The sequence below is a fragment of the Nyctereutes procyonoides genome, unplaced genomic scaffold, assembly GCF_905146905.1.
Source record: "Nyctereutes procyonoides isolate TBG_1078 unplaced genomic scaffold, NYPRO_anot_genome, whole genome shotgun sequence".
NCBI classification, from domain to species: domain Eukaryota; kingdom Metazoa; phylum Chordata; class Mammalia; order Carnivora; family Canidae; genus Nyctereutes; species Nyctereutes procyonoides.
In genome coordinates this window covers 33,347,038-33,419,126 of record NW_026575024.1, presented here as the reverse complement: position 1 = coordinate 33,419,126, position 72,089 = coordinate 33,347,038, and positions in this window count along the sequence as shown.

Sequence of the window (72,089 nt, the reverse complement as noted above, 5' to 3'; positions counted from 1 at the left end):
CACGTGTGGACGGTGATAAAGTCAGTGCCTCTGCGGGTTGGGCAGGTGCCTCAAACCAGTGAGTTGAAGACAACTGGGAGTGGTATAGCCTGTGGCATACTCAGAAGCCCAGACGTTACCAAAATATGTCAGCTACTACAAATTGGCAGTTTTGTGGGACTGTGAACTCAGTGTTGCCAGGTCTTTTAAAGAAGAAACCCAACATCTGACTCTGTGTGTTGTGCATATGTGTAATTTTTTGTGATTTTGTTGCTTAAATGGACTCCTAGGCAGCCAAACTGAAATCACACGCCTATGAGTATAGTAAAGGCTCTTGATGGTCTTTATGTCACACCCACGCACCTCTGATTAAGAGGTGAATGTGCTAACTAATAATTGCAGCACATTTACCACACTGTAGGCTGACTTTTGTGTTTTTTAGTAAACTCCCCTCAGTTATCTTTCTAAAGAAAAGGAATATTTATTTTAATTGAACTTATATTTATATTAGCATTTATTATTAAGTGTACAGTTCTTACAAAGCAGAGTTGGTTTTTTTTTGGGGGGGAGGGGGTTGTTTGTTTGGTTTTTGTTTGTTTTTCTTTAAATCTTCATATCCTGGACCTCAGGAATTTTTCTCTTGAAGTTGCAGTAAAATTCTAAGGGACCTTAATGTGGTAATTTAGGATACAGTTTACCAACAAGTTAATTTGTAATTACTTGTGTTAATCCTGAAGATGATAGTAAATATGCTTGATATTCAAAAAGACATGGTCATATAGGCTACAAGGATTTACTGGGTGAGGATGATCTGGGTTTTCCAGAGCAAAGAGATCTCAGTTCAGAAAGGGCCAATAAGTTTGTGTATAGAATTGAGAATTAGACAGACCCTCCCTCAGACAGAGGTCCCACAACATAGGCTGATCAAACACATTGGTTGTATTTAGGAGGCTGAGATATGTTAATGGAGTCCAAGGAGAGTCATCTAGAGCTGTAGATTCCAACTACCTGAGTTCCATTTCTAGGTCTGCCATTATTTCATAGCTAATTCAATCTTATTTTTAAATAAGAGAAAAGTCTGCATCACACTTTTTAGAAGATCCTTGCTCAGATGTTTATCAAAATCCATTTTAAAAGGGTGTTACTTTGATTGAAGAATAGCTTTGGGGATGAATGACATAAGGAATTGGACTAGATTTTTCTAAGAGCATGTTAACTTGAAAAAGTCTAGGATCAGTGTACAAATTTTGCTCTAACTTGACCCAGGTATTAACCATTACCTAGATAGGATTTTTAATCCCTGTATGGTGAGTGTTGTGAATAAAGATCAAGGCAGATCCTGTGCTAATTTCTCTGCCTTTACACAATGTTTCTTCTTACTCCCGCAGCACCTGAACATATCTTGGCAATTCTTCCTTTTGTGGAATGTTTTCTGACATTCACTTAGAGGTCACTAAGAATATGTATGTAAATGGAAAAAATAATTGGCACATATGGAGAATGGAAAAGATAACTAGCAGAAATTCAGGACTATTTTCCATTTGGAAAGATCAACTTCTGCCATCAAATAGAGTTGGTCAGATACTTCTGGTTGTTTCCTGCTGACTTGTCTTTGTTTATATTTAAGGAAATATGGGAAGAGTTACTAAATTAGCTAGAAGACCATTGAGCATAGGCCTCAGATTTCTATTATCTATAAATATTTATCAAGCACATGCCATATGTCAGGCTCCGAGGAGAATGTGGCTGTAGTATGAGACACTGGTGTTGTACTTGGAGCTCTAAAGCTAGAGGGGAGGTAGGAATAGCATTCACCCAGTTGAGTCACAGTGAGACAGCTGTAATATGCTTTGGCACTTGTATAGTTAGAGACTTCATGAGTAAGCCAGCGGGTCTTCATGATGGAGATAGAGGCCTTTGGAGATGACTAAGGAGGAGAATGTGGTGAGACACTGGGAAGAGTGGACATAATGAGCAGTACTTCTTAAACTGCTGAGTGGCCTAATGATGTTTCTCTGTTGGACATGACCTAGTGCCTCAGCTCCAGCCACAAGTGCTCTTTCCCCCTCCCCTGAGGTCACTCCTCCATGCTATGGGAATCATTGCAATCCTCTGCTACTATAAAGACAACCCCCTTACATGACAGTATTTGTGCAGAACCTTGCTGAAATGAATATCAAAAGAAACTTTGAAATGGAATAGGAATCACAAAAGAAGTGTCCAATGTGTTTGCACATTATGAAAGTGTGTGTGTGTGCGTGTGTGTGTGTGTGTGTGAGTCTGTGTATTAGAATAATTTTGCAATTTGGGAACCAATGTGTGCCACCATTCTTCTCATCAGAACACCTTTTATATTCTAATTGTAGGCACATAGACTTCCATTCTTGTCCGGAGGAGATTGGTACAAATAAGAAAGCCTGGGTTCAAATACAAGTTCCCTTACTTATTAGACATTAGACCTTGGGCAAGACACTTGACCTCTCTAGGACTCATGTCAAAGAATAATTCAGAAAATTTTAATTGTCTACATGCAAAGGTACTCATAAGGCTGAACAGTTATGGTCATAAATGAGGAAATGAAAATAAATGGATTCTAAGAGAAAGGAAGAGGGAAAAGGAAAAATTGCAGACAATCTAGGAACAGTAAATCTTTTTTTTTTTGAACAGTAAATCTTGCTTTCACATTTGTTACTATTATTATAGTCCTTGTTTGGCAACCAGAAAAGAGGCCACCATGGTCATGGGTGCTATGTCTTTGAGCAGAATGTTTAGGGTCATTTATAGCCACAATTTCAGTTGTTGATGTATTTGTAATACTCCTTCCACACCAAAATACCCCTGAGGTTTAAGCTGTGAAGAATTACAAGATGGACAATTTTGGGTGTCTATCCTTCTGTTAGTACTTCTGTCTTAGTTAGCAAACACCTATACCATGTACTGCATCATGATTCCTTGCTCAATTTCCTCACCTATCCAATTAAATTAATAATACCATGTCAGTGGGTTTTTATGATGGCTAAATGAGATATTGCATACAAAGTCCTGAAAATGATACTTGGCTCAAATAGTAAATGCTATTTTACTATCATCACTGTCATTATCGTCATTATCTTCATTATTACTACTGAATGATCCTGATTTATACCGCATTGAAGAATTATTTCAATTTCAATTGTCAAATCTCTTTAATAACAGCACTCTTTGCCCAGGAAGCACATCTCAAATAATCAAAATATTCTGGTATTTAAGATGAATTCTTCGTGGACCTAGCTCTAATTTCCATTCTCTTTCCACTCTGTGATGGCATAAGGCATTTTCAGAAACATGCCAGAGTCAAGTCTCTAAAGGGAGAGCAAACTGTGTGCACACATCATCCAAAAGACCTACAGCAAAATCTTCAAACCAGTCATTCCAGATTGAAATTCCATATCATGAGCAAGGAGCTCAAACTTTTTCCCATCTTTCACCTTAAAGTGAAATGGACCTCACCTGTCAGCATTCTGGCTAACTTCTCCAGTAGAACCCAAAAGCCTTGACTACATCATAGGAGAAAATAATTGGTCCTAGAGTGTTGTTTGTCTTCCTTTGTTGTCCCTTACTTCATGAGAATCAGTGGAAAAGAAATGACAAAGCAAAATATATTTATAATACATTTGTTTTTCAAAACCATTGTTTGTGCTTAGTTTTATTTTTTTTTATTTCTGGCTCTGTCTGAACTTCTCTTGGAAAAGTCATTGCTCCTGTCCTGGAAGAGTCCATGAAATTCTATTCAATTTTCCAAACTTATTTTATTTCTTTTATCTCCTTTTCCCTTCCTTCCCTTCCCTTCCCTTCCCTTCCCTTCCCTTCCCTTCCCTTCCCTTCCCTTCCCTTCCCTTCCCTTCTCTCTGTCTCTCTTTTCTTTCTTCTTGATTCTGGAGGTAAAATTTAAAAAGGATTCTTGTAGGACACCACTATTTATAATGAACAGTTATGACAGATGCCTTCCCTCCCTTGGGCACATTCAAGGTTTCACTTACTTTGCCAATTACCCTGGGACCCTGCTTCTGATTTCTTCTGGAGAAAAGCCATACAATGGAGTTATTGTTTGATCTTAAATTCTGCCTCGCTGATAGTTCTCTGACAAAGCAGGAGGGAAAGTGCTCACTGAAATCTGGTTCTCCTCTCTTAGTATTGTGTCATAGGATAGATAGCAGTGGTTCATTTCAGTACCAGAGGTACATAGAAGAAGGTCAGAGATGCAAGTAAGGCTGTGTGACTAATGTGCATTGAACATTGACTATCTGTAGGGCAAAACACAGGAGTCATATGTTCATTGATTTGTTTATTCTCATACCAGTCCTACTTTACAGATTAGAAATTTAATGCCTAGAGAGTTTAAATATCTTTCCAAGAAGCAGATCTACAAGTGTTTCTGTGTGTTCAGATGTATCCCCTCTTACATACTGCTTTTTGCTTTTTAAGGTACCAATCCAGTCATCACTTGAGGAAACATTTAAATAATTTGCTTGAAGAGTAGTACAATCTGAATATATTTTCATTAACTACCAATTTTGTGTATTTTATCATCTCAAGTGCCTTATTAGAAGCTTCTGAGACACTGAATTAAGCTGAGATGAATTGAGTTCTTAGGTACTCTTTGGAGGACTTGGTGATGCTTATTATTCCTTCTCTTTGTTTTCACCTAGGATGCAGTAAATGCTTCTCACTATCTCATTTCCACAATTATCTCATCAATGAAGTATTCCATTATATATGGAATATATATATATATATATATATATATATATGTATATATATCCATCCATTCATCTGTTAATGGACATCTGGGCTCTTTCCATAGTTTGGCTATTTTGGACATTGCTATTATATACATCGGGGAGCAAGTGCCCACTAGATCACTGCATTTGTATCTTTGGGGTAAATACTCAGTATTTCAATTGCTGGGTTGTAGGGTAGCTCTATTTTCAACTTTTTGAGGAATCTCCATATATCCAGAGTGGCTGTGCCAGCTTGCAGTCTCACCAACAGTGTAAGAGGATTCCCCTTTCTCTGCATCCTCACCAACATCTGAAGTTTCCTATTAATTTTAGCCATTTTGTGAGATGGTATCTCATTGTGGTTTTGATTTGTACTTCCCTGATACTGAGTGATGTTGAGTACTTTTCATGTTTCTATTGGCCATTTGCATGTCTTCTATGGAGAAATGCTTGTTCATGTCTTCTGCCCATTTCTTGATTAGATTATTTGTTCTTTGGGTGTTGAGTTTGATAAATTCTTTATAGATTTTGAATACTAGCCCTTTATCTGATAAAACATTTGAAAATACTTTCTCCCATTCTGTCTGTTGTCTTTTGGTTTTGTCAACTGTTTCTTTTGCTATGAAAAAGCTTTTTATCTTGATGAAGTTCCAATAGTTTATATTTGCCTTTGTTTCCTTTTAGAGATGTGTCTAATAAGAAGTTGCTGCGGCTGAGGTCACAGAGATCACTGCCTGTGTTCTCCTGTAGGATTTTGATGGATTCCTGTCTCACATTTAGATCTTTCATCAATACTTTCAGGAATTTTTGAGCTCATTCTGGATTGTTAAATTACCATGACATCAACTCCTTTTTGACCTATGACTGTCTTAAAAAAAAATCACACAATGGAGAGGATATCTGACTATTATCAGGAAAACCTGCATTACCTTTGTTTTGTTGTTTTGAATCTTTTGAAACTTGGGCAGATTACAGAAGCTCAGTTTGTACACATGTCAATTGGACATAGTGTCACCAAGTCTGCTGACCTTACGAGGTGATTGTGAACATTAAATATTCTAAACCATGTGCTTTGGGGAAAAGTGCAAAGAGCTTTCCAGTACAGTGATTTTATTTCATTGCAGAGTCCTTTTGCAGGCCTTTGACAGTTTTCCTTTTATAAGGCCATGTGTTTGGAATGGAACCAAGAGAGACAGCAAGATTCATTTCCACTCGAGTGTATTTACTCCATTCAAAGTTACCCAAAGAAGCCCCAGTTCATACTCAAATCAGAATTAAGGAGTAAGATTTATGAGGAAGTTTATTGCTTGATTATTCTGTGAAAATTAACAGGACTGTAGTTGGAGCAGCAGTTGTAAGTGGAACAAATCTTTGTTATCATAATAGTCAATACTGTTTTGATTTAAGAACATGGCAGATATAAATCTGAGCATTACTAGTTCAGGAGTGAGTTGACATTATTTGTAGATGTACCTTACATTGCTCTTTGTGTATTCTGAATGCAAGCTCTAGACCTTCATTTATCCACATGAGTTTAACAAATGACTGATGTCTGACCTGAGTTTTTGCCCTTTGATGAATGAAGGCAGATACATTAATGTGTGTTGTTGCATAAACCACTGAGAGAAATGACCCTATAAATCCCAAGCAATAAAATGTATTACAAAAGAAATAGATCATGTAGTAAAGACAAGTTAAAAATGCATTTTTTTTCATGATTTGTAAAACATCATATTGCCTTGACTAATGTTTTAGAGTTTTAAATATAGCTGGCATCATGCTAAAAAATACATCAAATGGCCTCTTGTCTTATATAATATGCCAAATCTAAAGAGGCTAGAACCCAGTGATATAAAAGGGCACTTGTATGTGTTGCATTACTATACTTGTGTCTCAAGAAATATAAACATCTTTTAAAAATATCCTGAGACAACGAGGGTGACTACATTAATTTTGAAGCTCTATACGTAGAATAAGGCCGTTTATTCTCCAAATGAACCACTCCCTGCTCCAGATCAGTCTCCCAAACTCTCAAGGTCCAGATGCAGGGATAACTTCTTTATGAGGCTATTTTCCAACAACTGAAAGTTAAGCATGCAAAAAATAGGACTGTCACTTCTACTCTGTCTCCATTGCCAGACATAAGCAATGATGTAAATCCAGTAATGTGTCAGGTGTTGTGTTCTGGTGGATATTACGGTACCTGCCAAGTGTAATAGAAATGCGTGTTGGGGTCAGATGTAGAAGATTTGAATTTCCCTGACGCTAGAGTGACTATGCCACCCCCTTCAGAATGCTCTTCCTCCTACTCCTTAGTCAAAATTGGCATCTATCATCTGTATTGCGAAGAAGCTGACAACCTAGAGAGAAGAGACAACATACATGCACAAGTGATGATAACACAGGATTTTCATATGCTGTAAGAGATACACAAAGAACTGGGAAATCTGAGAAGACAGAACGTCTTTCCTTTGTGGGTAAAGAAGTAGATTAAAAAGTGCTTTATTAAGATAATGTTTTAGCTGGAATGAAAAAGATTTGAAAGATGAGAAAATTCCTTACAGGTGAATGTGGATGAGAGGACATTCCAAGTTGAGCAATAGATTCAGCAAAATTTGGAAGGAAAGGATAGGTGTTATTTTGCCAACCTGAAGTTCTATAACATGTCTGTGATGTAGGACATTGTTACTCAAAGTGTGGTCCATGGACCAGCGGCATCAGAACAACTCCAGTCCCACTGAATCAGAACCTACATTTTAACAAGGTGAGTCATATATAAACTGAAGTTTGAGGAGTGTTGGTTCAGGGTGCATGAAGAGTATCCACAAAGATCATATCAAACAAAAAATAAAATGCTAATTTGAAAAGGTCCTTAGGAATTGTCTAGTTTGACATTTGGTTGAGAAAACTAATTTACAAGTGGTTGATCCTGATGGACTTGAGTTTTTTCCCCTCACACCACTCTAGCTCCTTTTTCACTGCACCATATTCACAGCCTTCAATACCAGACTCTAAGTTTTAACATGCTGTAGTAGGACATGAAGAATAGTTGAGGATTTCTGATTGGATGAGTAAGAGAAGAGTAATTGGATTTTAGGGAGATAAATCTAGTGGTATATTTTGGAATAGACCAAAGGGGAAAAGAACCCTTTGAGCTAAGAAGATATTTAAATAGTCTTACAGAGGATCTAAAGGAGAGTGAGAGGTAGAAAAATGAGAAACACGTGGAAGGTGATATATTCTCCACTTACGTCATTTATCTAAAGCTTTTGGATATATTTGCCTCTTTCTCCCTTGATTCTCTCCTTGTTCCAGTACATCATATAAAAAAAACAAAAACAAAAACAAACAAACAAAAAACACTGCAAAACCCCACCAAAAGTGGGTTCCACCAACCCACTTTTCCCTCATGAATATTTAATAGTTTCCTATGGCCAACAGTCAACCTACCTACAATACTTGATATTCAACCCACTAACCACAGTTTGCATGACATTATTTCTGCCTGGAACATCTATGCTTTTGTTTACTAATTAGCTAGGTCAAACCATTCATTAATTCAATCACTTACCCAATGATCTGTCTATATCACACATATTTAATTAATCCCATTGTGTTCTAGGCTCTTTGCTATGATGGTCCATATAATAGACTCATTTTCATAGAACTTAGCAGTTTAGCAGTTAGGGGGGTTCTGCCCAGTATTGAACATACTGCTAGCTAGGTGTGCAAGATAAATGAGATGTGGTACCTCACCTTAGACTGGCTCATATTCTTGTGAGTTGTGCTCAAGATGGAAATAGTGGGCCCAATAATTTATTGAGACTGCATAATATGGTCTGTTATTCATTGATTTTGTTAATTTGCAACTGCTCACACATACAAGCATATTATGTGGAAGAGATTGTCATTCTCTGTATTCATAGCAACAAGTTCTGTTCAAAGAGGGAAAATATTAAGATTCATTTAAAACCAATGTCAAGATCCATTAATTTTGATCTGTCGGGTGATAAAAATGCAAGACAACTCCTGCAATTATGCTAAAAAAGCCAAAAATCATATATTCTACTGGGAAGTGCTGGTAATACTATCAGACTTTTAACATATTATTTTTTGCATAAGAAAATTCACAGAAGTAGATCCCACTTCAGAAGGACTTTCACTCGTATTGTGTATCTGAAGCAAGAGTTCTTATGCTGTAGGTATTGAAGAACTAGAATTAGTCATGTGCATTGCAGGCCCTTGTAAAATATGAATGAATTTCCTCATATTGGTCAAAATACTAATGATGCTTTATCATTTCTCTCAGATTGTCCTGTGTGCTCATGTTTTATTTAACCTTCACAGGAATTGAGGAAATTTTTGCTAATCAGTGGTAACACGTAGTAATCTGGTAATACAGATTAATGATGATTTTCCAAGGAACAAAACTCAGTTCTCCAACTTTCCAGTCTATTTAGTTAAATAGTAGGAAATCCTCTGAAGTTTTACAATTGGGTGTAAGAACTTATCTCTTTATAGAAGCTGATGTTGTCGAGCAAATTTTTTTTTATTTTAGTTCTGAAAGAATCTTCTTGAAACTTGTGAAATTGGAGTGACTTGGTACAATTTGAAAATACAGCTAGGAGGTATTCCTCTTCCCTTGGATTTAGTATCAGTCCATGCTGTTGGGAGAATGAATGCTATTTTTGGATGTTTTAACTTGAGCACAGATAGTTATGTAGGCTAAGTGTCCCTTTTAAGTTCAAGAAGTTCCATATTATGCTTTGACCTTCTGGGATAGAGAATAATGAAGAACCAGCATACACCAGACTACACCCAGTTCTGCAAATTACTTGAACAGCAGAGAAGAATAATGACTCCAGGACATGACCTCGAGGACTGGATGTATGTGATAAGAAATGTCCTGAGTGTGGAATCTTGGACATGCTCAGAGGAATAGAAAGATTTTACTTAGCATTATTGAGATGATGTGTGGAAGGGGAGAGTGATATGTATTTTTAGAGCTATTCTCTCATTTTCTTGCATTATTAATACCTTACATTTACTGAAAGACATTTTCAGTCCATGACTTCATTCAGTTTCCAAAGAGACTTGATTTCCTCTTTAAATTCTTTCCCTAAGTGAATGCTGAATTCTCCCCCAAATTATTCTATTCTTTTTTTTCCTTTTAAATTTCCAAGTTTTGAATAGCACAGATGAATAATTTATATGTCAAGAATGTTTTTACATCATAGTACTCAGAAAACTAGTCTCAAAATACCTAAGTAAATATCAGGGAAAAAGTCACAATAATGAGAAATATTTTCATCTTCTGTTTTCTATCTTCTTATCTTTTCAAATGAGAAAAATAGGACAGAGTACTTTAAGAATGTTCCTTCTTCCATAATTTTCCTTCTCTTTAGAGAAGTCAAGTATTTCCTGCAGTTAGTTTTATTAAATAAAAAGGACAATACCACAAAAGCAAATACAAAGGAAAAACTCAGAAAGCTATGTCTTTCCTTCCTTTCTTTTAGACAGGAGCAGCTAAAGTAAGACATAGAGCCCATGGTTGTAGAGGTCAGGACAGAATTTAAAGAGGTTGAGCAAGGTTTTGTTTGAAAGGCAACAGTCATGAGCTACAAACAGAATTCTTTAAGAAAGCAGGGCAGGCTCAAAGAGGTAGTTTATTAAATGTATTGGAACCTGTTGGGGGAAAAATGATCAGATACCTCACCTGGAGATGACTCCTTGTCATCTGTCCACAAGTTCACTGGCTTCCAAAAGGCTGACTTTGGACCTGTGTCTATGAGAAAGTTTCTACTGAACTATGGGAAATCAGAAAGACAGAAAGATTAAGTGGCCTTTCAAAATAACACATTTATTCAGATTTGAGAACCTTCCTTTATTCTGACAATATATATATATTTAAGATTTTATTTATTTATTTGAGACAGAAAGAGAGAGACAGCAGAGACAGAGGCAGAGGGAGAGAGAGAGACTCTCATGCAGACTCCCCACCAAGTGGGGAGTCTGACATGGGGCTTGATCTCACAACCCTGGGATCATGATATCAGCTGAAGTGAGACACTTAACTGACTGAGCCACCTAGGTACCTCTATTCTGACAATATTTTATGGGTTAAGTTGCCATTTCTTTTTTAGAAATGCTGGCAGAATTTGGCAAAATTGACATCTCACCTCATTTTTATTTTCAGTCTCCTTTCCTTTCTCCCGTCTCCTTATTTCTGGCCCTTAGATATCTTTCTTATTTTACCTTCTGATTCTCTAATACTACCTTCTTCTTCTCTATCAATACTACTCCCATCCTTATTGCTCTAGGAACAATTTGAACATTAATGGTCTCAATCATTGGTTGGCTAGATCAATGATTTCAGACTAATTCTTCAGATGTGAGAGTTCATTATTTAAAATCTTTTTCCAAATATTTATTTTGGAAAAATTATACTCCTACAGAAAAGCTGCAAAAATAGTAAAACACATCCCTATACCTTGAAACAAGATTCACCAACTTTTAAACTTTTCCCTTTGATTTAACTAAGAGTTCATATTTCATCTTAAACATATTCAGTGGAACCTGAACATACATAAGCTTTGATTATATTTTTATTCATTCAAGTTAATGATAACACTTTCTGCAAGAGATTTGGGAAATAAAGCAAAACACTCCATCATTCCCCCAACCCCATCTCTCAGGAGTTCCAGGTGCTCAGGAAGAAAGGTCTGGAAAATCTCATTGAAGTATTTTATACTGAAATATGGATGGATTCTAACCATGTGAAGGAGCACTTGTACTTAGAGTTGAAGTTGTTAATCTACTTAAATCTGTAACAGAGGATACATATGTTAGATGATACATTTGAGGAAGAAATTTCTGGTGATGCTTGCCTCCTACAGTCCAAATTATGTCCTCTGGGCCTTCCCTGCCATGGGATATGCATTTTAACTGCACGCTAATGTTCCCTGTATTACTAGCTTATCCTTGAAAGTGACTCTGTGGTCTACATGAGACAAATAAAAAAAAATGGGGCATATTCTTTGAAAATCAGAGCTGATCCAGGAAATCCATTTTGTGTTTGGTTCTTATATCTAAATGTTTAAGTGACATAGTCATCTCTTTGGGATAAATTATGGGTTGGAGAAATGGGCAAATATTTGCAACCACAAATCACTAATCTAGGTATGGGAAGGGCTCATGTATTTCATAAAGCAAGGCATGCCTGTGTTCCCATTCCCCACAAGCATTTTGGTTAAATGTGAATCAGAGTTTGGGCTTCCCCTTAGACTTGTGCCTCCCAACACAGCTGCAGGCTTCTACAGAGGTTGTGCTGAAGAGTGATCCTATCTGATGAACCACAGGATGTCAACAAGACACACCCATTGTCCCACATTTGGCAGTCTCTAAAAAAAGAACGTAGCAATGAGCTTGCTGCAAGCCAACCCAACCCTGACCATAGTAATAGACTCTTCCAAATGGGTGCGGCCAAGTGGATCACATTGAAAAAGAACAGGCCCTAGGATAAATCTGAATTAAAGAAAAGCAAAACAAGGCTTAACTGTCACAAAGAATGGAAAGGAGCTGTGGACCCTTTCATCTTCACCAAGGTTTGAGAGGGTGTTGACTGCACAATATTGTTCCAGCCTTAAGCTTTTTCCTTGAATTGAGAATCTTAAGAATGAGAGGAGGTGGTTTAAACTCATGTTGGCCATACCACACCTCAAAATCCAGGATAGAAAAAGACTCTTAAATTGTAGCTTGATGAGAAAAGCCCTTTTAATTTGGACTCAGGATAAAGAAAAGGCCATTTCCCATAATTGCTATTCATTTTAATACACAAAGGAAATAGGAGTGTAGTCTTCTCTTCTGAAAGTGTACTGTTTACACACACACACACACACACACACCAATCAGGAATTAATACTAAGAAGTAGGTATAAGACTGCATGACAATTATAGATAGATGTGAATACATACATGTAAACATAATGTTATTCCATATCACATATGCAGGGTAAATAAGAAATATACACAGTATTTGGAAAACAGTTATTACTCAAAGCAATTGTGTAATTTGAATGTAGGCTATAAGCAAAAAGATAGGTGTGTACCCATGGTTTGGGAGCATTTTCTGAAATACAAAAAAAATTGGACTTGTTTTGTTTTTATTTTGTGGTTTGAGTTCTAGAGCTAATTTATTGTGTTTTGGAAGTTAAAAATTAATCTAGGTGAGTATATCTGATAAATCCAAGGTATCTCTTCCATCTGTCTTACCATGCTCCTCCTCCTCATACCCACTCTAAACCAAAAGGCAATCTTTGAGTCTTTTCCTCCATCATCTTTCCCATTCAGACGGTGAGTAGGATTTATGCTTTTTCTCTTCCAAATGTTCCGGGTAGCCATTCCTTTTTCTATTTAGTTCACCACCAACTAGTTCAGAAAAAATAACCCCCACCCTTGACCACAATATTCCGCTGGGTACTCCTTCTGCAGTTTCTCAAACTTCAAATCTTTTACTTAGTTCTCAGATCATAATAATGGTATTTAAACACCCTGACTTTGCACATGTTAATCTTCTAATAAAAAATTATCTGTCACTTCATATTTTGTGCAGCACCCAGTTCAATATTCTTGGCCTTGTTTCCAAGGCCCCTTATTGTTTGCTTCCACCACAATAATGCAAATTTTGTTTCTACTACTCTCTAACACACACCACACACACTATTGTTGTAGTCTATGTTTGTTCAACAAACTCTGGACTAAAATGATAATTTTTGCCTAACATCCTATACTCTACTTTTCTCGCAACACAGTGTCATCTCCTATTGCTTTTCTGAATCCTTGCCAAGTTTTAACCTACATAAAACTCAGTGTTCTATGAAGGCTGCTATGACTACAGTAATGCTCATTTATTGTGTTTCTGGGCTAAACTTTTCACCAACAATAAACTCAAACACATTATTCACACACACATATTGTTTTCAGATGAGTGTGTCGACCAATTAGATAAGGAAGATTCTTTGAAGAAAGTGACCATGCTATAAAAATTAATTTCCTCATTTGTGTGTCCTAAAACAACTAGCGTAATGCCATATCCTGTATATGGAGTTTGATTAATGGTTATTTTGGAATAAATTAAGATTGACTATAAATTGAATATTCATAAAAAAGAATGTCATAGAACCAGTTTCAAATGTAGTTTAATTCCAGAAAAAATGAGTTTTGACCTTCATATGCAGTAATACTAAAAGAAATCCTGTCATTTTCCACTGTATTTTAGAGTTTGCTAAGAGCCTTCCCATGCAGTAGTATGCTTTTCCACATGGAAACACAATCGGATAAGTTTTATCATTATTTCACAGAAAAAAAAGTGTGATTTGATCAGGATCATGCCCTAATCCAACCCTTACCCAGGGATCACCTTAATATTAATCCTGAACTAACCTAAACTCTACTTTAATCCTCATCCAATAGTAGGTCTAGCCTCAGACTGAAACCAAACCCTAGGTTTAATCCTAAACCTAACTCTAACCTCCCCTAGCCTCACCTTAAACTAGCACTAGCCCTAATCCTAACCCTAGTTTCCCAAATCTAACTAACAATATTCCTAATTTAGGTTCTCAACATACCCTCACTCCCTAATCATAGACCTAATCCTAATCCTAGCCCTAACCCCAGTCCTAAACCTAACTGGTAGGTTCACATGGGGAGCATGTAATTAAAACCAAGAAAGTCTACAAAGAGAAGCATAGACAAAAGAGGGATCTGGAGTGTATCTGAATGTATATATGCAGTACCAGAAACATTTGAAACATAGCCATTATTTTTTTCGCAGTAAATTCTAACTTTCAAAACAAGGGAAACTCAAGCAAAGGAAGGTTTTCTCATGAATATATATGTTTATAACTTTTCTCAGAAGGCTTTTTGATTTCATGACAGACAAATGAGAATTTTTCCCACATGCAGAGGTCTGAGGATTAGCCTTAACTAAAATGGGTGAGATGAATTTAGACTCGGCAATTCCTACTTACTGTTGAAATAAGTGGTGAAAAACAATTCACACACTTGAGATTGACATGGTAGTGAGTTTAGTAGTGCCTCCCCAAAATATAAGTCCTTGTCAAAATCTGGAACGTGTGAATGTCACTTTATTTTGTAAAGGAGTCTTTGCAGATATAATTAATGATGAGATCACCCTAAACCCAGTGACAGTGTCCTCATGAGACACACAGAGGAAAGGAAGGATAGAAGAGGAGGAGGCAGTGTGACCACAGAAGCAGAGATGGGAGTGAACTGGAAGCCCTGCCAGCAGCCACCAGACACTGGAAGACACATGGAACAGAATCCCCCCTAGAGCCTCAGAGGGAGTGCAGCTCTGCCAACACCTTGATTGTGAATTTTTAGTCTCCAGAATTGTGAGTGAACAAATTCCTGTTGACTTTTAAGCCACCAAGTTGTGATCATTTGTTATAGCAGTCCTAGGATACTAACAAAGTTGACCACATCATGCCATGGTATGAAGAGGTAGAGACTGTAAATTTGCTGGGCAAAAGTCCCGTAACAAACCATTAGGCAAAGAAAGCTTAATCAGAGAAGAGGCTGCTAGTAGTGAGGCTTATGCTCTAAGGAAACTGGATTGGGGTATGAGATTTTTACATGAAGGACAATCTATAAATTTTCCATCTTTACCACCTACTACAAACTACATGAAACACTAATTAGGCAAAAATAAAACAATAAGGTTGCTCCTCTTGAGGATTTCACAGACACCAGAGGGGAGATAGATGTATAATTAGGTAAAATATAAAGGAATAGTTTGGGCAAATGAGATAGGAACCCAGGCAACTTCATCTACTTAGAAAGGTGAAGAGTGAAGGGGAGGGGAGGGTATTACAGAGAAAGTCAAAGTGGAAGTGGAATGTTACTCAGTCAATTTTCAAAGAATGGCACAGGAAAATATATAGAACTCAGCTCCAAATTTGTTTCCATATAATATGCTTAAATTTATTAAGTTGACTTTATTAGCTTCTTCATATGTGTTTGTATTGTCCCTTTTTTGTCAATATTTTTTATTATCAATTCTGCCATTTACAGAGATTTAAAACTATATGGATGATGCTTTTTTTCTCATCAGTTATTCTTCATATGGATCTTATGGGGTAGGTAGGGTAAGCTGCAGCAGTGATTCCATTTTAGAGATGCCAAATAGAGCTCAGACTATAGCTATGAAGTCCCAAGTAGTTTGGGGAACTTTAATGTCCGATTAGGAAATGCTACTGGCACAATGATTTTCCTGTACGATGGCTCCAATCATTTCATGTACGTGCTCAACAAATCTCAACTTCTACCACATAACCTGGGACTGGTATTCAAGGACCTCTACCAACTGATTCCTTTCTAGTTTCATCATGGATCCCAACATGTCTCTACTTGGACCTTCCATTAAATGTGTTTTTCATAGTTTTGTTGTCGTAATACTTTTTACATGAATTCCTTAAATTGCCATGAAATCGTACATCATCTTTAAGGAAAGAATTTGTGAGTCTTAATTGAAAATTTCCTCCCTCGTCTCTTCCTTCAATATATATTTATTTAGCTTATCCAGTGCTGGATATGGGGCTAGGTCCTAGGGATATTAAAAACTCACAAACTCCTAGCAATGAACTACTTGTCTCTAAATCTAATGGACATTTTTCTTGTTCTCAAAGTCAACACTTGCTTCTCTCACTAGAAGTCTAGCAAATAATCTCCTTGATGTCAGGGGCCACCTTTCTTTTGCTCTTCTGCTTGTTTTCATTCTTCTATGTCTGGCACATGGTGGGTATTCAGTAAACTTGAATGAAGGAATTGATAAATACTGAGGTTAATATTTGTATTAATTGAAGAGAAAATATGGCTGTTTATTTTGAGAAAAGAATAATCCGTCAGAATCTTCAGATTTGCATGAAGGACAGAAAACTCATGGGCAAAAGATAGACTCAATGTAGAGTAGTGAATGGTTTTCTCTTCCTCTTCCTAAGTAACTGACTTGGAGAGGACCATTTGTGGCAAGTATCATTTGACTCACTCAGAGGGAACTGGAACTGTTGAACTTTAGAAATGAGGAGGAACAGATCTTAACATTTCCTGGAAATAAGGCTAGAGATAAGAAGGCGATTGCTAATGTTAAACCACCGAGGAAACATTTACCTTTACCTTGTAATTAATTTTTAAATATTTATTTATTTATTTGAGAGAGAGAAAGAGGGAGAGAGTGGGAGGGAAAGGCACAAGGAGAGACAGAATCCCAAGCAGATGCCTTGCTGAGATCATGACCTGAGTGGAAACCAAGAGTTGGATGCTCAACCAACTGAGCCAGCCAGGCACCCCTGCACTTAGTTTTTTCAAGTGATATGTTATATGTCCACATTAGAACAGAAAGTGGCAGGTTTAGGTTACCTGTATCATTGATGTTCAGGATTATTTTAACTATACCCTTTTTGTTAATTAGAAGCTTTCATGGATGCATATACAAACCCAGTGAAAGCAGAGATGCTCTGTGTGAAGGGTGGGCTGAGTAATTCAGTGGTCTTAGGTAATAGTGCTTTTGGTGACATTCTATTGGTGCCAAAGAAAGCCCAGCCTTCATAGCATTCAGTATAAAGACCCTATAGTAGTTTATAAGAGAGGATATGAAAATGTTGATTAAAGGGTACAAAGTTTCAATTATGCAAGATGAATAAGTTCTGGAGATCTACTATAGAGTAATGTGACCATATTGTATTATATTGCAATACTGTATTGTATGTTTGAAATTTGCTAAGAAGTTCCCACCAAAACACACAAAAGAAAAAGACAACAGAGGTGGTAACTATGTAAGATGATGGACATGTTAAATAGCTTGATTGTGGTTATTTCACAATGTACGTGTATTTGAAAACATCAAGTTGTACACCATAAATATATGAAGTTTTTATTTGTCAGTTATATCCCAATAAAGCTGAGGGGAAAAAGAAAAAAGAGAGAGAGATGTGAGCAAATATCAAAGCTTTCAATCAGTGGGCACTTTAACTATATATGGCAGAACAAAACATCTCTTGTGTTGCTCTATTCTCTGAAACCATCTGCAAATAAATAAAAGAAGCAGAAAACTGAAGATCATGAATGCTCCAAACTCTGGGAAAGAAAGCATTCAGACTACAGAACAAAGAAATGCACAAATCACTGAGAAATTTAAAAATACAAAGGAACCATTAAAAACAGAAATTAGAGCATAAAATAATAATGGTAAATAATAATGGTGGAACTAAGAAAATACATTCATCTTAGCAATAAATACATATAAAATAAACAATTGTTAACAAAAGAAAAATATTCTCAAATTAGATTTATAAAGTCAGAACCTTATTAAACTCTTTAAATGGAATGGATTTAAAATGACACAGGTAGGTCAAAAGTAAATACTGGGGAAAGACACAGGAGAAAGTAGCAAAGAGCAAGAATTATAATATTTAACTATTAAATTCAAGTAACAAAGATGGTGCTTCAAAAATGAAAGTAGCAACGACCACAATGAAGGTGTGTTATATGTTTTTCAACCAAATAACAGCCTCAAAAGCTGAAGGCAAAACAAGCCCAAGTGTAAAGAGGAAATAAAATATTGGCAGGAGACTTTTATCTACTTCATTCAGAACAAAACATACTGATTGTGCAAAATAGTAAAGATATTTAAGAAGATATAAGCATATAAATAACACAGTAAATAAAATGTATCAGGATACATAATCAGGAAAGCAAACATCTCTTCTTTCATGTACCCATGAATTAGTTACAAAATTGCACTTTATATTAGTTCACAACAAAATCTCCATGGCATTGATTCATAACAAAAGAGAAATCAACCACCAGCAAAATGTTAAAAAAAACTTTCTAATTCACTGTTAGGTCAAATATAATATCAGAAATCAAATTACAGCATGCCTAGAAAAATAGGGATGGTAAAAATCTATGCATCAAAACTAAGAGTATAGTTTAAAGCAATTATCAGAGGTAAAATCCTAAGAAATCAGAGAGGATGGAATAATCAAACTACACAACTCAGTATCTGACCCAAGAAATGTTTCAAAAGGAGAACCAAATGAAAACAGATAGTACAAATTTGCAAATGTGAATAAATCTAAGAGCTGATTCTTTGAAAAAGCTAACAAAACAATGCATTAATTAAAAATATCAAGAAAATAGAAGTATATGAAATTATAAAAAAGAATTGAGAAATAACCATTGATATGGAGAAAATAACAAGTATTTTAGAGAATGCTTTTTCTCAATTTTATGCAAATACTTTTGAGTATTTGGATGAAATGCATAATTTTCTAATGAAAAGAAAGTAACTTCAGAAGAGATAGGCCAACCTCTGTAGAATAAATTTATGCAGCTGACAAAAAGGGACTAGGCACCTTCCCCTGTCTCTTCCTCACATAGATGACACAATTTTACTTATTGTTAAAAGATAAACTGAGACTTACTATGATGTTTAATTTTTTTAATTTTTATTTATTTATGATAGTCACAGAGAGAGAGAGAGAGGCAGAGACACAGGCAGAGGGAGAAGCAGGCTCCATGCACCGGGAGCCCGACGTGGGACTCGATCCCGGGTCTCCAGGATCGCGCCCTGGGCCAAAGGCAGGCGCCAAACCGCTGCGCCACCCAGGGATCCCCAAGATTTTGATTTCTTAACCTTCAGGCATTTATAGGCTTGGGAATGGTTTACTTATGTATGATACAAAGGCATTAAAGCCACTTCAGTCTAATAGCCTAGTTGTTTAATTAATTTAGGATTATAAACATACAAATTCAAACTATTGAGAAACAGAACTTCAAGTTAGATTAATTAATAATTAAATAATTAAATTATATTATAATTAAATATAAATTAAATATAATTAATTAAATTATTATTAAATTTAATAATTTAAATTAAATCTATTTAATCTAAAATAGATTTAAGGTCTATTACACTATTTTAGACCTTAAAGAGAGAGAAAGAGAGTTTCCAAATTGCTATTATGACATAAAAATAACATAGAAAAAGCTAACATCACAATAAAGAAATTATGGAAACTATGATCGATTACAAATATGAACCCTGGAGCACCTGGGTGGCTCAGTGGTTGAATGTCTGCCTTTGTTTAGCTCAGGTTGTGATCTCGGGGGCCCTGGGATCAAGCACCACATTGGGATCCCAGCAGTGATCCTGCTTCTCCTTCTGCCTACATCTCTACCTCTTTCTCTGTGTCTTTCATGAATGAATGAATGAATAGAATCTTTAAAAAAAAAATGTGAATGCTCACATACTGGTATGCTATTAAGTAAAATCTAGCAGCACTTAAAAATATATTAAAACTCTAAGTGGAATTACTCAATCAGTAAAGGCAAAGATGTCGACTGACAACATCATTATTCAGAATTTTTCTGCAAATAAGGGTAACTGTGTGGCTCAGTAAGTTAAGCATCTGCCTTCAGCCCAGGTCATGATCTCTAGGTCCTGGGATGGAGCCCTGCATCGTCGTTAGGCTCCCTGCTCAGTGGGAACCCTATTTCTTCCCCTCCCTCTGCCCCTTCCCCTGCTCATACTTTCTCTCTCTCTCCCCCCCCCCTCTCATGAATAAATAAAATCCTTTAAAAAGGAATTTTTCTGCAAGTATAATAATAAATGTGATATGAGGTATTGAAATATACATTATATATGTTCTCATATTATTTATATACCTATATGCATGAAAATTTTGGGGAGGAATAGTTATCCTTGAAGTGGAGGCTAAAGACCTGGGGTGGAGAAAATCTTGGCTATCAGATCTCATCAAATCAGTCACTTTTTATTATAAGACATATCATTATTCAGTGTAATACTAAAAAGAAATAACCTTGCCAATTAAATTAAACATTATGGATTTTGATAGTATAATTTTAAATAATGATTCTTTTATTTCAGAAATTTTAGAATATGAAAAATCTTAGGGTTTAAGAAAATTTGTATTATTATGTGTTTTGTTAGTCCTTAAAATTTTTACAAACGTATTTATTACCTTTTTATTGATAGCTATACAACCATTTTAGCATTACCTTAGGACAAAAGAAAACAATTATTGAGTTTCCTCAAACTGCATTCATTAGGAGTTCATTTTTTTCCCCTCAGTTTCTGATCTAAAAGAGAAACTGGTAATGGACCTTTAACCCCCTTTATCTTTATCCCAGTTCTGAGGACTTTTAATATCTGTTGACCTCTCAGAGGAGCCTCCTGGTTTCCTGGGCTTTTCAGGACCGCATGCGCTCATCTGCTCATCTCTGTTCTCCACAGGACCATACTCAGCTCTGAGCTCTGACTCAAGGAGGCTGGGAGAAAGAAGAATCAAGAGGTGAGGAGTAGCCAAATCCTGTAGGGTCTTAAAGTCGTATGAAAAATTTGAGTTTTCTCTTGTCAAATTCATTAAGCTGAGGAGGTGGTAATGCTGTGGTGGCTGATGTAGGAAAGAATGTTAGGGTTCAAAGCTGCTGGCCAAGAAAGAATTCTTGAGATGTCTTTCTTGCAAAAAGATAGTTTTATTAAAGCGTGGGGACAGGACCCATGGGAAGGAAGAGCTGCCCTAGGGTCATGAGGAGTGGCCCATTATATACTTTCAGGTTGGGAAAGGGTTACGGATAGGATAGCACAAATCCCTAAATAATTTTGGAAGCAAGGTTTCCAGGACCTTGAGGGGGCTAGCTACTGTTAGGAAAGGTCATTCAATACAATCTGATAAGATCTTAGGCATGAGACCCTTCAGATGTCTATCAGTGGGTCATATGCTTGGAGGATGATTGCCAACATATATCTTGGGGAAGTAGAGATAAAGTTTCCAAAGGAATTTTTATATGTTAAGGTAGACTTACAGGGTCCTGGGGTTCCTGCTAAGATTGCCTTTTGCTCCTCACAAAGTGTCAGTTGAGTTCATAGAGGAAGGTCACTCTGACTATTTTAAAGGACTTGTCAATGGGTTGTAAGTGGTAAGGAAATTTAATAAATGCTCTTCTGCCTTTGTTTCCCACATCAGGAGCCTGTGTAATAAGCAAGGTTAAATCTAAGAGTGCTTCAAGGTTTCAAAATTGAAATGCTGAGGACAACCAATCACAAACAACCAAGTAGGCTTTAAGCTATAGCTATGCACATAACTTCACTGCTCAGCTTCCACACTACTCAGAATCCATCTCTTTGGGAAAGTTCTGTCAGTGGAGTGCTCCTAATAACTTTCCATTTGGCACTGCCAGATTCAAACTGATTTTTGCTCAAATAAACTCTTCAAATGTTTAATAAGCCTGGTTTGACCTTTTAACACTCTCAAGGGAGATTTTTAAGTAGTGACTATCATGATTAGATTTTCATGACAAAATCCATGTTGATGGGTAGAAAACATGGTGACTGCACTGTGGAAATCAATTAGAAAAACACAAAATGGAGGTCAGAGACTTAAACTCAAATTTCCAGTCCCAATTTGCTTATGTTCACATTCACTCTTAAGTGGTACTAACCTTGTAAATAGAGAATCCACTCCTTTAGTGGGTTTGTGACCTTAAGGATGTACTTTTTATGAAACACTATTGTGACACTGAGATCTTTTGCTTTGGGAGAGTGAGTTTAATAAATATTTCCCAAATTCCTTAAGGGAATATATTAAAGGACATAAAGACACTAGGTTTGACACAAATTAGGTGCTCAGTTAATCTTAAATGAACACATGAAGGAGTAGGAGTAAATGAAGACAGGAATGAATTAGAAGAGATGTGGGGAGGGGGCGATGGTATTGGCAGGGCCAGTCATTGTCTCTGAGAGAGAAAGCCATCAGGTTCTGCACTTAAATTCCTATCCTTTTACAGATTTGCTGAGACCAGTCCTGCTATATAAAAATACTTTCTATCCAAATACAGCTATCCAAAAGTTATTGGAAATATCCCAGATCATTAAACAAAATAAAAGAAAGGAACAAAGAAGTGAGAGGAAAAGTTCAATGGATATTCATATAGATATAGGATGGAGAAGTGGTTGTATTTAAAAAGAGTAGTCACAAATGAAATCCTAGATTCCCTACTTCTCCCCATTCTGTTGCTTATATGATCTTTATTTGTTAAACTTTGCCCTATATTTGTCTTCATGGTCTGGGTTTAACCTGAAGGAAAGAGGAGAGGAAATGATGTCTTTTCCTTAAAAATATTCCTTACTAAACACTGGAACTGCCCCAAATTGCCTGGGATGCAGGGCTCCTTATGAATCCGGGCTCTATTTTTGAAAGTCAAAAGGATTCCAGGCAGGCAGGTATGGTTTAGATAAGCATCCGGATTTGGGGATGGTTATCTGAAGCCCTGCCTGTCATTACATTTCACAGCAATGAAAGAACATCTACTCTTAGGTTCTGAATCAGTGGAGAAGAGTCAATGAACATCTCAGCTTGTTTTCTTGCCTAAGTCACTGTAATATTTCCCAGATTTGCACTTTGCCTATTTATGTGTGTGAATATCAGTGTGTGATCAGTACTTCCCATCCTGTTTGTAGATATATTGCTTCCTGCCCTCTTAACTAATCCTTAAAATAGAGGTCAGGATGAAATATGTCCTTGTTTCTCATGAAGGACATTTTAGTGGCCAGAGTTCCAGATTGCTGAGAAACTAAAATAACAAAGGGAATTAATTGGAAGTTATCACAATGAGCTCCCAGGTCACTTAAATTGAAGGATAACTATCAGGAAAAGCATTCAGAGATAAAGAGTAAGAATGAATATAGTCAGAATGAATTAGCTACAAAAAGAAGACTTTCTGTGGAATTAATTCTAGGGCAGCTGTACCCTGCTTCAAAAAAGTTAACAGATATAACTGTGAACATAAAACAAGGCTTCAGGATGGCTCCTAAGAGGTACGTGGAGTTCTGTTTCTCAATCCTGGAGCAGTTACACACATATGCTCAGAGAAAATTCATCAAGTTTATGATATGTACATCTTTATGTATATATGTTATATGTTAATAAAAATTAACATCTGTTAACTGTTTGGAACAACTACAGTAAATTTTCACTAAACATTTCAAAACAAAAGCCCATTTCATATCCCACTCAGCACCTATTCCTCAGTTAATTCCCTTAATATTCTTCTCCACACTGGGTTTTGGAATATCTAATCCTAGAATTCTGGCAATATCTATTGGAAAAAATGGAAAGAAAATGAGGCATGGGAGTTTGTTGGATTTCCTTGCTGTTATTTATGGAAGAGTCAGGATGATAAAAGAGACATCCCTGAGTATAATACATATGAAAGTGATTCCATATTGTTCTCACCTGTGGTGGCTACTTGAAGCATTAAGAACTGCCATTATTGCTTATGCTAGAAGGGCGGGAGTGCCACCTTTATGTGTGGGCAGAATGTGGACAGCTGTACAAAAACACACTGCAGGAGTTAAGATCTAGAAACCTCTTTTTTTCATTGCTCCTGGAGTCATTTTCCTATCCCATGTGTCTCTTTAGGTAACTAGTCTAGTGGACTTATTATTATGGGTTATGATTGATTTCTTCCAAATGTTGTCTTTCCATTGTCCTAGAAATGCAAATCTTTATCTTGCTTCTCCACTGGTTTCCTTCATTCCTCAAGACTCTGGTCACCATTCTAGTGCAGGTGTCAAGGCCAGTACAAGGTCAAGTGGTCTAAACAGAAATTTCTAATTCAATCTATAAGTAAGTTTCATCAAGGGATCCAAGAACCCCTGAAATTCTATGCAAATATGTGTATGCACACTTGTGCATTTTCTTGATCGTAGGTCTCTTAACATTTATCGCAATCCTTCAGAAGTCCATAGTGCCCTCCAAAAGTTTAAAGACTACAAGCATAGATTCTTTTTGGCATGGTCTGGACAATTTTATTATATATTTCCTTTTATTTGCTTTCCTATTAAGCCAATACATTTTTATTGTGGGGCAAGGTTTTTCTGGTTCCAAATACATATACCTACTTCTCTCACTGGTCCAGATTCCTTTTAGAGGCAGATACAACTAATCCCTACTTGTCATGAGTATTGACAGCTATCAGTTTAGGACTGTCTTCTTCTCCAGAGAATTATTCTCCATCTAACTGTGAACTTCTGCTCACAAGATGAGAACAGCCTACATCTAATTACCACGGTCACAGAGTACCAAAGGCTTGCCCCCATGTTAAAAGAAGGTGCCAGATCTATGGTGAAGCTCACACTCTAGTGGTCTCTGTGGCTCAGGCTGGAATTCAATTCCAGTTGAGACCACATCCTTGCTTAGTTGCTTCTTCTTCCCCATCCTGCTTCCTTTATTCCCTTTTTTTCTGAGAGCACCTAAATCCATGACTTAGGCTCTGCTTATGTAGAACCCAACTTAAAACAATAACCCATGCTTCTAAACACTTAAAGTACCTTAACATAGCTGATTATCTTCAAGAGCTACTGGTCTAATGTGACCATTGTATGAGGCCATTAACCTCAAATTGGTTCTGTGAGAGTAAAAATTTTATTATGCTCTTGAATATTTTCTTGGTCTGTTTCTTTGGAAATAGAAATAACATTTTGAACATAAACTGTGGGTGGCAATTGCTATTAGGACCAACTCTAAATGAAGATAATTTATTTCACCTTTTCAAGTTAACCAGAAATGGAATTATGGTCTATCTACTTCTGTTTATCATAGTTACTACTTACGCTTCTCTCCTCTGTTGTCCATTTATGCAAGTATCAAGCCATGTTCTTAGATGACAGTTCATCTTGCAAATATGATAGGGCTAGCCTGTTTTTGGAAGAGCATCCAAAATTTGAAGGCAGGCAAGTTGTCTTGGCCACTCTCACAATTTGGCTCATTCCTTGGATGGGCTAACAGGTGATATACTCCTGATCACCTGTTGATGGGGCATAGGTACTGGGCTATAATAAAATAACTCATTTCATGAGTTCTTAAAATATGCTAGGGCCTGTGCATGCATTATCTCACTTAAGGATCAAAACATTATCATGCTCAGTACTCCATCCCCCACCACCTCCCTTCCAGCAATCTTCATTTTGTTTCCTATAGTTAAGAGTTTCTTATAGTTTGTCTCCTTCTCTGATTGTGTCTTATTTTTCCTTACTTCTCCTATGTTTATTTTGTTTCATAAATTCTACATATGAGTGAAATCATGATATTTGTCTTTCTCCAATTCACTTATTTTGCTTAGCATAATATCCTCTAATTCCATCCACAATCTTGCAAATGGAAAGATTTCATTCTTTCTGATGGCTGAGTAATATTCCATGGTATATGTATACCACTTCTTCTTATCCATTCATCTGTTGATGGACATCTGGGCTCTTTCCATATCTTGGCTTTTGTGGATATTGTCACTATAAACATTGGGGTTCAGGTGCCCCTTTGAATCATATGAGCACTGGGTGTTATATGCAACTGATGAATCAGTGAATTCTACCTCTGGAACTAATGATGCACTGTATGTTAATTTAATTGAATTTAAAAAAATAAAAAAATAAAAAACCATCACTATCATGCAAGTACAATGATCTCCATTTTACAAGTAAGAGCCTTAGATATGTAAATATTCTCTGCATAGTCACAAAACAAGTGGCTGACAGAACTAGGATTCAAAAACAGATCTTGATTTTTAATCCTTTGCTCTTAACAAATTATACTTTGCCTCCAGAATCTGGGTGCTATGCATCTGCCACTCATTTAATGAGAGCCAGTAAAAAATGGGTTATGTCAAAAGGTAAAGGTAAGAAGCCAGCACAGTGTAGAAGTGTGACATGGATGTCTGCAGGACTTTTAACACTGGAAGTTCTGTTTCAGTATGGATAAGATCTGGAGATTATGGGAGTCTTCATAGACACTTCAGGGAGTCTGAGTTTTTGTTCTACATGATACCAAAAAGTCTGAGAGTGACTCCTTTTTGCATCTTACCTCCAATTTGCCTACCCTTCCAGCCTTCTTTTTCTGAGTCTGAGATGCATGGAAAATAATTTCCCTTCCAATCCTGGCTGTCATTTGATGGCTGCTGTATATGAAGTTGGCTGTGTAATAAAGTTTAGTGTTCTTCAATCAAATCATCAACTTCTATAAAAAATTCTCTAGGACTCCAACTGTTGTTACAAAGCCAGAAGTAGTTAATACTTTTAATTTTATTAAAAATAGATGAACAAAAAAAATAGATGAACAGGGGCACCTAGGTGGCTCAGTAGTTGAGTGTCTGCCTTTGGCTTAGGGCATGATCCCGGGGTCCCAGGATCAAGTCCTGCATCGGGCTCCTCACAGGGAGCCTGCTTCTCCCTCTGCCTACGTCTCTGAGCCTCTCTCTATGTCTCAGGAATAAATAAATAAGATCTTAAAAAAATAGATGAACAAAACTAAATCTAATTTCTGTTTCCTGGACTATGTTTACATAAATTGAATTCATTTGAATTCAACCTACCAGAAATGTATTTTTGTGCAGTTTTTGGTTAAAATATGTATGACTGGATATTATTTCTCCCAATTTTTGTTTCTTGATGCCTTAGGATTTTCTGAGTATGTCAGTCATAGGCAAATTGGATCTCATCATATTTAAAACTTTCCTTTTGTGAAAGATCATCTTAAGAGAATTGAGAGACAAACTAGAAACAGGAGAAAATAAGTGCAAACCACGTATTTGACAAAAAGCCAGTATGGAGAGTATATAAAGGACTTTCAAATCTCAAGTTGAAAGACAGACAATCCTGGACATTTTGCCAGAAAATGTACAGATGGCAAATAAATACGCAAAAAGGTGTTCAACAGGTCCAAGTCCCTGCTCCGCTGTGTCAGGTATACTTGGACCCAAGCTCGAGCTTGTAAATAAACCCTCATGTGTTTGTAAAAAACAAAACAAAACAAAAAACAAAAAAACAAACAAACAAAAAAAGGTGTTCAACATCATTAGCCATTTGGAGAATGTAAATTGAAACCACAATGAGATATTAGTATATATCTATTAGAAAAGATAAAATAAAAAATAGTGATAACACCAAATGCTGGTGCAGATGCAGAGAAACTGGATCATTCATATGTCACTGGTAGAAACAAAAAATTGAATGCCTCATCTTGAAAAGAGTATTACATTTGCTTGGAAAATTAAGCATGTGTTTACCATATGATCCAGCATTACGCTCTCGGGCACTTAACTCTCAGAAATTAAAACATGTTAACATAAAATCTGTTTACAAATATTCATAGCTTTTTTCATAACAGCCTAAAGTGGAAACAGCATACATGTTCTTCAGTTGGTGAATGATTGAACAAATGTGGTGCATACATGGGATAGGATACAACTCAGCAATAAAAAAGAACAAACCATTAGTACACACATCAGTGTAGATGGATGCTCAGTGAATTGTGTTGAATGATAAAGCTAATTTCAGAGGGTTACATATTCCATGATTCCATCTGCATAACAATCTTGAAATGACAAAATTATAGAAATGGAGAAGAGATTATTTATTTATTTATTTATTTATTTATTTATTTATTTTTATTTATTTATGATAGTCACAGAGAGAGAGAGAGAGGCAGAGACATAGGCAGAGGGAGAAGCAGGCTCCATGCACCAGGAACCCGATGTGGGATTTGATCCCGGGTCTCCAGGATTGCGCCCTGGGCCAAAGGCAGGCGCTAAACCGCTGTGCCACCCAGGGATCCCCCTGGAGAAGAGATTAGTGATCCTCAGAGGAAAGCAAAAAAAAAAAAATGCCACAAAACCAATTTAGACGGTCCAGTGGAAGTCTGCTATCTAACAAAGATAATAATAAGGGAAGAACAATTACTGCATATTAACTTTTTCAGACACTACTTACTGTTTTACATTTATTAATCTACCTGGTAGCTTTATAAGTTAGATACTATGATTAATCTCATTGTCAAACCAGAAAACTGAGGCATAGAGGGACTAAGTACTAAGTACTAAGATTAGGTACTTTCCTAAAGTCATACCGTGGTGGAAGTGGGAATTTGAATTTAGGAAGCTGGGCTCTAGACTTTTTTTTAAAAGATTTTATTTATTTATTTATTCATAAGAGACAGAGAGAGAGGGAGAGAGACAGAGGGAGAGAGAGAGAGGCAGAGACATAGGCAGAGAGATAAGCAGGCTCCATGCAGGGAGTCCCATGCAGGACTTGATCCTGGGACTCCAGGATTACACCCTGGGCTGAAGGCAGGCACTAAACCGCTGAGCAACCCAGGGATCCCTCTGGGATCTAGATTCTGTTCTCGTAAATGTTATGCTATATCTTTGTGTCAAGAAATTGCATCTCACTAATGTCTCCTACCCTAAGTAAGGTTTTCTTAAAATGGAAAAGGATAAGTTTGATCCCTGGTCTTGGCTTGAAAGTACTTTTCTCTAGTTCATCTGACTTCGAGTACATTAAATTGGTAATTTTTTTTAAATATTTTATTTATTTATTTATTTATTTATTTATTTATTTATTTATTTATTTGAGAGACCACATCAACAGGGGGAGGGACAGAGGGAAAAGGCTTTATCCCAGGACCCTGAGATCATGACCTGAAACCAAAGTCAGATGCTTAACTGACTGAGCCACCCAGTCACCCCTAAACTGGTATTTTAGAATCTTGATATGAAATGACAAGCCAAAAGAATTAAGATGAAACTGATTAAAAAAAGTCTATAATTTGTGTCTTTATTATAGTTTTCCTTTTCTTCCAAATAGTGTATATTACGTTTAAGAACAATGCAGAGGTTTCTGCAATGTATAATTTACAAATCTATTAGAAATTACTGCTTGTGCAAAGGGAATCCACCATGATGTTTGGGGAATTTCAGAAGGCTATGAATAAGAGGTTGAGTTAATACATGGCTTGCTTTTATAGTTTTTGTTTCTGAGTGTGAAGGTTAGACATGGCATTTTATTATTCTTTTTTTATTTTTTTTAATTTTTTTTTTATTTATTTATGATAGTCACAGAGAGAGAGAGAGAGGCAGAGACATAGGCAGAGGGAGAAGCAGGTTCCATGCACCAGGAGCCCGATGTGGGATTCGATCCCGGGTCTCCAGGATCGCGCCCTGGGCCAAAGGCAGGCGCCAAACCTCTGTGCCACCCAGGGATCCCACATTTTATTATTCTTATAACCTTTTTTTTTTTTTTAAAACAAAACCTATTTACTTCGTAGTCACAGGCAGATGAAAAAATGCTCATCATTGATATTTCTTGCTGAAAGAAAGAAAGGAATGCTGTATTTTAGCGATTTCTTGAAGAGAGGCCAGTTCTCAAAAGACTTATCTGTTGAACTCCTATGTCAAAGTCCAATTTCAAATAGTTTGGAGGACAGAATACCAATCAAAACTATTTTTTGCAATTCATCTCACTGGTGACTTCTAATGCCTTGAGTTGTAGAACTTAGCTCTAATGGAAACACATTCATATCCCATGCTGGCTGGCTCCAGGCCTCTACATCAGAATGTCTTTCTTCATGCAGAGTAAGGATTTTGTAACATATGACAAAATAGCCCCCCCAAAAAAAATAAGACTCTGAATTCTTTTTGGTGATTCAAAGACCTGTATAGAAAGTCCTAGGCTTGGGGATCCCTGGGTGGCTCAGCGGTTTAGCGCTGCCTTTGACCCAGGGCGCGATCCTGGAGTCCCGGGATCGAGTCCCACGTCGGACTCCCAGTATGGAGCCTGCTTCTCCCTCCTCTTGTGTCTCTGCCTCTCTTTCTCTCTGTCTATCATAAATAAATAAATAAATAAATAAATAAATAAATAAATAAATAAATAAATCTTTAAAAAAAAAAAGAAAAGAAAAGAAAGTCCTAGACTGAGGTAGAGACATGCAGTTGTGGCCTACCTTCACCTCACTGGTCTTCCAGGGAGTAGTTGCTTCTAGAGTTGCTGCATGAAACCTTTCTTAGCTATAGTCTCAGGTGTATCCAGGGCATCAAATACAGTAAAAGCCAAATGGAGAAATTGAGGTACAAGAAGTAAGAGTATTTAAATAAACATTTGTCTTTGAATATTTTCTTAAAAATATGTCTAAGTATTGGTAATTCTAAGTATTCAATTTCGAGCTAAGCCCATAGAAAGGGACCAAACACTGGGCTCCATTCTGTCTTGATTTTTACTGCCTTACAGTGACACAAAGATGTGTCATACTATTGTAGACACTGTTGGTGCCTGATAAGGATTCCATTTAGCTTCTAGTACACCCATTTCCCAGCTGCTCTGAGAATTTGCTACTCGTGGTTGACAGCTGCCATCTCTTCTCATCTCTTCTAGGGCACTGGGAGCCACTATACCCAGAAATGCTTGGGAAGTTACACTTCCACCAGAAAAGATGGCTGGTAGTTAGTGACCAAGTGTTGAAAGGGTATAAAAGCTCTACTCTCTGGCCTCAAGGTGTAGTCAGACCTGTGGTGCCACTCACATGCCAAAGCTCCCAGTAGGGTTAGGCCAAGGCTGGACTTCAGCTAAGCCACCTATCTGTATATGCTCTTCCTCTTTTTACTGTTTTTCTCATTTTCCTATAGGTTTCTCCTAAGTCCACTCCCTTAGTAAATCAATCAGTCAATATGTCTCTCTCTCTCTCACACACACACATAAACAGAGGGAGGGAGAGAGAGAGAGAGAGAGAGAGAGAGAGAGAGAGATAAATATGTTAGGTTTTACTTCTAGGGAATGAGGTCAAGGCAAATACTCATTGAGAGCCGACAGTAAATCATAGTAAGAAGCTGATGGGTCTCCACATAGAGGGAGATAGTTGAGCAAAGAAGAGGTTGCATGTGGCATACAAAAGGATCAATAAAGTTAATTCTTACACAGTGCTCTGATATCAATACACTTTTTTTTAAAGATTTTATTTATTTATTCATGAGAGACACACACACAGAGAGAGAGAGAAAGAGAGGCAGAGACACAGGCAGAGGGAGAAGCAGGCTCCCTGCAGGGAGCCTGATGTGGGACTCGATCCTGGGTCCCCAGGATCAGGCTCTGGACCGAAGGAAATGCTAAACCGCTGCACCATCTGGGCTGCCCAGTGCACTCTTGATGTTTAAACACATGTATTTAAAAATAAATAAATAAATAATAAACAAATGTATTTAATTTCCTACAATGGGAAATTAAATGCCTGTGGTAATATATTGTAGCTGGAAATAGATAATTTAAAAATTTCTGAGCTACAAAATTATCTATAAAATCATAAGCCTTCCCAGAGTAAACATAATGGATATGCATGGTAGGAAAGAAACCTAAAGATTCCTTATGTACAGATCTCAACTCAGATATAAGAATCAGGTGTCTTTCCTTGTCTACAGATTCTGAGAGAAGAACATCTATAACTTTAATCAGTAACTCATTTGAATGGCTAATGATTCTGTTTGAAAATTCCTTATTTCAATCTAATGCAATTGCTTGCCATCCACTGTAAATTTCCTCCCCCTCCTCTGCCCTGTGTAGATTTGAGGAATTGCTGAATTCTGTTCCCTTTACTTTAACCAGAATTATTCTTCTTATTTTCTTTTGGTGGGGGCAGAAATGAAATGAGGGTTCCCATTCCTCTAACCTAGGGACAGGGCTCTCTAGAACCTCCTTCTGGTTACAAACACAGATATACTTGATAACATGGGCTGGTATCTGTACCAGAAGGGCAGAAAAGAAATGCAGGCTCTAGAAACAACAAGGGAATCCAAAGTTAGGAAGGCAAAATTATAAGCTGACAATATGGTAGCCTGAGCCAGTGGTAGATACAATATATATGCTAGGATTTGGGGGTGGGATTTTAATATTGTTAGGAGCTCAGCTGAGCTGTCAGATGTCCAAGCAGCCAATTAAAGCAACTAGCCAACTAGCTCAGTCTTTAATCACTTACTGCTGTAGTACAAGCAAGAGGCTGAAACCAGAGACAGTTCCAGTTCCCCTGTTCCATTGTCCCCCTATGAAAAGTGTACACTGGCTAAGGGTCAGTGGGTCAGCACAGGTGTGGGGCATGAGGGATCATTTCTTTGTTGAGGGATCACTTCTTTTCTGTGGTGGGGGGCAGGGGGGAAGGAGAGGACAAGTATCGGGGACTGAGAGTGGGGAAAGTGTCTTCAAAACTTCCTCATTTTCCAGGACACCTGGGTGGTTCAGCGGTTGAGCGTCTGCCTTCGGCTCAGGGCGTGACCCCGGAATCTGGGATGGAGTCCCAGCATCGGGCTCCTGGCAGGGAGCCTGCTTCTCCCTCTGCCTATGTATCTGCCTCTCTCTCTCTCTATGTCTCTCATGAATTAAAACAAACAAACAAACAAACAAACAAACAAAAACCTTCCTCATTTCCTTCCATAAGAATGTTCAGCAGAGGCTCCTGATGAAAACTTCTGCTCAAGACCTCAGATAAAGAGGCTCAGGAATAAAGGCGCCTTACTAGGAGACTAGGATTGCAAATGTGTGAACAAACAGGACTGGGGGGGTAGGAGGGCCAGACCACAACTCCCCACCCATCCAGGTTTGCCCAGGTTTGCTGCAGGGTGGGTGTGGGGTGGCAGTTTTCCCTGTGAGGCCTAACAAGTAAAACCTTTGTAATAGTCTACAGTTAGGCCTAAAATCACACACAGGTTTTTGTGTTTCATTTTTTTTTAATATTTTATTTATTCATGAGAGACACAGAAAGAAAGGCAGAGACATAGGCAGAGGGAGAGGCAGACTCCCTGAGGGGAGCCCAATGCGGGACTCAATCCTGGATCCTGGGATCATGCCCTGAGTGGAAGGCAGACACCCAACTGCTGAGCCACCCAGGTGTCCCCACACACAGTTTTCTAAAGAGGAGCAGGACTTCTCAAATGCCCTGTAAGGACAGGTTAATCTGTTCCGGTGCTTGTTAGAAGGCATATTGATAGAACTGGTATCTTTATTAAGCTAGCTCTATAAATGAAACAGCAAAGCCTGGATGACAACACATCTTGGTTTACTGAATATTTCAAATCCACTGTTGAGATAGGGAAAAAAAATTCTTTTCAAAATATTACTCAGAAAGAAAATTGCTTTTAAAATATGACAGTTCATCCACAATGCATCTGTCACCCAAGAATTCTGATGGAGATATAGAGGAGATTGTTACTTTCATGCCTGCTAACACAATATCCATGCTGCAGCTTATAGATCATGGAGCAATTGTGACTTTTAAAGTTTTATTAGTTAAGAAATGCATTTCGTAAGGCTATAGCTACCATAGGTAGTGATTCCTCTGATGGATCTGAACAAAGTAAACTGAAAACCTGGGAGGTCTTCCACCATTCTAGATGCCATTAAGAACATCAGTGGTTCATGGGACAAGGTCGAAATACCAACATGAATAGGAGTTTGGAAAAAGTTGAATATAAACCCTCACAGATGACTTTGGAGGTGATCAGAACTTCAGTGGAGGAAGTAACTATAGATGTGGTGGAAATAGTAAGAGAAGTAGGATTAGAAGCAGATTCTGAAGATGTGGCTGAATTACTACAATCTCATGAAATTCCTTGAGTGAGGAGCCATTTCTTATGGATAGACAAAGAAAGTGGTTCTTGAGATGGAATCTAGTCCCAGTTAAGATGCTGTGAAGATTGCTGAAATGACAACAAAGTATTTAGAATCTCACATAAACTTAGTTGATTAAACAGCAGCAGAGTTTGAGGGGATTGATTCTAGTTTGGAAAGAAGTCTTATTGTGGGTAAAATGGTATCAAGTAGCATCACAAGCTCTACAGAGAAATTGTTCATGAAAGGAAAAGTTCATCGATTCGGCAAAATTCACTGTTGTCTTATTGTAAGAAATTGCCACAGCCACCCCAGCCTTAGGCTGCCACCACCCTGATCAGTCAAGTGTCATCAACATGGAAGCAAGACCTTCTACCAGCAGAAAGATAATGACTTGTTGAAAGCTCAGATGATGGTCATTGGCATATTTTAGCAACAAAGTCTTTTTAATAAGGTTTGCATATTTTTTTACACAATGCTATTACTCACTTTATAGATTATAATGTAGTATAAGCATAACTTTTATATGCACATGGAAGCCAAAAAATGCATTTAACTTGCTTTATTGTGATGTTAATTTTATTGCGGTGTTCTGGAACCAAACCTGCAATATATCCAAGGTATGCCTGTATAAACAATAGATAGATGTGGTGCTGGTATACACAGTAGGCTAAGGACAGAATAAAGACCTTAGGAACAGTCCCACTTGTATACTTATAAATATTTGATCTATGACAGAGGTGGCATGACAAGTCATTGTAGGCAGAATGAACTACATGTATATAAAAGGTAAAACTATATTACTACTTCACATGATACACAAAAATAAATAGTAAAATTCTAGATGTGAATAACAAATTTTTTTTTTTTAATTTAGGAGACTCTATTAGAGAATCCTTTGGCCACAAAGTAAAGTGAAATTTCATAACTAATAAAAGTAAAGAAAATTTCATAACTAAGAAAAGAACACACAAGCCATAAAGGAAGTGAATGATAAATTGACCATATTAAAATGAATAAAATCTGTGCAAACAATACCATGAACAAAGTTGAGATGCTCACTACAGACCAACAGAAGATACTAACAATGAACCTAGCCATAGAAGGCCTAATAGCCAAAATGTGGAAAACAATAAGACAAAATGAATAGCCTGAAAAAATGAAACAAGAGGTGAACTGGTATGTTGAAGGAGAAAACCAAATGCCAACATGGAAGCTACTACCTGACATTACTAGTACAGATTTATGCACATTGGCACAATGCTCAGATCTATATAACTATTTATCTTATAGAAATTAAAACAGAATAGTGCAAGTCTGATCACTTCAAAAGGAGGTGAGGATGGAAGGAAACATTTATGTAATAAGATCAGTGGAAGGTAACATGTAGTAATCTCTGTTGAATCAGAAATCTATAATCTCAGTGGCTTAATACAATGAAAGCTCATTTACTGTTTATGTCCCAGTCCAGGGGATGTGATCCTGGTCACACAGCACTTGATGAAGTCATTCAGGCAGCCCAGGGCCTCTCATTTTGTAGCTCAACTTTGTTCAAAATCCATGGAGAACTCTGCGTGCAGCTGGAAGACTGAAAAGAGACCATGGGAAGTCTCACTTCTTGGTCACAGAGACATTAGAGGACCACATATCCCTTCTGCTCACATGTCAGCAGGACTCAGGTCATTGGCAACACCTTATGAAAGGAGTCAAATTTTATGCTCAGGAGGAACAGGAAATGGGACTTGCTAAATAGCATAATCTCTCCCTACACAATAAAAAACTTGTGCATTTCTGGTGAGAATATATATTGATGCACTCATTTTGGAGGGAAGTTTTTAATAGTGCTGTAATTGCATATATACTGATAACCCATTATTAACTTAAATAAATAACCTAGGAAAATCTTATATGTATGTTCAAAGGAACACATACAAAGATTTTTTTTTAAATTTTATTTATTCATGAGAAACACACAGAGAGGCAGAGACATAGGCAGAGGGAGAAGCAGGCTCCCTGTGGGGAGCCTGATAGGAAACTCCATCCCAGGACCCCAGGATGACACCTAGGCACACCCACCCCCCATATAATTTGAAAAGGAAGATCTTTCAGCAAATCAAGAAAACACATTATCTAAAAATCTTAAAGACCCAATTGATTACAATGTTTTGATAGAGCAGATCTTTTGGGTTTTTATGGAACTTCATTACATACATGAGATTGATTAGATGATTGGCCATTGTTGATTGAACTCAACCTCCAATACCTCTCCCTTCTCCCAGATCAGGGGGTGAGACTGAAAATTCCAACCCCCTAACAAGTGGTTGGTTTCCTTGTCAAACAGTCTCCATCCTTAACTGGGGTCCAAAAGTCACTTCATTAACACAACAAAAGACACCTTTATTACTGTCCTCACTTAGGAAATTCCAAGGGTTTTAAGAGCTCTGTGCCAGAAGTGGGAAGGAAGACCAAATATGTTTCTTATTATAAATCACTGTATCACAGGCGGGCTTTTCATTGATTTTTTTTTGCCCTTCTCGTCTCCCACTCTACTCAAAATACAAAAGTTAGAAACTTGTCAGTTTCTACTTACTACTTAGCAATAGCCTAGTTCGTAAGCGGCAATAAAATAGTCCTGTCTTGGCCAGAAAGGGCTGGCAGGATATATTCAGGGTCCTAAATGAGAAGAACATGCAACCAAGAATACTTTATCCAGCAAGGCTCTCATTCAAAATGGAAGGAGAGATAAAGAGCTTCCAAGACAGGCAGGAACTGAAAGAATATGTGACCTCCAAACCAGCTCTGCAAGAAATTTTAAGGGGGACTCTTAAAATCCCCCTTTAAGAAGAAGTTCAGTGGAACAATCCACAAAAACAAGGACTAAATAGATATCATGATGACACTAAACTCATATCTGTCAATAGTAACTCTGAACGTGAATGGGCTTAATGACCCCATCAAAAGGCGCAGAGTTTCAGACTGGATAAAAAAGCAGGACCCATCTATTTGCTGTCTACAAGAGACTCATTTTAGACAGAAAGACACCTACAACCTGAAAATAAAAGGTTGGAGAACCATTTACCATTCAAATGGTTCTCAAAATATATCCTAAAAACTATAGAACACTTCTGAAAGAAATTGAGGAAGACACAAAGAGATGGAAAAATATTCCATGCTCATGGATTGGCAGAATTAATATTGTGAAAATGTCAATGTTACCCAGGGCAATTTACACGTATAATGCAATCCCTATCAAAATACCATGGACTTTCTTCAGAGACTTAGAACAAGTTATTTTAAGATTTGTGTGGAATCAGAAAAGACCCCGAACAGCCAGGGGAATTTTAAAAAAGAAAACCATATCTGGGGGCATCACAATGCCAGATTTCAGGTTGTACTACAAAGCTGTGGTCATCAAGACAGTGTGGTACTGGCACAAAAACAGACACATAGACCAATGGAACAGAATAGAGAACCCAGAAATGGACCCTGAACTTTATGGTCAACTAATATTCGACAAAGGAGGAAAGACGATCCACTAGAAGAAAGACAGTCTCTTCAATAAATGGTGCTGGGAAAATTGGACATCCACATGCAGAAGAATGAAACTGGACCACTCTCTTGCACCATACACAAAGATAAACTCAAAATAGATGAAAGATCTAAATGTGAGACAAGATTCCATCAAAATCCCAGAGGAGAACTCAGGCAACACCCTTTTTGAACTTGGCCACAGTAACCGGAGAAGGACAAACAGTGTACGTTCTCATTCATTTGGGGAATATGAATAATAGTGAAAGGGAATATAAGGGAAGGGAGAAGAAATGTGTGAGAAATATCAGAAAGGGAGACAAAACATAAAGACTTCTAACTCTGGGAAATGAACTAGGGGTGGTGGAGGGGGAGGAGGGCGGGGGGTGGGGGTGAATGGGTGACGGGCACTGAGGGGGACACTTGACGGGATGAGCACTGGGTGTTATTCTGTATGTTGGTAAATTGAACACCAATAAAAATTAATTTATATATAAAAAAAATAAAAAAAAAATAGTCCTGTCTTAATCCTAATGCTTTATATGTATCATATGATATGTATCATATCATTTATATTATCATTGTCAGTATGTCACATGGAACCATCTAGCTATTTACAAGCCATGCAAATATTAATTAGAGGCCGCTGTTTTCAGAATTCCATGAGTCTCTGACTTAGTGAATGAATGCTCTTTCATGACATATATTCCTTAATCTTTAGGCTGCTTTGTTGTGTCTCTCGAAAACTTACTTAGATCCAATTATATTTCCTTGAGGTTGTGAAAGCTAATAATGTAGTTTCTACTAAATGAATCAATACTTTTCTAACTTTGTTTTCAGGAGTTTAAATTTGCTGGCACTGAAAAGTCATTATCACCAGAAAAAGTGCTCAAAGACAGCAAGGCAAATGAGTTTAATACATCCTCACATTTTACAAAGTCTAGTTTCTCTTGGCTTGGAATCATATTCATAATTTTGAGTCTAGAACCTCTCAGGCTTATTGATGCAATGACAGGTTGAGTTAAGAGGTTATGGAAAGTTATTGAACAGTTTATCACACCTAATGGGCAGATTATTACCTGAACAAAGACAAAACAAATCTTTCACTGGCAGTTAGCCTGAACAACTACAAATCACATGTGGAAGAGAAGCTTCTATCGATGAGAAATACAGGCTTCTTCCTAATGAGCTGATCTCAACCTTTTTTTCCACACCTCAAAACCCTCTGTGTCTGTCTGGTGCCACGTTTAAGAAGTGTAAGAATAATTTTTAATTTGTTATTTAAAAATTTTTTTTGTTAAACTTTTAAAATTTTTAAATAGTTGTAGATTTACAGAGAAGGCTTAAGAGTATTATGGAACTTCCATCCACCCCATCCCCAGTGTCCTCATCATTAACATTACTATGGTCATATAAGCTTCTATAAACGTGTGCAGGTTTTTGCATGGGCATAAGTCTTCAAATCAGTTGGATGAATAATACCTGGAATTGCTGGATTGTATGGTAAAATTATATTTAATTTTATAGAAGCTGTTAAACTATCTTCCAAAGGGATTGTTTCATTTTGCATTCTATCTAACAATGAATGAGATTCCTGTTGCTTCACTATCTCACCAACATTAATTTATCAAATTTCCCCCTCAATGTTAGCCATTTAAGAGGTGTGTCTCTAAGGAGTAAGAAATACCTTCTAAGAGGTTTCTCATTTTAATTTGTACTTCCCTAATGATATATGATGTTAAGTATCTTTCATATGTTACTTGCTCTATGTAGCTTTTTCTGGTGAGGTATCTGTTCAGGTCTTTTATCCTTTTTAAAATTATTTTCTTATTACTGAGTTTTGTATATTCTGGAACAAGTCCTTTATCAGATAAGTATCTTGCAAATAGTTCTCACAATTGTGGCTTTTCAATCTCTTAACAGTGCCTTTTATAGAGCAAGAGTTTTAATTTTAATAAAATATAGCTTATCAATTTTTTCTTTCATGGATAGTGTTTTGTTGTATATAAAAATTCATCACCAAACCCAAGATCTCACAGATTTTTATCCTGTGTTTTCTTCTACAAGTTTTATTATTTTGTATTTTACACTTAGATTTTTGATTCATTTGGAGTTTATTTCTTTGTAAAATGTGAATTCTGAGTCTAGGTTCCTCTTTTTTTTTTTTTTTTTTTAATATGGCTGCCCAATTGCTCTAGTACAAATTTTGAAAAAGAAACTACTCTTTATCCATTGAATTGTCCTTGCACACTTGTCAAAAATTAGTTGACTATGTTTGTGTAGGTCTGTTTCTGGTCTCTATTCTATTCCATTCATCAGTATGTCTCTTCTTTTGCCAAAACCATGTTGTCTCAATTAGAGTCTTAATATTGGATAATGTGAGTCTTCCAACTTTGTTCTTCATTATTGTGTAGGTTTGTATGGACTCTTTGAATTCCCATAAAATTTTATAATCAGTTTGTTATTATTCACAAAAAAAGGCTTTTGGGTTTTGACTGGGATTGCACTAATTTTGTAGATTAAGCTAGGAAGAATGACATCTTAATATTACATTTTCCATGTCATAAAACAAAGTATCTCACCATTAATTTACATCCTCTTTGTCAGTGTTTTTTGATTTTTGCATATATTTTGTGTACCCATTTTGTCAGATTTTCCCTAAATACTTAATTTTTTAAATGTTTATTGAGATATAATTTACATGTCATACAATTCACCAACTTAATGCTCAATTTCAGAGTTTTTTAGTAAAATAGTTGTACAGCCATTACCACGATCAATTTTAGAAGATTTTCATGACCTCAAAAAGAAACCCTGCACCTATTGCTAGTCATTTTTTATTTTCTTCACTCAGTCTTAAGCAACCAGTAATCTATTTTCTGTCTCTATAGATTAGCCTATTTCACAGATTTGCACATACATAATGTTTCCAAGGGTCATCCATGTTGTAGCACGTATTAATACTTCATTTATTTTTATTGCCGAGTACTGTTCCATTGTGTGGATATATCACTTTATAAACCATTTTTTAATCTATTCATCTGTTAATGGATATTTGGGTTATTTCTACTTTTTGCCTAACATGACTAATGCTGCTATAATCATTGGTGTATGTTTTTGTGTGGACCTCTGTTTTTAATTCCCTTGGGCATATACCTATTAAATGAATCACTTGTGATATATGGTAACTCTATGTTTCACTTTTTGAGGAACTGCCAAACTCTTGCAAAGTGACTGCCCCATTTTATATGCATAAGGGCAATGTGTGAAAATTCTAATTTCTCTAAATGCTTGCCAAATCTTGTTATTGTCTGTATTTATATTATACTCATCCTGGTAAATATAAAGTGGTATCTCATTGTTCCCTAATGATTCACTATATGGAGACTTTGCATGCCATATTAAAAAGACATACAGATGTCCTTTTGGATGTTTTGCAAATTTTAAAATTTGGGTTATTAATCTCTTTAGCATCAAGTTGTAAGAGTTCTTTCCTTTCCTTTCTTTTCTTTCTTTCTTTTCTTTCTTTCTTTCTTTCTTTCTTTCTTTCTTTCTTTCTTTCTTTTTCTTCTTCTTCTTCTTCTTCTTCTTCTTTTTTTTTTTTTTTGAAAAAAAAGGCAAAAGCATTGGGATAAGGAAGAGCAAAGAAAGAATCTTAAGCAGGCTCCATGCTGGATGTGGAGCCTGACACAGGGCTTGATCCTATGACCCTGAGATCTTGACCTGAGCCAAAATCAAGCATCAGGTGCTTAATCAACTGAGCCACCTAAGAGCCCCAGTTATGAGTTTTTTATACATTCTGGATACAAATCTATTATGATATGTGATCTGCAAATTTATTCCATTTTTTGATGTTATTATAATGGTATTTGTTTTTGAGATTTAACTTCAAGTTATTGATTGCTAGCATATAGAAATGTAATTAACATTTGTATATGGGCCTTGTGGGCTGCCAACTTGCTCTAGTCATTTACTAGTTCTGGGAGGTTTTCTTTTTGTAAATTTTGGTATTTTCTACATAGACAATACTCTTATCTGTGAGTACAATTTTGTCTCTTCCTTTCCAATTGTACATCTTTTATTTCCTTTCCTTGTATTATGAAACTAGTAGGACTTCTAGTATGATGTTGAATGGGAAACATGACAGAAGACTTCCTTGTCTTGTTCCCTGTTGTAGAAGGAAAACATTCAATCTCCCATGGTTACATATGATAATATCTGTAGATGTTTTATTTATACCCTTTAAGTTCAGAGTGTTCCTTGCTATTCCTAGCTTGTTGAGAATTTTTTATCATGAAAAGGTGTTGAATTTTGTCAAATGTGTTTTCTGCATCTATATAGATGTAATCATTTTTTTCCATACTCAGTGTGTTATTGTGCTGTATTACATTGAATGACTTATGAATGTTGAAGCAATCTTGCATTCCTCAAATGAACCACCCTAGGACTAACTGTATTACTCTTTTTGTATATTGCTGGATCCTATTTGGTAATACTTTTAAAGGATTCTTCATCTGTATTCATGGAGGCATGTTGGTAATTTCCAATTTTTGTAATAACTTTATCTGGTTATAGTGTTAGAATAATATGTGAGGACACACTTTAGAAACACATGAATTAAAAAAAAAGAAACACATGAATTATATTTCTCTACATTTATTTTTTAGAAGGAATTATGCAAAATTGGTATTTTTTTCTTCATTAACTGTCAGATGGAATTCACTAGTGAAGCCATCTGGACCTGGAATTTTCTTTTTAGAAACGTTTATGACTAGTAATTAAATTCTTTTAATAGACATAGTGATATTTATTTCTCCTTTAACAGTTTTTGTAATTCATGTTTTTCAAAGATCTTGTTGATTTATCCTATCAAATTTGTGGATATAAAACTATTCATAATATTCTTTTATTATTCTTTAATGTCCATGGGATCAGCAGCAATGATCCTTCTTTCAATTCTGATATTGCTAATTTCTGTCCTTTTTTTTTCTTCATGTGGTTTTCCTGGCCAGATTTTATCAATTTTATTAGAAGATATTATTTTATCAATGTATATTTTCCAAAAGATCCATCTTTTGGTTTTATTGCTTTTTCTCTACTTTTTTCTATACTCATTTCTAATTTTTATTATGTATTCTCTTATTTTCTTAGTTTTTTTTAATTTTTATTTTATTTACTTATGATAGTCACACAGAGAGAGAGAGAGAGAGAGAGGCAGAGACACAGGCAGAGGGAGAAGCAGGCTCCATGCACCGGGAGCCCTATGTGGGATTCGATCCCGGGTCTCCAGGATCGCGCCCTGGGCCAAAGGCAGGCGCCAAACCGCTGCGCCACCCAGGGATCCCATTCATCTTTATTTAATTCAAAATATTTTGAGATTTTTCTCAAGGCTTCTTATTGGATACATGCATTATTTAGAGGTATATTGTTTGATTTCCAAATATTTTGGAATTTTCCAGCTCTTTTCTTTATTTGTAGTTTATTTCCACATGCTCTAAGAACATACTTTATTTTTTAAATTTGTAATTTTTGTTTAATTTGTAAGGTATGTTTTATTGGCCAGAAAGTTACTTTGTTTCCAAAAAATTTTATATGTGCATGAGGAGAATGTGTATTCTGGTGTTGTCAGATAGACATCAAGTTCATTAATAGTGTTCCAATCATCTATATACTTACTGGTCTTCTGCTGTTTAATTTATCAATTACTGACAAAAGGATATTGAAATCTCTAACTATAATAGTGGATTTCTCTATATCTCCTTTCAGTTATATCATGTTTTGTCTCACATATTTTGTCACTTTACTGTTAGATACATAAATGTTTAGGATTGTTATGTATTCTTATGGCATTGCCTCCTTCATCATCATGTAATATCTTTCTTTATTCCTGACAATTTTCCTTGTTCTAAAGTATACGTTGAATTTAACATACTACTTCATCTTTCTTTTGACTATTTTTAGCATAGTATATATTTCTCATTCCTTTACTATTATTATCTGAGTCTTTGTATTTAAAGGGAGTTTCTTATAGATGGCATACAAATGGATTTTTTCCTTTATTAACCAATATCACAATCTCTGTTTTTTAATTGTTATACTTAAGAAATATACATTTTAAATGATTATTGATGATGTTGGCTTAAATTGTTACATATGTGTAACTACTTTTTATTCATGCTAATTCTTCTTTTTAGTCTTTTATTTTCTGCCTTCTCTGCTTTTTATTGAGCCTTTTATATGATGCAATTTTTATTTCCTCTCTTGGTCATACTTAAGAAAAATGTTTTCCCTCAGGTTTACAATATAGATTTTTTTAATAATGTGTATTCACTTTCAAATAACATTATACTGCTTCAGGTGTAGTGCAGATATTTTTAGAAGAGTGTAATCTTAATTCTTCCCTCCCATCCCTTGTGACATTGCTGAATTTCACTTAGCCATATGTTTCTTTATCTGTAAGATATTTCCTTCCCTTTCTCTGGTTTCCTTCAAAATATTCCTTTTTATTTTAGCTTTCTTCTGTTTAAATATGATATTCCTAGGTGTTTTTCTTTCTCAGTAGTCATCTCTTTGGTGCTTTTTTTTTTAACATTTTATTTATTTATTCATGAGAGACAGAGAGAGACAGAGAGAGAGACAGAGAGAGAGAGAGGCAGACACATAGGCAGAGGGAGAAGGAGGCTCCATGCAAGGATCTTGATGTAGGGCCTGATCCTTGGACTCTAGGATCACACCCTGAGCCGAAGGCAGCTGCTCAACCACTGAGCCACCCAGGCGTCCCTCTCTGGTGTTCTGTATCTCCTTGGATTTACAGTTTGGTGTCTGTTGTTAATTTTGGAAATTCATGGACATTATTACTTCAAATATTTCTTTTGCCCTGTTCTTTTTTTCTTCTCCTTTTGGTATTCCAATTATGTGTATATTACATCTCTGGTACTGTCACACAGTTCTTGGACATTCTGTTCTGTTCTGTTTGTTTGTTGTTTTATGTTCTTTTTTAAAATGTCACTCATTTTAGTTTGGAAAACTTCTACTGATCTATTCTTAACCTCAGCTCTGTTGATTCTACTGGTGATTCTGTCAAAGGCATTCTTTATTTCTACTACTGTGTTTTTAATTTTTTTCTTTTTAGTATATCATATTAATTCTTTCTTAAACCTTCTGTTTCTCTGCTGACATAACACATCTGGCCTTGCATGATATGTACTTTTTCCACTAGAACTCTAACATATAATCACAGCTATTTAAATTCTGTCTGATAATTCCAACATCTGTGTCATATCTAAATCTAATTCTTATGTTTATTTTGTCTCTTCAGAATGTATCTTTTTTCTTGCATTTTTTGGCATGCCTTGTGATTGTTGTTGTTGTTTAGAGTAGGGCATGTTGTATCTTGTAATAGAAATTATATTGTGTTCATGTTCATTATAGCTATAGGTAACAGAGGCTTCCTTGCTGTTGTCTTCTCTATTAGTTTTGGGGCTTCTATTTTTACTTCTTCAAAGAGATAATCTCTGTCTTCCAGCAATTTTAGCTGTAATTCAGTTAAACTATAGGTTTTTTGAAGTGTTGGTAGAGTGTACAGGAGGTAGAGCATTCTGTGATTTTATGATTCTCAGTCTTGGGGGCATTGTCTTTACAGTGTGCTTCCCCATGCCTTCTAATCCCTTCTCTGACTATAGTATTCCCACTCTATTTCCTTGAAGGATGATTTGAGGTTTAACATTTTTTCCTCTTATATGAAACAGAAATGCTATGGCTGGGGCAGAATTCACTTCCCCAAATGGAATATGTTTCAGAATTGCACTTTGGTGAATTCTATGGCTTTAGAAATTAGCCTTTTCTTTGGGAGAAGAATCTGGTAGGATTTAAAACCTAATATAAACTATGAAAAATAGTTAAAAATTACGTATTAATATTGGGTCATAAGTTGTAACAAATGTATGTTACTAATGCAAGACATTAATAATAGGGGAAACTTTGCAGGAGGAAAGGGAATATATGGGAACTCTTTGTACCATGCGTTCAATTTATCTGTAAACCTAAGACTATTACAAAAAATACAGTCTATTAGTTTAAAACACACACACACACACACACACACACCTCTATGGAAGTCAACAGAAAAAAGTTTCAAAGGAAATATTTAGCCTTAAATTTTTATGGTCAAAAGAAGGAAGGCTAAGCATTAGTTATATGAGTGTCTAACTTAAAAAGTTGGAAAGAAAAATAGAATAAATTCCCAAATAGGAAAAATACATATATATAAATATGAGAGCAAATTAATGAAATATGAAAGATGCATGCAATACACTAGTTTTTAAAAAGATTAATGAAATGCACAAAAGTCTGACAAAATGAACAGTGAAAAGAGAAAGCACAAACAAAAATTTTAATAACATAACAAATAAAAAGATAACTAGAAGATAGAAATAAGAACCCTGTAAAATTCTTTGACAACTTGGAGGACATGAATTAATTTATGTGAAAAATATATCTTTCAGAAATCAATGTAAGAAATAAGAAAAAATTTAGATGTTCCAGTATGGACATTTAAGACTTCACATCTGTCCATCATGACACCCTAAGAGCCTACCAGTGAGCACCACTATATATACATAAGTGCCAATCCTAAATAGTTATACAGGTAATAATACAAATAATACAGGCATATCCATAAAAGGAAAATTGATATATTGAATCTCTCTAAAAACGTTTGCTCTGTGAAAACCTGTTAAGAGAATAAAAAGACAAGCTACATACTTGGAGAAAATGTTTGCAAGGATCTGAAATATCTGACAAAGATCTTGGATTCTGCAATATATGAGTGATCTCAAAACACAAAAATTTAAAAACATACAATCCAATTGTATATAATAGGTTAAAGACATGACTAGACATTTAATCAAAGAAGATATATGGATTTCAAACAAATACATGAAAAGTACTCCACATAATAGTCCACCAGGAAAATGTAAATTTAAAGCACAATAGTATATTGCTGTACATCTCACAGTGGCTAGAATAAAAAATTGTGAAAACATAAAATACTGAAAAGGATGTAGAAAAACTGGATTGCATTATGAATGAATGGGAATGTAAAATGGAAGTGTGGAAATAAGTTTGGTATTTTCTTTTATTTTTATTCTTTTTTAAGATTTTATTTATTTATTCTAGACAGACAGAGAGAGAGAGAGAGAGAGAGAGGCAGAGACACAGGCAGAGGGAGAGGGAGAGAAGCAGGCTCCATGCGGGGAGCCCGACATGGGACTCAATCTCGGGTCTTCAGGATCACACCTCGGGCTGAAGGCGGCACCAAATCGCTGGGCCACCAGGGCTGCCGGCATTTTCTTTTAAAACTAAAAATACACTTTGCATACAACCCAGCATTTCACTCTTGGGCATTTATCTTTCAGAAATGAAAACTAATATTTAGCCAATATTAGCCATAAACAAGTGGAATTTGAAATTGAAAATACAATACCATTTATATTAGCATCCCCCATAAGTGAAACTTAGGTATAAATCTAACAAAACAGGTAAATTTCTATATGGGAAACATATGATGAATGAAAGTAAAGAAGACCTACATAAATGGACAAGACATTTTATGTTCATGGATGGGAGGACTGAGCATTGTCAGGTTTTCCCAACTTGATCTAAAATTCAATACAACCCTGATCCTAATCCTAGCAAGTTATTTTGTGGATATGGAGAAACTAATTATAAAGTTTAAATTGAGAGGCAAAAGACCCAGAAAGGACAACATAATACTGAGGAGAAGAATAAAGCTGAAGGACTTGTACTACCTAACTTACTATAAAGGTACAGTAATCAAAACGGTCTGGTATTAGTGAAAGAATAGATAAATAGATCAATGGGCAAAATAGGGTCCAGAAATAAATATAGTCAGCTGATCTTTGACAAAGGAGCAAAGGCAATAAGGCAATAGAGCAAAGAGAGTCTTTTCAACAAATGGTTCTGGAACATTTGGACATCGACATACATAAATAATCAGTGTAGACACCGAACTTACACCTTTCACAATAATTATTTCAAGATCCATGATAGGATTAAGTGTAAAACACAAAACTATGAAACTCCTAGAAATAACAGAAAATCTAAATGATTGTGTGGATGGCAATGACTTTTTAGATACAATAGTGAAGTCACAAAGCATGAAAAAAATAATTGATAAGTTGGACTTCAGTAAAATTAAAAAGTTTTGCTCTGAGAAAGACAGTGTCAAGAGAATAAGCAGACAAGCCACAGATTGGAAGAAATATTGCAAAAGACACATCTGGTAAAGGACTGTTAGCCAAGATATAAAAAGAGCTCTTGAAATTAAACTTTAAGAAAACAAACAACTTGATATAAAAATCAGCCAAAGGCCGTAACTGATACTTCACTAAACAAGATATGCAGGTGTCAAATAAGTATATGAAAAGATAGTCACTATCATGTCATTAGAGATACAAATTTTTTTAAAAATGATAGGATATCATTATCCTATCATTTTGGATATTTTGGCCATTAGAATGGCCAAAACCTGGTGTGCTTACACTATCAAATGCTGGTGAGGATGTGGAGCAACAGGAACCCCTCATTCATTGCTGATGAGAATGCAAAATGGCACAGACACTTTGGAAGATAGTTTGGTCTCTTAAAACAACAACAACAACAACAACAATGACCCGACAAAACATAGTTTTGCCATATGACCCAAACAATGACACTCTATGGTATCTACCCCAAAGAGCTGCAAACTCATATCCACACAAAAACCTGCACAATGATGTTTATAGCAGATTTTCATAATTGCAAGAAGTTGGAAGCAACCAAGACATTCTTCAGTAGGTGAAGGGGTAATGGCACACCCAGATAGTAAAATGGTATTATGTGCTACAAGGAAGTGAGCTATCAAGCCATGAAAAGATAATGGAGGAAACTTAAATCTATATTAATTACTAAGTGAAAGAAGCCAATCTGAAAAGGCTATATACTATATGATTCCAAGTATATAACATTCTGGAAACGGCAAAACCCATGGAAACAGTAAAAAGAACAGTGATTTTCAAGGGTTAGAGGAGAGGGATGAATGGGTAGAACATAGAGGATCTTAGGACAGTGAAAATACTCTGTATGATACTGTGATGATGTATACATATCATTTATACATCTGTCTACACCCATAGAATTTACATCACTGAGCCATAGACTGAACTATAATGTAAACTATAAACTGGGTTATTATGTTGTGTCAATGTAGGTTTATCAATTGTTATAAATGCCCCTTGCTAGTGGAGGATGCCAATAATGGAGGAGGCTATACATTTGTGAAAGTAAGGAGTATAAAGGAAAATCTTGTACTTTTTGCTTAATTTTGCTTTGAATCTACAAATTGCTCTTTTAAAAAATTCCTTAAACAGGGACACCTGGGTGGCTCAGCGGTAGAGTGTTTGCCTTTGGCTCAGGGCGTGATCCCGGGTTCCTGGGATCAAGTCCCACAATAGGCTCCTCGCAGGGAGCCTGCTTCTCCCCCTGCCTATGTCTCTGCCTCTCTCTCTGTCTCTCTCTGTGTCTCTCATGAATAAATAAATAAAATCTTAAAAAAAATAAAAATAAATAAAAAATTCCTTAAAAAACTAATATTTACATACTCATACAAATTTGTTTGTGAATGTTCTTACCAGCTTTATTGGTAAAAGACAAAAAACTGAAACAACCCAAATTTCTTTAAGTGGGAGAATGGTTAAACACATGAAGGCATACCATGAAATAGAATACTGATTAACAATAGAACAGCTCGGGATCCCTGGGTGGCGCAGCGGTTTGGCGCCTGCCTTTGGCCCAGGGCGCGATCCTGGAGACCCGGGATCGAATCCCACGTCGGGCTCCCGGTGCATGGAGCCTGCTTCTCCCTCTGCCTGTGTCTCTGCCTCTCTCTCTGTATGACTATCGTAAATAAATAAAAATAAATAAAAAAAATAAACAATAGAACAGCTCTTATTACACACAAAACTTGGATGGATCATCATATAATTATATTGACTAACAAAACCCAATCACAAAAGTTTATATAATATACATACTAATTTATATAACATTCTTGAAATAATGTAGTTAAAAGTATTTAAAATGGATTAGTGGTGTCTAGGGGATAGAGCTTTAGAGGGACGTGGTATGGGTGGCTGTAAGTTGTAACATATAATAAAACAATCCTGCATCTTTGACTGTGGTGGTAGTTCCTACAGCTACACATTTAATAATTTGCATACAACTACATATACACACAAGTAAAAGCATGTGTAACTTGTAAAATATGAAAAAGGTATGTGCACTGTACTTATGTCAGTTTCATGGTGTTGTTATTGTTACTGAAGTTATGAAAGATGCTAACATCGGTGGAGGGTGGATGAAAAGTGCATGGGTCCTCTGGGTGTGTGTGTAAAGCTTCCTGTTACTCTATGTTAAAGAGCCTAAAAAATTGTTTCTTATTATAGAAAAATTTGACTGATATATTTTGAAATGAATTAAAATATCCTGAAGGTAGAGCTGCTGAATAATTTGGTAACATTATAGATGACATTTCATTTAAGCAATAACTAAATTTAAAAAAATATCTTACAGATATAAAACATATGTAATTTTTTATGTTATATGAAACCACACTGACAAATTATTATTTTGGGATGTAGTCACTCATGCATGAATAAATGTGTTGAATATAACAAACATTTTTATTACTAACATTTCTCCATGAAAAAGATTTTTAACTAACATTTAATTTACTTTAATAACTGATTACTTCTGGTGTTATTTTCTTACTATTGTTCCCATGATTTCTACATTGTTTAATATCTAGTTGAATTATGGCATGTATTTCTATCTTAGCTGGAAGCTCTCACAATTTATTTTAAACTTTCTCTAAGTTATTGTTCACACTTCATGTTGCCTCATAGTGAAGGTTATAGTGAATATATCCACAAAGTTGAGACTCATGTTTTTTCCTCCATACCTTTAAAGATTGGTGAATGGGCTTAGCAGTCAATTTCATAAAGTTAAAGATGTTCTGCATTGACTTTTTTATTTTTTGGAATCTTGGACTCTAAATGAATTCAAAACTCTAAATATTAAGACAGACATTTTTATTTTGAAGTCTTGATAATGGGAATGTATTTCATACTTGAGTAACTTTTTTTCTGTTTTATTGAATAAAAGTTACTATTTTTCTTTAGTGACAATTTTGTGAGACTCTGAGATGTTTTATATGTTTTAGCTCACTTAACTACCACATATCTTGTAATGGTCCAGATACAGTTTATATGTGAAGTAAATCAGGCAAGATAGTGAGTTATTCAGTATCAGAGAAAGTTGAAGAAGTCTTTTTCATTTAAAAAGAAATTTTTAGTACTTTCTATATGTGAAGTGCAATTTGACATACTAGAGATAAAATAGGGGGATACAAAAGAAGAAAAAAAATCCATTAAAAACAAAACCTTGCCCTCATGGAGCTTACATCCATGTAAAGAAATTACTATTTTTTTATTCATCAAGGTAGTGAGAGTCTTTTTTTCTAACTAGTGCAAGTAGTTCACATAATTAATTTGTTCTCCAAAGTAATTAATGGTTCTGTGAGGGGTACTGAGTAAGAAATATTAACCATAGGTTTACAGAAAGGCAATGATAAATATTCTCTGATTTAGAGACAGTAATGTAATACACCTTTGGGGTAAAGTCTCTGCCTTATCCTTTGTCACAGCTCCTCTTCTTCCTCAACAAAGTCAGAGAATATAATACTTCTTTCCTTCAAAAAGTAAGTATCTGCTGTGGCTTTGAATCCATCATTTGTATCTGCATTCTTTAAGTCTGCCCAGTGATGCCCAAGGTGTGGCCCTCAAGCATTCAGCACCATGGCCAGAGCACAAAGTCATTGAAGAAGAAGGGAAAAAAAAAACACACAAAAAAAACATAATCTGGGGGAAATTATACACTGGGGTCCAAAGGATTTTCTTCGACTTAATGCCAGCCTCACGATATGCAAAATGTGACCTATGTTATTGAAACGTATCTGTGATAGCCAAGCTTCCTCACCTAAACAGACAGTAGTCAAGTTATCCTTCACTCTCTTGTGGTATACAATTGTTCTTACTGTTCACTTGGAAAAATGTAAAGAACATTGTTTGCTTACTTTTTTCCTAGGACAGCTCTGAGGTAGGTTTAATGGATTATCCTTTTTATTCTGATGACTATAGATAGCACATTTTTTTACAATTTCCAATGAGAGAAATTGACTTGGATTCATCTTTTCTATTGTGTGTAAATCCAAATGATAAATATATTTGTAAGTTCATTGTTATAAAATAAGTGCTGATTTTATGAGTTCAAGTGTTAAATGTGTTCCCCAAATAAAATATTAATTTATATTCTGTACAACTCAGTATCTCTTCCAGGTATTATATATAATATTAAATCTTGATAGCTGATGAGTCCATTTGAAATGAACTAGATTATAATTGGTATAAATATTTTTAAATGCCAATCTCTCTTTTTCTGGAGCAAGGTTAATCTCTTCCTTTAGGGCAATCACTCTTCTTCACATTCTCTTTCTTTGCTTCATATAGGACTTATATTATTGCTCATTTCTGGAGTGGGCATGTGACCCAGGCTGGGACAATCAGAGCCATAGGGATGATCAGACAAAGACATATGGTCCAAGTTCAGTTAATCCACATCAACTTTATAATTTTTGATGTATCTCTTGGGAAAGGGAATTTTTCCTTCAGAGACACGTGTGCCAAGAGTAAGGTTATTTGACAATTCTGGGGTCCACCTTTTCTACTACATGGGGAAGCACTCACATGTGAATGAAGAAAAGAGCAACAAATGAAAGAGACATCAGATCTGTTGATTGAAGTTCTAATTATATCCAACTTACTCCTAGATGTTTTAGTTATTTAGGCCAATAAATATCCTTTTGGAACTGAGTTTGAGGTTTCCTTCCCTTGCAATAGAAAGATTCTCAGCCCTAATAGAAATCTACTCCATTGCTTTTATAATAGACATTTATATTGATCAATAGCAAAACCAGCCCTGGATGTATAAATAAGAGGGCAGTGGTAATTTATGTGTATAGAGAGATTGTCTCCCAAACAATAGTGAAATCAGGCACAAAGCTATACTTAGATATACCACTTATATGCAGGAAAAAATTCCAAATCTAATTTGATAATATAGGAAATGATATAATTTTTTCTACCTGATTGTTAGCTGGCAAAGAATAATAAAAGTTCAAATATAACTTGTGTTATGTTGCTTGGTGTATGACAGCTTTCAAATTGAATTTGTTGAATAGAACTAAACTGAATTAGGAAGGAGGAAGGGAAGTAGAGAAGGAGAAAAGAAGTGTATTTTGGGTAGGACCTTTTTTTCTGAGACATGGAATTGAACATAATCACTTCAAAAGTTCTTATAAAAAGTGTAGGAATAAGTTAGGATCAGAGCATTCTGTCAATAATGATCTGGGAGACATTTAAGCGTAGCATAAGGATTAGAAACCCTGAAATGCTAGGAAAATGGATTTGCAAAGGAAAAGTGATTTATTTTTATGACTTTATGATTTTTATTATATATTTTTATTATTTTTGTATTTCACTTTATCACAATTAGTTTTGATTTTATAACCTCTCCTAACATGCTCTCTACAGATTTCTATACCTTTACTCAATAAATATTTCACTCACCTCTGAAAAGTAGTTTATATATGATGACAAAAAATTTAAAAATGAAAAACTTGTCTAAATGAAATTGAGGTATGCCCATCATTTCAGTTAACTTGCAGTATGATTCTCATAGCATATTCTCTTCCATTTGCTGCCTAAAAAAAGAAAAACAAGAACTCAAATGTCAATAGTGATTGCAAATGGAGTATGCTAAGTGAGCATTTTCACATTCGGTAACTTCCCTTTGACTCTTCACAAATCTGAATCCAGTCATCTAAATTTTTTTTATTGTTGTTCTTGAAAAGAATTTCAGAGAAAAGTACAGTTTTTAGTCTAGGGTTGGTAATTATTTGTTCCCTGTGGATTCTGTGGGTTTTCACTAATCGTGCCTTTTCCCTCATGAGGTAGGTTATTGTTTCACCATGAGCTTATTCTCTTTGGAAAATTCTTGCTGGGAATTCTTTGAAGCCTAGGATGAGAGTGCATTTCATCAAGAGGATATGCATTTGCTTCTGCCAGGTATCTGGTTTGGGACCATTTTAAATTTGTCATATTGGAGTATTGTGGATCATGAAGATGATGTAAATTTAGGTTTCCAAATCTAGGGAGCACAGCTTGTGATTAGAGTTCTTCAATGATATTTCCTTCCTGCTCCACTCAGAGCCACAGTAGACTTCAGGTATGGTAGGGATGGAGGTGATCCTGTTGTAGGTTTATTTCTAACTTTCTCTTATATTAAGGGTATAGCTTTAGCTTTTTCAGTTCCCAGATTTATAAGAACAAAACTCCTATGAGAATCCTCACCTGGAGCTTTGACTTCTGTCTCATGGCCCCCATTTAGTATTATAAAACAAAGATCAAGTTATCCAGATTTCAGGCAAAACTCCTAGAATGCATTCATATTCCTAGGCTCTGATTTTTAACTGGATCTTGGACTGGCAGTTCTTTACTAAATTATCAGATCTATTTTATCAAAAAACTCTAGTTGATTTTAGGAAAATCAGTTTGAATAACCTAGTATACCATAATTCTGGAGATGGAAGCGCACATAATTCTTTATTAAATAATATCATAATAACTGCACACAGAAAACCATATATTTTATATACACTGAAGAATGCACAACATAATAGAGTGGGTGTGTAGGAGACAAGGAGAAATGGTACACTAATGACGAAGAGTTTTAAAATTTTTGTCTACTATTTATCAACAGAGGTGTGTTACAAGCATGCTGCAACACTGCAGCTGTATTTTTCCTCCTTGAAGTTTTCCATACTTTTCATTTTACATATTTGAAGCTATGTTATTAGATATACAAAAATTTATTCTGTACATTTTCCTACTGAATTCACCTTTTATCATTTTGATGTGTCCTTTAGAACTCCAGCAAAGCTTTCCCTTTAATGACTTAAACTTCATTTCTGAAAAAAAAAAACTTCATTTCTGATATCAAGAAAACTATATCAGATTTTTCCATCCTTCAACTTGTAGCCTTTTCTGTTCTCCTAGGTTTTAGACATGTTCACTTATAAATATCATATAGTTGTGTTTTAATTTTATCCAGTATGAAAGAATCTGCTTTTTAATTTTAGTATTTTGCTTTATCTTTTAATTTTTATTTATTCTTTGCTTCAAGTTTTTATTTATAATTGGTTAACATATAGGGTAATATTGGTTTCAGGAGCAGAATTTAGTGATTCATCACTTACATATAACATTCAGTGCTCATCACAGCAAGTGCCCTCATTTCTGCCTCTCATCCATTTAGTCCATCCTCTGCCCACCTCCCTCTATCAACCTTGTTTGTTCTCTATAGTTAAGAGTCTCTTATGGCTTGTGTCTCCTTCTTTGGTTTTTGTTTCCCTTCCCCTATGTTCATCTGTTTTGTTTCTTAATTTCCACATGAGTGAAAATGAAATGGTATTTATCTTTCTCTGACTCATTTTGCTTAGCATAATACACTATAGCTCCAACCACATCATTGCAAATGGTAAGATTTCATTCTTTTGATGGCTGAGAAATATTCCATTGTATATGTACCGCATCTTCTTTATCCATTCATCAGTCGATGGACGTTGGTCTCTTCCCATAATTTGGCTATTGTTGATAATGCTGCTATAAACATTCAGGTGCATGCGCCACTCTGAATCAGTATTTTTGTATCCTTTGGAGACATACCTAGTAGTACAATTGCTGGATTATAGGGTAGTTCTATTTTTAACTTTTTAGGGAACTTCCATACTGTTTTCCGGATTGGCTGTACCAATTTGCATTCCCACCAATAGCATAAGAGGATTCCCCTTTCTCCACATCCTCACTAACATCTGTTGTTTCCCATGTTGTTAATTTTAGCTATTCTGACAGATGCGAGGTGTTATTTCACTGTGGTTCCGATTTGTATTTTCCCAGTGATGAGTGATAATTGAGCATCTTTTCATGTGTCTGTTAGCCATCTGGATGTCTTCTTTGGAAAAACCTGTTTTTGTCTTCTGCCCATTTCTTAACCAGATTATTTTTTTTAGGTGTTGGGTTTGATAAGTTCTATATAGATTTTTCTTTAAATTAATGATCTTAGTGAGTGCTTTCTCTTTGTCCTGTATGGTCCTTATAATATTTTATCTAGGGGATCCCTGGGTGGCTCAGCGGTTTAGCGCCTGCCTTTGGCCCAGGGCATGATCCTGGAGTCCTGGGATCGAGTCCCACGTCAGGCTCCTGGCATGGAGCTTGCTTCTCCCTCCTCCTCTGTCTCTGTCTCTGTCTCTCTCTCTCTATCATGAATAAATAAATAATCTTAAAAATATATATATACATTTTATCTACTTTGTGTCCTCTTTTGCCTTGTTGATTATTTTTATTATTGTACTTTATGGTATAGCTTCTTAGTTATATGTTCTTTATTATTCTTTCAGTGACTACCAGGCCTTCTTCCCTTTTCAAAGTAGGATATTAATAATTAATTTTATCCTTTTCCAAGAATACTGCAAGGACCTTGTAAACCTTACTCTTCATTTATCCCTTTTCTGATATTTGCAATATTTTCATATGTTTTAATTCTCTAAATATCATATAAAGCTTTGTTATTATTTTTGAATATTGTTAATATTCATTTAGACTTATCCAGATTTTTATCTTTTCCATTGCTATTCATGACATCCTATATTGTAAAACTCTCATCAAGGATCTTTTTTTTTTTTTCCTGGCTGAAGAGTACATTTATTATTTCCTTTAGAGGAATCCGCTAGCGAGAATTATTTTAGTTTATTTTGAGCAAAAAATGTCTTTACTTCACTTTCATATTTGAAAGATGCTTTCTGGGTACAGAATTTTAGCATTGTAGCTATCTTTTTCAACACATGTAATATGTCATTGTGTTTTTGTCTGGTTTCTATTTTTCTATTGAGTAGTGAGGTTTTCATCTAATTGCTATCCCTTTGAAGGTAATTTGTTTTTTTTTATCTAAGTTATTTTGATATTTATTAATTACCTTGTAATTGTCAGTTTTACTATGATGAGTCTCTGTGTATTCCTTCTTCAATATCCCTCAGTGTTTATTCTGATTCTTGAATCTGTAACTTCATATCTTTCAACAGTATTATAAAATTCTTGGCCATTGTCTACCCTTACATTGTCTCTACTCATTTTCTTCTTCTCACCAATTCTAACTAGTTAGCTTTTCTCATGGTGTCTTCTGTGTCTTTTAATCCTCTGTGTTTTGTATCCTTTTGTCTCTCTGTGATTCTTTCTGAATATTTTTTCTGACTTTCTGTACATTTTACTATTTAGATCTTCATGTGTGTCTAATTATTTTACCTATTTAGTTCTTCCTTTTGGTAAGTATTTTTAAATTCTAGTCTTTTCAGTTGGTTTTATTTAAAGTTCAAATTCTTGCTTGAAGTTTAAATCTATTTTTATATCATTCAACATAATAAGCAAGTGCTTTTAAAGTCTGTGCCTGATAATTGCAAAACCTGAAATCTCTGTGGATCTTTTTCTTCTGTGTGTTGTGTTTCTTTCCATGTTGGCTTATCTCTTCATGTGAATAACTTTATTATGAGGAGATTTATTTGCAAACTGGTTTGCAAATAATTTGAGGCCTCAGATGATAGGTGATGTTAGCTCCTAGAAGGAATTTAAATTGGGTTTTATTTTTGTTGTTGTTGACTTCCTACTAGGTCCCCAAGAACATTAGTCACAAGGATTACCTTAATCACATTTCAGCCACTAAGATTATTCGAAACTGAGCTGCAGTCATTATGAGGAACTATTAACTCTGTCTCTTAGGTTCCAAACCTTTGGAATTTTATTAGTCAGGGCTCAATTAGGAAAGCAAAACTACTATGAGTCATGAGATAAGAGAACTATTAAAGGAATTTGACCTTAAGCATTTGTGGGAGAAGCTAAAGAATTGAAAGGCTGAAGGGAATTGGAAGATCACAGAATCACCAACCATTTCATCTGATAAGCCAAGCACATCCAGACAGCAAGTGGTATCATGACAGGAAAGCTGGTTGAGAAGGCTACACGTTCTTGCTTCTGCTTATCTGAAAGCAAGAGTTTGATGTGCCTGAAATGGTTGTTAATTAATAAGAATTGTATAAGTGAAGAAGTGAATGTTGAGTAGAAGAGATTGAGAGTAAGCTGTACTTTCAAACGTTTTTGCATCTCTCACCCACCCGAATCATGGTAATCCTCACAGAGTAATAGTTGATGCTTTGCTTCCATCTCTCTTGAAGGTCTCTCTCTCTCTCTCTCTCTCTCTCTCTCTCTCTTTTTTTTTTTTTGGTAAATTCCAAGCAGTACCAAACAGAAAAAGATAAAGATATTTTGAGATATAAAGTTTCCCCCTTAACAAAGTTGATAATAGAATTTTCCAGCACAAATTTCCAACACAAATAAAGAGTGTTCAGGATTCTCTATTCTTGGAACTCAGAAATACCAGTGTGAGTCTTTTAGTTTTCCTATTAATTTATTGGTGATATTTCTTGGCTGATTTTTTTTAATTTTTATTTATTTATGATAGTCACACAGAGTGAGAGAGAGAGGCAGAGACACAGGCAGAGGGAGAAGTAGGCTCCATGCACCGGGAGCCCGACATGGGATTCGATCCCGGGTCTCCAGGATTGCACCCTGGGCCAAAGGCAGGAGCCAAACCACTTCGCCACCCAGGGATCCCTTGGCTGAAGTTTTGATGTTTTCTTAATGTTATGGAGTTTTTTTTTTTCTAACATATCTTTGATTATTTCATGTCATTTAAAAGAACATTTAAAAAATAAATAAAAGAACATTTTCCATGGATCCCTCACTTTTCTTTTTTTTAATATTTTATTTATTTATTTATTTATTTATTCATTCATTCATTCATTCATTCATTCATTCATTCATGAGAGACACACACACAGAGAGAGAGAGAGAGAGGCAGAGACACAGGCAGAGGGAGGAGAAGCAGGCTCCATGCAGGAGCCCAATGTGGGACTCAATCCCGGAACTCTGGAATCCTGTGCCAAAGGCAGACACTCAACCACTGAGCCGCCCAGGCTTCCCAGACCTCTCACTTTTCTATACATTTTATGAACAGAGACACTAACATTTATTTGCCCCATACTAACTTTTACAAGTATTATTACATAACAAATTTAGAATATACAGACAGTGTCTCCACTCAGAAAAAAGAGGTTTGTATACATCTTAAGAAGGCCGGATAGTGTCTTTCCAGCAAAAGAGACCTTACTGAGGTCTCCTGTCAGACCTGACTTACAAGAGATACTTACCGCCCTTATAAAAGATATGGGTTACTTAATTTCAGGTTCTTCATTAGGAGGCATGCATCTATGCTTATTTATGTCACCCTGTAGGGCTTGGGAGAAAGGAGAAATGATGTAAATATTCTGATGCTTCTGTTGCTTGCTGTGCCTTGAGTACAAAGGCTTTTATCTCTGACCCAGGAGACTTGTGACTTCTGCCAGCATCCATAAAATGATGACAAGAGAACTTCTTAGCTTTAAAGTAAGGTAAAATCCAATGTTCACAGTTTCTAGCACTACACTTCTATGTTTCATTTTTCTGCTATTTTGTTTGCTTCTTGAATGCCTATTAGATGCTGTATTTGGTATGCACACCTTCTTACAATTCTATGAAGCCTTTTCTCCTATTTGCCAGTGATTCATCTTGTCACCCTTCATTTTATAAGATTTAACTGATTTATTCTTCTAAATTACTAATTATCATCTGATATTATCCATTATATTATTTAACCTTTTGATTTAAATACACTAACAATTTAAATCTTTCCCCAAATCCTCTTGTTTTATTTATTCTCTTTTATAGTAACATTTATTCAGGATCTGATTGACTTCTTTACGAAGACCAATACCCGAGGTGATCCTAGGTAGATCTTGCATTTTTTTCTTAAGGATTTATTTATTTATTTGAGAGAGAGAGAGAGAAAAAAAAAAAAAACACAAGCATGGGGAGCAGCAGGCAGAGGGAGAAACAGACTCCCCACTGAGCTGGGAGCCTGATACAAGGCTCAATGCTAGGACCCTGGGTCACAACCCAAGCTGAAAGCAGATGCTTAACTGTGCCACCCAGGTACCTCAAGATCTTGCTTTAAAAAAAAAAAAAAACATAGTACTTAAGACTTGAGTCTCTCCAACTTGGGAATAAGGTTAATGGCAGTTGCTCTGAATATACAAGAAGTGACATGAAATCAGAAATTGCTGAGAATTAGTGATTGGCTGGTGGTATCATTTTTTTGTTTTCAAGGATTTTTGCATATTTACTAATTCAAAATAATTCAGTTTTATTTTAGTGAGAATTTTAGACAGAGAAGTAATAAAAGTGCTCATTCACAATTCTTAACACCAAGTTACTAGAAAACTTTTTCACTAACTTGTTTTGTAACAAATATGTTTTATTGAAATACAAAGAGAAAGAAATGTCTTCAAAATAAACTATGAGTCTTAAACTAGTGGTTCTTAATCTCTCTTCCTTTATTATGCATTTCTTTTACACATGGTCAGCACAGTTTGAGATTGGTATTGACCAATGTGGATGGCCTGGGCTTTGTATTAGTAATGTGGCCTACTCTATTTAAGTATAATAAAGTTTGTTTTTCTAATAAGAAGAAAAAAGGAGGAGAGAATTAACAAACTAACCAAATATTAAACTATTACTGAGGCTCTCAGTCTATGTTTTGTCTCCAGTCACTTCGGCAGACATATGACCATGGTCTGACAAACTACAGTATTCTCTGTGCATTTAGCAGGGGTATATAGTTCAGTTTATTATCTACATAGAACTGCAAAGGCCAGCTGCAATTATCCAAGTGGTTTCATAACTTGTCTACTGTTTTGGAATCAGCTCTACCTCACTTCTCTGCTATTTGAACCAATCCAAGAAAAAGTTCCCTTGGTAAGAATCCTACAAATGGATCTTTTTATTTTAATTTTTTACCTTTCTCTAATAATTCAGTCAAGTTTTACTAGACCAGACAAGCAGGAGATGAGTTTTCCATAACCTTTTATTCTTGGCAGGAAAGCCCTGAGCTTGGTTGCATTTCTGTCTTTTGGTGCTAATTCTGTAGCTTCTGTTTTTTTTATTTCATCTGGATGAATTCCTTCAATGTCAGGCCTGTGAACACAGTTAGCTAATGGAGCTCCCTTAAATATGACCAGTTACACAGATATGTAACTTACTTGGTGCATTGCTTCCAAGATATCCATGTCCAATCTTTCATGTTCTCCCTGGTGTAAGCCACTGCAAGGAAACCTATCATCCATATTTTCAAATTGTCTATTAATTCATTTTTGCCCATATGGACTTAACATTTAGTGGACTTGCTGGAAATACAATGTTAGAGGATAAAATGGTAGGCTTTAGAACCAGAGATCCTGGGTTTGAACCTTGAGTCTACTCTTTACTAGCAGAGTAATGCTGGAGAAAATATTTAATATTTTTTCACAGCACTTAATGATTCAAAAGTTTTAACTCTTCCTAATTCTTATCAATAAAAATCTAAATACCTTCATCTGGCTTTCAAAGCCCTCTGAAATATGACTCCATCAGATAATTTCTCACCAAAAGTTGAGTTCCTTCCCATATTATAAATTCCACTAATTAAATTATCCATTACTTCTAAAATGTTATTCGTTCTTTTTTCCACTCATCTAAACATTTCCCATCCTATATCCCAGTACAAATTACACTTCTTTCGTGGAGTCCTCCAAGATTACTGGATCTCATATTGACATCTCCTTTCTATAAACTCTTGGACTGTTTATAGTCAGTGCTTCATTATGTTACCTAGTACAGATTTTTCAAAGCACTCTCTTGTTTTCATTTTAATATATCTATTTAGACACGAAAAAAGACCGATGTTTAAGTAAGCAAAGAAATATCGATTAAATAATAGTTAAAATGTTGCTCAACTATAAGGTTTTTTTGTAAAATATTCTTTTAAAAAATATTTTATGTATTCATAAGAGACAGAGAGAGAGAGAAGGAGAAAGAGAAAGAGAATGAGAGGAGGCAGAGACATAGGTAGGGGGAGAAATAGGGTCCTCACAAGAAGTCCAATGTGGAACTTGATCCTGGGACTCTGGGATCATGCTCTGAGCCAAAGGCAGATGCTCAACCACTGAGCCACCCAGGTGTTCCTGTAAAATATTCTTAATGTATAATTTATTTTCAAAAAGAAACTGAAATGTATATTACCAAAAAATATTATTAGACAGTACACATAAAAAATGAAACCAGCACCATTGTTCAGTGGAACATTTTTTGAAAGCTTAGTTTGATTATTTGCTAAACTCTAAAGTGAGGGGGTTTGCATATCGATGTAATGCTTAGAAAAATGGTGAATGACCACTGTTAGATAGGCATTAGTAAACAAACGTTAGCTGATTGTTTACCTCTCTATTTTTTCATATTTTTCTTCACTTTGAAATTTCCCTCTTTCAATTTCCTTATAATCTCTAATGAGATTTAATCTCCATTTCCTCACTTAGTCATTAGCAGTGATTTGTTCCGTAACAGAAGAGTTAGATAAGAGTAGCAGAACTCTTCTGGGTAATGTGGGATAAAGGATTTATTATTGGTATTACTTCTCACATAATTATTCAGTCTGGTGTAGAAGTCTAAGAAAGGCTATTGGTTTTTTAGGTTGGTCTAAAGTTGCCATAGGTCAGTGCTAATCAGAAAGAAACTTGGATGCAAAGTAGGGAAGAATGAAGACAAACAACCAGTAGGCAAGGGTTCAAACAGAAGTTTGTCCAAACAGAAGGACAAACCAGAACCCACAAGGCCAAAATGGAACTCTCAAGGATAAATGGGAACCATGGTCTATCAGGGCATCCAAATTGGACAGTAAAGAAACTAGCACCATTTGTCAAAGAGCTGCACAGTTTGACTCAGAACTCCATATCCAGAGGGACCTGGAGTAGCTGCTGCATATTCTAGCAAGGTGAACCAGATGACTGGCACTAACTGTGGCAGTACTATTTCCCAAGCCAACTTGAAAGCAGCAAGTCAAAAGAAGACACTAACTTATAAGGGAAAACCCACAAGTCAAGCAGGCTATTTTTTGACAAATACTTTGAAAGCCAGAAAGGAGTTGCATGATGTATTCTAAGTGCTGAATGGGAAAAATCTGCAGCCAAGAATAGTCTATCTAGCAAGGTTATCATTCAGAATAGAAGGAGAGATAAAGAGTTTCCTAGACAAACAAAAACTAAAGGAATTCATAACAACTAAACCAGTCATGCAATAAATATGAATGGAGAATTTTTGACTGGAAAGGAGAGACTATAAAGTCAGTATAAAGGTAGAAAACACAAAGTCAGTAAAAATGAATTATTTCTGTAAAAAATTAGTTAGGAACTCACAAAAATAATATATACCTAAAATGTAGGGAGGAGAGGTAAAAAGAGGGGGTTCAAATTAAATGACTAGTAATACTCCTGGGTTGTAAACGTGATTCAATATTCACAAATCAGTGTGATACATTACATCAATAAGAGAAAAGATAAGAACCATATGATCATTTCAACAGATGCAGAAAAAGCATTTAACAAAGTACAACATCAATTCATGTTAAAAAAAAACTCAAAAAAATAGGTTTAGAGAGATATACTTCAACATAATAAAGGCCATGTATGAAAAACCCACAGTGAACATCATACTCAATGGGGAAAAACTAGGCCTTTCCCTAAGGTCAGGAACAAGACAAGGATGTCCAATTTCACCACTTCCATTAAACGTAGTGCTGGAGGCCTAGCCATACCAATTAAGCAATAAAAAGAAATAAAAGGCATTCAAATTGGTAAGGAAGACGTAAAACTTTCACTATTTACAGATGACAGGATACTATAAACAAAAAACCTGAAAGACTACACCAAAAACTGCTAGAATTCATAAATGGATTCAGTAAAGTTGCAGGATACAAAAATCAATGTACAGAAATCTGCTGCATTTCTATATACCAATAATGAAGCAGCAGATAAAGAAATTAAGAAAACAATCCTATTTTAAATTTCACCAAAATAATAATAAGGTACCTACGAATAAGCCTAACCAAAAAGGTAAAAGATCTGTACTCTGAAAACTATGAAACATTGATGAATGAAATTGAAGATAACACAAAGAAATGTAAAAACATTCCATGCTCATGGATTGGAAAAACAAATATTGTTAAGGGATCCCTGGGTGGCGCAGCGGTTTGGCGCCTGCCTTTGGCCCAGGGCGCGATCCTGGAGACCCGGGATCGAATCCCACATCGGGCTCCCGGTGCATGGAGCCTGCTTCTCCCTCTGCCTATGTCTCTGCCTCTCTCTCTCATTCTCTGTGACTATCATAAATAAAAAGAAATTAAAAAAAAAACAAATATTGTTAAAATACCTATACTACCTGAAGCAACCCCTATAAAAATGCCAGGAGCATCTTTCACAGAACTAGAACAAACAATTCTAAAATTTGTGTGGAACCACAAAAGGTCCCAAATAGCCAAAGTAATCTTGAAAGAGAAAAGCAAAGCTGGAGACACTACAATTCAAGTTATATTACAAAGCTGTAGTGATCGAAACAGTATGGTATTGGCCCCCAAACAGACACATAAATCAGTGGAACAGAATAGAAAATTCAGAAATAAACCCATAACTAGATGATCAATTAATCTTCAACAAAGCAGGAATGTATATCTATGGGGAAAAGGACAGTCTTTTCAACAAAGAGTGTTGGGAAGTGGACAGGAACATCCAAAATAATGAAACCGGACCACTTTTTTATGCCATACACAAAAACAAGACCAAAATGGATTAAAGACCTAAGTGTGAGACCTGAAACCATAAAAATCCTAGAACATAGACAGTAACTTCTTTGACATATGCCCTCACAACTTTTTTCTAGATAAATCTCCCAAGGCAGGGGAAACAAAAACAAAAATTACCATTGGGTCTATATCAAAATAAAAAGCTTCTGTAGAGTGGAGGACATAATCAACAAAACTAAAGGTTACTTTTGGAAAAGGAGAAGATATTTGCAAATGACATATCCAAGAAAGGATTAGTATCCAAAATATATAAAATCTTATAAAACTCAATAACCATAAAACAATGTAATTAAAAATCAGGCAGAGACTTTTCTCCAAAGAAGACATCTAGATGGCTAACAGAGACATGAAAAAAATGTTCATCATCACTTACCATCACGGAAATGCAAATCAACACTACAATGAGAATGGCTAAAGTCAACAACACAAGGAACAACAGGTGTTGGTGAGAATGTGGATAAAAAGGGACTCTTGTCCCAGTTGGTGGGAATGTAAACTGGTGAAACCACTGTGGGAAACAGTGTGGAGTTTCTTCAAAAACTTGAAAATAGAACTACCCTACTCTCCAGCAATTGCCCTACTGGGGCAAAAAACGCAAAAGAGCACAAAAACACTAAACTAAAGGGCTACATACATCCCTATGTTTATAGCAGTGTTATTTATAATAGCCAAGATATGGAAGCAGCCCAAGGGTCCATCTATTGGTCAATAGATAAAGTAGATGTGTTTTATATATATATTCCAGCCATAAAAAAAAAAAGAATGAAATCTTGCCATTTTCAAGGATATAGATGGAGCTGGAGAGTATAATGCTGGTGAAATGTCAGTCAAAGAAAGAAATATACCATATGATTTCACTTATCTGTGGAACTTAAACAAAATAAATGAGCAAGGAGAAGAAAAGAGAGAGACAAATCAAGAAACAGACTCTTAACTAGAGGGAAAAAAAACTGATAGTTACAAGAGGGGAGGTGGTGGTGGGGATGGGTTAAATAGGTGATGGGGATTAACGATGCACTTATGGTGAGTAGCAGGTAATGTATAGAATTGTTGAATCACTGTATAGTATATACCTGAAACAGTATTAACACTGGAATTAAAATAAAAATGTAACATGGCAAGTTTGTATTTTTTGTTGGAATGTAAAATCATAAAGAGATGTCATCTAAAAGAAATGTTTGTGTTAGCCAAAAAAAAAGGCCATGAAATATTGCTTATCCATATCCTCCACAAACATGAACATGAAGAAAATAATCAAGGAGGATGTAAGATTTAGTGGTCTCTGAAAACCTTTCCATTTAGAGATTCCACTGGTGTCTTGTCTTCGAACATGACCCTTTTGTCACCACCAAGGACTTCCCATCATCCTTCAAAAAAAAAAAATCCCAAAATATTATGCCATGGCTTAGAAGGCACTGTTGATTTGTTCAACCTATTTCCTGATCATATCTTCCATCACCCTCCCTTTTGAGAACTATAATTTAGCCATAATGACCTTTCTAGTCCTCAGAACCTGTCAACTTGGAAACTTCATGGATCATCCTACCTGGAAAGATCTCTCTTTTTCTTAAGATTGTTCTTCCTCATCTTCAGGTCTGTTGAAAACTTAGACTTCCAAGGTTTCCCTCAGAAATTCTGATTCATTAGCCTGAAGTGAGACACAGAAATTTGCATTTTAATAAGAACTTGAGGGCAGTACTTATGCAGACAGTTCATGTACACACATTGAGGAGACTTAATTTCAAATTCTTATTTTTTAAAGATTTTATTTATTTATTTTATAGAGAGACAACATGAGATGGAGGGACAGATGGGGAAGGTAAGAGAGAATCTCAAACAGACTCCACACTGAGTAAGGAGCCCAATGTGGGGTTTGATCCCGGGACCCTGAGATCATGACCTGAGCCCAAGGCAGACGCTTAACCAGCTGAGCCACCCAGGCACTCTTCAAAAGTGATTTCTAATTGAAATAAAAAAATGTAAGCTCTAACAGAGATCATCCTATCTGTCTTTATTCATTTGCCTTCATTTATAGATATTCCGTCACAGCTCAGAGCTCTGCCTAATACTATATTGTGCTTTATCCTTTTGTTTACAGTCTTTCTCTCCCTCTTATAGTGTAAACATCATGTAGGGAAGGACTTTATCCATTGTTTTTTGCTACCTCCCAGAATAGTGCCTAGAATAAAGTTCAGACTCAATAAATATTAAACTAACAAATATTTTTAGCTCCTTGTTTTATAATTTTTCTGTTTATATGTATTTTTTTCTTCAGAAGCATTTTATATTCTATTAGCACTACCAGAATTAACTTAGCTCCTGGTGTGTGGAAAGTATGGAATAAATGTTTACTGAATAATTAAATGTTTTCTTTTTTTACATATTTTATAGATTTCATATGACAATTAAGTAATGTAATCCTTTTGTGTTAAGTTTCTTTGATACCAGTTGAAGTTTCAACAGTTCTGATTTGGTTGAGATAAGGCAGATGTGTCAGAGGACATTTTGATAACTATCTGTCTCCAAAGATGTGACCAATGGGATGGCCTGAGTGAAGCTAGGAGATTCATATTTTCTTTTCCAAGTAATTTGGCACAAAATAAACACTTGCTTGATGGCAACATAGTTGTTAAAAAGACACCTTAAGATATTCACCTCAACGACAGAGGGCTTTTGAGTCCAAGGGAAAATTCTAGATTCAAAATTATCTTCATACTAACAGACCGAGCTAAATAAAATAAAATAAGATTTCTAAAAAGAGCACCAACTAGAAATATGTTAAAATCAGGCTGATATGCTCTATAATTAAAACTTTACCTATAATAGAGGTCCTTACCAAAGACAGAGAGGGAAAAGAGTTATGGAACCATCTCCACGTTAGTCTAGCCTTCACTTCAAAACAAAGAGAAGTGCAAGTACAGAGAATCCTGGGAATCTGCCCTGGTTTTTCATCATGACTGATGTGAATGATAAAGAAGGAAGACTTAAGTTTGAGGAGAAATCAGAAATTTGTAAATAAAACTGCAAAGTATTATAAAGGATCACCTTAATCACTTCCCTATCTCCTGTCTTTCTGTGCTGATAGAATCATCAAACCACCTCCCACTCCCCAATCCCTCAGGTGGAAACCCTAGTCTCGCTCCCCTCATGCTAAGAAAAAGCCAGTTGGATTCTCTGTAGGTGAGCAGTAGCCCCTGTGAGTAAACCTCTGTAAGGAAGTAGTTATCGTGCTACCTCTCCATCATAGCCATTTTATCAGTATGAACACCTCTTCTATTCTTTTCCCGTTCAGATTCTGCAACCAGAATTGACAAATGTATATATTTCAAACTTGTGCTTCCACCTTCTCAAGGTGAGACTGTGAGTCTTAATTACTGAACTGATGACAACTCTGCTTTCCTGGTTTTTAAATTGCAGTTTGTTCTAAGAATTTCATAAAAGAAATATAAATGAATGAGTCTAACACATACTGGCTTCTTTGTTTACATCTATATTATGATTTCCCTCATTGTGAAAATATCCCTATCAGTAATTGTTTAGTCTTTTTTTTCTTTTTAGATAATTATGTATCATATATGCAAGTGAGGGTGAAAAAGTACATAACTCCAAGCCTACTTCATCTCTTATAAGCTTACATCTCTCTGTCTCTGTCTTTCTCTCTCTCTCTCTTTCACACACACACACACACACACACACACACACACACACTTTTTTCTTTTTTTTCATAAATTCAAGAGAGTCCTATTGCCAATACTCGTTTTTCACCTACTATCGCACACAATGCAATGGCACTTCTAGAAACGAATTCAGTCTGACAGAATGAAGGCACATTCGAGTGTACCTTCTTAGTTCCCCAAATACTCCCACTAAGTAAATTTCTCAATTGGTAAATTAAGATTTTCAAAGCTGTGAAAAGAAACTTGAGATTTATGGTTGTGCATTTTGGTGCATGTGAAATAATTTTTTACTGCTACTGTCATCAAAATCATGAAAGGTTTTGGAGTGTGTCTGGGGTGGAAACTATTCTTACCCTAGGGAGGAAGTACAGAGTGTACTTTATGTAAAGTCTATTGCTTCAGTTCTTGTGCTTTGCTTTCTGCCAGAAAATGAAGTAGTTTGCCATTGAGAAGGGACTGTCTAAATGTGGCAAATGCAGTAGACTCAGTAAACAAGAACATGACTGTATCTAATCTAACCTTCAAAGAGTTGAGAATGCATATACTAGAAGAAATAACTAACAGTGTTAAAATTCAAGAGCATTTGAACTCAATTCTAAGATTTTCTCGTTTTCTTTCATTACATTTCAATTCTCTAGCAGCATGACAGGTAATTTGTATCACATGTCCACCAACAACTGTATGGCCCTCTGGCCAGTATTCAATGTTAAATAATGATGTAATATATATCATGATTTCAATTTTATGATCTCATAGAATGAACACCTGTTTAGTGAGTGAACTAAAAAAGTAGCCTATTAAATATTTTGTTTGCTTGTTTTTTTTTTTCTGAAACAGCTTGATGGCTTAATGGAGTATGAAAATGAAAAAAAAATGCAGAATTTCTTAAGTGCTCATTCATCTAATTTATATGTGAAAAGACTAATTCCTGAATAATCTTTAAATAATAACAAAGTACACAGAAGAACTTCTGGCTGGATATAGTACCCCCATAATGTCAACATATCAGCAAATTATCCTTTGCATACACTTCATAATTCACATGATCCTTGATTAATAACTCTTGCCTATTGCATTCTTAACTCAGAGATTTCAAATGGGAACATTTCTAGTTAAAAATAGCTCAGTAAATTATAGATTTCTCTAGTTAGCCTGGAAGAAGTTGTTTTCATTTGTTCAAATCAATGTGAGAATTAGCACTGAGTGTTTTGTACACTTAACAAATGAAACAGAAAAGCTGGTATTCCTTTTGGCAAATTTGTAGTGATGGTCTTGTTTGTGAACTTTATTCTTTCAGTAAATTAATACTCTGGGTATGTGGGTGACCCCATCTCGTCCAAGATTTTATTTGGCCGTCAGTCCTCTAGCACTTTGGTTGTGGGGAGATTGTCCCCTGCGATGGAAACGGAGTGCTCCAGATCAATGAAAGCACCCTTTCTAGTGTACTGTGGCCACCACTCCTCTGTTATGTTAAGGATCAATGGAATCTGACACACTGTTTCTCTGTCTCAGGAGAGTCATATTGCTAAACAGTTGAAATGTGTAAGGAATGGCTCTGTAGAAGAAAAGAATGGAGTGGCTGTTTAGTCAAACAGCGAGTCTTAGGTGACAATTCCTGTTGGGCTCCTAAAAGCTATTTCTCTCTGTTCTTGTTATTCACTGTGAATGTGGGTCACAGGAGCAATGTCATCTTCTATTCACACAGCTTGAAGTCAAAGTCCAGCTCCTTGTTTGTCTTCCATATAAACAGGACAAATTGCTTTTTCTCTGCATGGTGTAACTTCATTGAAACATTATATTCTGTCAGGTAAAGTTCTCTTATTTTTCCTTCCTATTCATTCAGCAAGCACTTCACCTCAGACACCATCTGGTGGGTAATAGGTACTATAAGGGGAAATGAACTAAGCAATAAAAATGGCTTATATTTATTGAGAGCTTATTAGAGGCTGGCCACTTTATAAGCTCTTTACATGTATTAAATCATTTGATATATCTATGAGGTAGATATATTATTATACCAATTTTATAGAGGAGAAAATTCATTTACAGAGGGAGTTAGCCAATGGTAGATCTTATGGGTGAATCTTGATAATCTAACCTAGATCCTTGACTATAGAATGGCTGTTGGGTCTAATTCTAGGGGTTAAGAATCTATATTCTTGAGGTAGTAGGAAAATAATTATTAAAATCACATGAGCATTTTTAATCTGTCTGTAAGATTCAATGAGCTGTACATTCACGATATGTGTACTTATGGCCTTAGTGCATGCTATGGACTGAATGTTTATATCTCCCACAAATCAATACTTTGGCATCCTAACCTCCAATGCAATGGTATATGAAGAGGTGGGAATTTGGAGAAGTAATTAGGTCAAAAGGATGAAGCCCTCATGAATGAGATTTGTGCCCTGTTTAAAAGGGACCCCATTAGCTCTCTTTTCCTCTTTCAACATGCGAAGATACAAGGAAAAGTTAGCAGTCTGAAACCTACACATGGATCCTCACCAGAACTTAACCATGCAGGCATCCTGCTCTTGGATTTCCAGCCCACAAACATGGGAGGAAATAAATGTCCATTGTTAATAAGCCACCCAGTCTATGGTACTATCATTGTGGCCTGAAATGGCTAAAAACATGTACAATTTAAACCTGAAAGATAATCACATGAGTAAGGCTATGACAACATAGAACAACCTATGTGCATAAATGCTGGGGCAAAGCTTTAAAATGAAGGCTCTAAAAGCTATAATAAGGATGTCTGTGTGCATGTCCCTAAGCAATTCTATCACTGTTGAAACCAGACATGCTCGGAAATCTATCCATTAGCACATATGTTTTACTATCAAATCCATGATGTCATTCTTGTTAGGAGGCACAAACAAGTTTACATTAACCATATTGAAAAACTAAATCAAGTTATGTGATTCAGGTTTCAAAATTCGTATGAATTCTCACTTTAATCTAGACCTGGGCCTCCTTAAAGAGCTGTGTACTCACTCTTATCTGTAGGTCAGAATTTACAATGGGAATTGCAGTCACTGAATTGAGGAACCTAAATGCAATGGGAGTAATTGAATCCAATAGTAGCAGGGCCAAGTGGCAGAACTCACCCATCAAAGGCAGTATGGACGTGGTTACCATAATGGACAACAGGTCAAAGCAACAAACAGAATACTCTGACTCATGCAGACCTATGGCTCTGGCTGGTCACTCATGGGGTTCCTAAAAGTGAGATAAGTAGGAAGACTACTAAATTCTTACTTGATCTGTATAAACGAAAGTATTTTAGGTCAATGAACAAAAGTCCTACTTGAATCATAAAAACAGAAAGTCATAGCCCTTCAGTCAGTTCCCAGACTTGAGCCAGTTTATAGAACCAGAACCTCTTGAATGAAGGGGAAATTGGATCCCCTTGAGGAAGGATCCCCATAAACTGTCAAAATTTGTCCTGTTAATCTTTCTCCCAGACTTCTCCAAAGGGATCTATGGCCTTTTACTAGGGTAACTGTCCATTGGCAAAAGAGAAATAATCAGAATTTTCAGGGATTGCTGGATATTGGCTCTGAGACACTAATTCCAGGACAT